Source organism: Melopsittacus undulatus, chromosome 6, assembly GCF_012275295.1.
Source record: "Melopsittacus undulatus isolate bMelUnd1 chromosome 6, bMelUnd1.mat.Z, whole genome shotgun sequence".
Lineage (NCBI taxonomy): Eukaryota > Metazoa > Chordata > Aves > Psittaciformes > Psittaculidae > Melopsittacus > Melopsittacus undulatus.
In genome coordinates, this window is record NC_047532.1 from 6,906,595 (window position 1) to 6,970,416 (window position 63,822).

Here is a 63,822-nt window from a genome sequence, read left to right on the forward strand (position 1 = left end):
CATCAAGCACTCTCTGGCCACCAGCAAGGAAACTTGTCATGTCTGAAACAGGTCACAACCCACTCCAGTGTGATGGCAGAAAAGGCAACATGTTGGGAAAGCCAAGTGGCCTATGCTGGTCTAAGAGGGGACCAGTGAGCTCAGCTCCCCCTGCCCCGCTGAGCAGGGCCACACACAGCTACTGGATGTCTCTGTACCCTCGATTCCTTCTTTTGAGGAGCCTGGACTTTGCAAAGTAATTCCAAAAAAATGGTGGATTGTTCTTTCCGTCTTTTCTTAACTTTTTTTTGGGGGGGGGATACTGTAGAAACTTAAAACCATGATTGATTTGTGCATGCCTTTATTTATTGAGCTATTTATGATGGGCACAGATTTCCCTAAGCCAAAAAGCCCCCTCCCTCCTCCTTCCCCAGCCTTAGTAATCAGCTTCCTTGTACTCCCACCCACACTACACTATTTTCCTCTGTCAAATCCTCCATCATTGGTTAAATTACCTGGGTGTGTGTTGGCTGTATCTTGTTTTTGGTGAAATCTCATGATTTTTCAAGTTTACTTTGCCCAAGTCCGTATCATCCTCTTAGGGCTCTTGTACAACCTGCTTCTCTCCTGGCTGATTCTGTAAAAGGCCTGACTTCAACAAGCTGCTGAAGTCTGTCCTCTGGCCCCCATGATGGTCATCTGTATCCTTCAAGGCTCTCAAGTGCCTCAGAGCTACAGTGAATTGCAGATGTTTGGACTCCTTTGCACACGGATGTTACATTTTCCCTTCCTTCATCCCTTTCTCAGGTGCTCCCCTTCCACATTTTGCTGCCTGTGCTCCCTGCAGCCTGCATTGCCTGCACACCTTTTAGGCCACCATTCTGTTAATGAGCGTATTTGGCACAGGCCCTGTTTGCCACCAGGGTGCCCTGTCCCACACACATGCTACCAGCTGCCTTCTGACATGTGGAGACCCGCTTCATTCAGCATCTGTCACATGAGCCAGTTTTAATCTAGGATGCTCTTTCCTTTCAGCTCCCCGCAGAGATCACAGGACCCTGTTTAAGCCAGCTCCCTGTTGGTGTGTGGTTGAGTCATAGGAGGCTTTTCTGTTGCTACATCTAATAGAGCTTTGCTATCAGGAGCAGAACATCAACCCGCTTGGCTGGGAGTCGGCGCTGTCACCCGGCAGCTCTGCTTGTCTGGAAGTTGTTTTGATTCTTTTCTTAGACTTCTCCCTCTGTGTCTTTCTCTCTAAAACATTAATTTCCTCTAATTAGAGCCGCCTTAACAATTCTTTTTCCCCCTCTCCTCAGTTAATTTCCTCTAATTAGAACCTCCTTAATAATTCTTTTGCTAAATCAATTTCCTTAGTTAGAACCACCCGCCATAATTCCTTCCCATCCTTTCAAAAGCTGTCGGAGCAGCTAAGTAAATTATGCTTCTGGATAACCTTTGTCTCTTACTTGGTATTTTAAAGAAGAACTGTAACAGGTTAGACAGGCACAGTTTCACCTTCCAGAGCTATGCTGGTCTGACCCCATTAGGTTATACTTAGCAGAGTGCTGTACTACTGTATACTTAATTAGGTGCTCTACCTGTTCCTCTGGAACTAAGGTAAGGCTGTATTTATGAATGAATTAAACATGACACTTCATTATCCAGCTCACATTTAACAGTGTCAAAATGCTCCCAAAGAACATGTAAAACCTGCTGCCTCTGTTAGCTGTCCAGTGAGCCAGTCGTTCCTAACTTTGTCTCTGCAGCCATGCAGGCTTTCTTCTTGCGACAAGCCTTTGAAGTGCTAGTCATTTCTAAAACTTGCTGGTTTTAAAAAGAGTGTTTTGTTTGCAATTGACACATTAACTATTAATGGCTCATTGCTTCTCGGTCATGCTGTGGCCCACATCAGCAGTTGGTATAAATGAAGAGGGGGGGGAACCAATTTACATATTATGGACCTTGGGCCTGAGTTTCCTCTTTTACATTTTACAGTTTCTTCCCAGTTGAGATGGTGTTATGCATTCCTCTATCCCTTTATGATGGACCATAAGGAACCATCTCACTATGACCTTCCTGAAAGGGTGACTTGCTCCAATTCCTGATGTTAGAAAGAGAATGGCTAAGTATTGATGCAGCTGGGAAGAGCCATACAGTTTAGTGGTCTGGTTTTTTATGTAATTATGGAAAACCAAAACAGACATAAGGAAACACATTGGAGCTGCAGGAATGCTCTCTCCCCACCTCTGGTAGGTGCAGCATCAGTAGCAGATCAGATTCTCTTTTCTGTTACCCGTTGCTCAGGTTAGCAGCTACTACCAAGCAGGGATCTGATGGTTTCAACCAGTGTTGTTGTGAAGGAGAGCACTGCCCTTCTATGATGCATGGTGCAATAAGGCCCTAGTTCACATGAAACAGCCCAGAGAAAGCTATGTCACAACAGGCTCACAAGACTAGTTCTGGTCTTTTTAGCATAAAGACATTCTCCCCCTTTTGGCTATGCCCAAGGTAAGCTGCATAGCGTGCTCAGAGTCCTGTTCACAAAGCAGAATGTCACCATGTGCCCTGAAGAGTCTGCTCCAGTAAGGCAGATGGGCCCTTCAAACTTGTGAAGCGCTTTTTACCACCATCTGATGAGAATCAGCAGTGCCTCAGTGGGTGGATGCCTTGGGTGCCACTTGGTACAACAAGTGGAGTGATCCATAAGGAATGCGATATTCTACGGGGAGGCTTGCAGCCACTCCATCCATGGAAGTGTTACTGTCAGCTTCCTGGGAAGGTTCAAAACATTTTCGCCAAGCTCAGCCACTGTGGAAAAGCTGTACTGCTGCCTTCTTAGACACTTCTTTTCTTCTGACCTTCCCAAGCCTCTAGTACTTCACAAAGTCTGTTCTGGAGGAAGTGGTGCAGAAGCTGTGAGATCTACTTTATTTCCATTGCAGTCTTAATAACTATACAGAAAACTCCATTTGCCATCACTTCCCATGGGTTGGATGGGAAAATTAAACAAATTAAGGTTTTTGCTTTTGACAAAATCCCTAATTTTTGACATGGGAACAGGATGTTTTTGGGCAATTTTACAAGGAGTAAAATGCTGGTGGTGCTGGAGAAAGGGTTCTTGGGGAAGGGTAGATTCTCTAAAAACATATGTTAGAAGGCTAAAAAAACGCTGTCTGTTCTTCTCAGAAGAGATGAGAGCAGGAAGAGGGAATCACCAGGTTGGATTGTTCAGACTGACAATCAACTACAATGGAAGAGATGTTCTCTATGCTCCTTGAGAAGCCCATCTTGCTGGTCTCCAGTCCATTCCAGCTGACAACAAAGAACAGCTAGAGATAGAGATAGGCAATCCAGTAGACAATGTTGAAGAGCAGGAAGGCGGTGGGGAAAAATACACGAGAGTAGGAGTCCAGGCGGGAGATGTGAATACGAACCCTCCCCTCCCGCCACATTCCTGTCTGACAGTCCTCAATGCAGCAGAAGAACCTCTCACATTCCTTTCCCTCCAAGCATGGGGAACCAGGGTCTTCATCCTCATCATCTTCGATCTCTGCGGGCCAGTGCATGATGTTGTTGATGTTGATGGTGGTGAAGGATGGCATCACCTGTGCACAGGTAGGTGGCTGCAATGGGGGGGGGGGGGGGGGAGTGGGTTAAATAAAGGGAAGGAAAAGCAAGAAAACCTGTTCTAGACATCCAAAGCCCTCCACTTTGCAATAGGTCAGTTCATAGCACAGGTGCTGTTCAATGCACCTGCTTGTAAATCACTACCTTGGTCTACCATGGAGACTAGCAGCTACCTGCATGACTGTGATTTTCCTCCCTGGCACCCTAGGACATAGCCTTAGTCAGCAAAGATCTAATTGCTCTCATTCCCCATCTCTGCTACTAATAGTCAGTGCAGAAACAGGACCTCTTTGATTTCAGCTGTGCTAACCTCTTCCCTCATTCCCCTGAGCTCAGCTATCTCTGAGGACACAGCACACAGTCCAGATGTGCCTTCTGGTTGCTGTAAGTTCTTGGGAAAGGCTGTATGTACTCATAACCTCTTGGCCCAGGAGAAGAGGTGTATAATCCGCCTCAGAGAAGATTACTCTCCACCCATGCTGGGAAATGAGGCTCTTTGTTTTCAGTTCTGTCTCAATTCAGAGGCCTGTTTCAGCTGATGTGTCAGAAGTCCTGTCATGAGCTTGGGCATATCTCAAGAGGATGATGAACACAGTGTTCACTATTCCCATACTCAGGAGGTCTTCCAAGGTACAGACCATAAAAGAAAGCGTGTTTCTGCATCTCTGTGTACCAGCATAAAAAGAAGAACGTGGATCACCCTGTCTTAAAGTGGACATTTACATTTGGTCATGCGAGTTATCATAAACTATACTGATAAGCTCTACAGCAATTTTGAAGAGGTGCCTGGCTCTGACAGGGACCTTCTTGTCTAAGGGAGCATCAGCTGCTTTTTCCAGTTGTGTCTCACCTTTGAGGTGCTCAGACCTAGCACACAGAGTGGTCCAAGGACCTTATGAACAGTGTGGGTCAGGCACTAAACCAGATCGGCAATTCCCATGCAGGCTAGGAGGGATATTTCTAAATAGCTTGCGGTTGTAACAGCACCCACCTCTGCTGGCCCCTTTGACCTACCAGCCTGGCTTTCCTGTTGTTGTGCTCAACTGGTTTCTTGTTTCCCACCAGGTAGTTGAGTGTAGCATACTCCATGAGAGCTGCAAAGACGAAGATGAAGCACACAGAGACAAAGAGGTCCATGGCTGTGATATACGAAACACGGGGAAGGTGCTTGCGGGAGATGGTACTCAGGGTGGTCATTGTCAACACAGTTGTGATACCTAAGAGAGAAAAGAGATGGTATTAGTAATAAAGAAGAACACTTCTGTCTTCTACATGCATCCAACCCCCCCAAACATCCCCATTTACACTCTTCTGTGTGAGATAAACTCCCCTGGTTGTTTGGTCCCGTTTTTTCTCTGCTCAGCAAGACTCTGGTCTTGAGGCTCCCTCTAACAATGCTCTGTGGAAGAAGAGCTGTTCAAAATCCAAGTGTTACACAGGCCACCAATGTAGACTGGTAAAGGAACGGGGAATTCAGATTCTGCTTGAGGCTGTACACAGGAAAAGAAGCTTTGATAATGGAAGGGTAATGTAGTAAGCACCAGTCACAAGGATCCCTTTCTCACCTTGGTCTCTAATTCCTACCCATAAGCTTTCAACCTACTAGTCACTATTCTTCAGAGACAGCTCTTCACAATCTATTAATTTCTCAATGTAGAGGACAAGTGAGGAGGAGATGATAAGTAATCTCTTTCGACTAGAATGAGGCTTGGAATTGTTTTTGCAGCAGCAGTAAAGCTCACAGAACAAACTATCCAGTGCTGGTACCATGATCCATCATCCACCGGTTTTTAGGATGTGGAGAAGAACCAGCAACTCCACCTGTTCCTCCTTCTCTAGCATTCATCTAAATCAACCTCCCACCCTTTCCTGGGTCAGCCCAATGGCTCAGGGTGGCAGCATAGAAAGAGATTTACATATTTTCCTTCTGTATTAGCATTAGCAGATGTGATGTGACTTCCCATATATTTGAAATGCCAATGGAACTGGTCCAGTTTATGTCTCCTTAATATAGACTGGCGGGTTTGAGATGTACTGGGGATCATTTGTATTAAGGATAGCAGGGACTCTGTAGAGAATACATTGCTCTTGATGTGTTGAGGTCCCTTCTCATAGAGATGGCCCTCCCGGGAAAACTTGCCTTTGTTTTCTGACTCAGCCACTATAGTGGTGTCAGCTGCACAGAACATTTTACCTCTTGCTGTTCATTCCTTTCCCAGCCACAGACTATAGCGTTCCCTTACCTCCATTGGAAATGACACTCCATTCTTCTTCCTGTTCTGTCCATGGCCACCAAAGAAATTGATTTTGATAGGGAGGCGGGGAGAGATGGTCAGAATGAATGGATTCTGAATAGCCCTGCCTGATGCTGAAGGCCCCTCTCCTCTTCCCTCCCTCCCCTCAGAGGCTTGCAGGCAGGGCTGGGATTGCTGCGGGGCTGATGGGAAGGATAGCATTGGGAAGCAGAGCTTGACAGCAGAAGTGCATTTAATATTCCTAAAGACCTCTCTAGTGCCTATCAGAGCAGGATTCAATCAACATAAGCATTTTCCTGCCTCAAAGAGCCACTGCAGGTTGCTGAGAAAATCTAAACAACAGGCAGAGCTGTTGCCACATCCTGGACTCCCACTGTGGTGTGACTGACACAGAAAGGCTGTACCTACAGGGCTGCCACAGCCTGGGACTCAGTGGGTACAGCTGAGCAACTCTGTTCATTACCCTACAACCTTCATGCCTCTGGTCCTACACTGACCCCTTGAAAAGGGTTGAGGAAATGCAGAAGGCACGCATGTGGCAGGAGCCCTTTGGCCAGCATCGCAATGCCACAGCTCACCCCTTCCCTCTCCTTTTTGGTACATGAGAATACCACAATGTCAACTTGGAAAAGGCTGTGTTCAGGTCTCAGGTTGAGATACGAGAGTGCTGTGCTATAATCCAGTAGCCCAGGCTAGCACAGCTGGAGATTTGGTTGAGCCTGAGGACAGTGTTACACACACAAAGAATGGACTATCCTCCAGAAAATGGCAAAGTGCTTAAGGAGTTTTTGATTCAAACACTGTCTGCAAGCCTTGCAGAGTTCAACAAGCATCAGACGTGCAACAACCTGTCTCTTACCCAGAGATGTCCTAGCTGGCGTAGAGTCTCTCTTGATCCAGAAGGAAACCCAGGAAAGAACAACAGTCAGGATACAGGGAATGTAGGTCTGAATGGCAAAGTAACCCATACGTCTACTTAGGTCAAAAGAAACTGTCATCACCATATACTCCCCTAGGAAAAAGTAACAGAGACATTGGAATCACAATGTGCCTTCCCAAAACACAAACATCAGCAAAGTTTCAGAATTTGGAGTGTTTTGGATAGGTTTTCTTGTAGTTTTAACTGTCTGGCCAGCTGGCTTTGTGACTGCCCAGGTTGTAAGCTCCATGGGCAGCTGTGTGGCTGGCTCAGTAGGTTTAGTGTCTCTCCAGCACTGTGGCTGGCTGGTTTTATGGTTAATAGACCCTGTGGCCACCTGGCTGGCTGTGTAGCTGTCTGACTTAATGTCTTTGTGACTAATGGAAGAGCTGATTTTGTGGTTGCCCAACTGGCTGCCTGGCTATGTGGCCACCAGGTTGTACAGTCCTGGCTGTGTGTCCAAGGACACTGGAAAAACAGACTGGACAAGTTTCAGGGAAGAAACTACAGCGAGTATTCATCTCCAGCTGATTGCTGTGAAGGTTTCTTTTCTATAGAAGCTATTTAGCTGTAACAGGCTACACGGCCTGGCTCGCTAACTATCTACCTGAGCTGTGACAAAGGAGGTGTCCTTCAATCACTTCCATTGAGACTCTAGTTCTGTCTCTGGAAAAGGCATGTGGTGCCGTACATCCTAATTGCTCATTTGGCAACTTACAGCTGAGGTTCTCCCTCTCTTTCAGAGGCTCCTACTGAGTACTGGAAAAAAGCCACCTGACACTGCAGGGTTAAGATGGAGCTTGCAAGCAATTACTGGAAAAGAGAACTACAAACATCAGACAGACACTGGTGCATTCAAGATACTTTGACTGCACCACTTCTTGTCCTGGTTTGTGCTGCCTTTTCTACCCTGGTTACAGTCTGTCTTCTGGTGCTGGCAATAGCAACTTTCTGCAGCACTACCTCAACTTGCTGCTTCAGAGGGCTTGAAACACATGAGCTGACCCTATCTGCAGGAATCCAAAGAGGCTTTCCTCTGTTGTCTGTGGAAAGGAATGGGGATGTGAGCTATTATGAGAAGGTGGAGCCAGAAGGCGTTCGTTCCCTGGTTTCTTCACACATGCAGCCTGTTTCCTGTCTCTTCAAGCATAACTCGGGTGTTCTTCACCCCACACAGTTTTACAGGGGGAAAGTTCTGATTTCTCCACCCTTGTTCTGATCATAAGCATCACCCAGGGATCATACAGTATACACATACTGCAGCAAGAGAGCTCTGCCTCCTCTCCCTCCTGACCCTTCAGTTAGGGACAGCTTCATTCACATCAGCATTGTCACAGTTCACAGATGTCAGTAGTTTTGTCCTACCCCTGCTTCATCTTCCCCTCACCCTTCACCTCCAGCACTTCTGCTCCCTCGAGCAAAGGTCCATCCCTTCATCCTTACATTTCTCTGGGTCACTGTGACCTTTCTTCCCCACCACTGTGGAGCTGTTTGATGACTCTTTTCCCTCCCATGAGGTATTTCTGTGGGCTGGCTCCCTTTGCCTCACCTGCCCCAGTCCTGAGAACTTCTGAGGTGTTCCTCAGGCCAGTGAAGTCAAACTGGTACAGCCTCCAAGTGCGCTGGTCAGAGACCTCAATGGAGTAGCGCCTCCAGCGATAGACAATCTCCTCACGTGGGTATCCGTCTGGGAAAAGTGGGAGGACATCAGTGAAAGACTTCATCATGTTCCTCCAGCTTACTGAGGCAGGTATTCCTGGTGGTCATTGGACTTTCACTGCTCCTCATGACTCCCTTCCTTTCTCAAGCATGAATACACCAGGAATACAAAGCTGCCAACAAGGGAGGTAGCACAGCTGTGGCTGCTCTATCTCTGTATCTCTCACCCTACAAATTGATCTATGTATGGAAAGGGAAGGATGCATTCTCCATGGAGAAGGGGACCTGGCTCCTGCAGGCTGCTTCATGGTTTCTCCTGGCTCTGGTTTTCTTGGCAAAGAAACAAACCTACTGTGAAGCAGGGACCTTGACACCTACGAAAGAGTTCCTCAGAGCAGGGAAGGAGCGAGAGTTTGGCAGCCAAATACAAGTGTGTTTCTAATTATCAAGCATGTGGGGCATATACTGTTAATTAGCAAAGAACGAGGGATGGTGGGAGATGAGGGGATGATATCTCCTCAGCACGCTGCCTCTCTCTGAGGCACTTCAGAGCCATGTGAGCTGCATCTCTTCAGTGGCAGGGGAAGCGGGAGAGGAGAATCCGAGCTAAGATGACTAAACCAGTTTTCCAAGCAACGAGTAAGGACAGGAAAGTCTTGGTGCAGAAAGGCTCCTTGCAAAATTATCAGTGGGGATGTGCCAACATCAACAACCCTTTCTGCTAATGTGAATAGACAAATGGGGACTAGGAGGGGAGGTCTGAGGCTCTCAGCTGAAGTCTGGAAAACCAAGTTGTTGCCTTGGAGGGTGGAAGAAAGGGAGAAGATGCAAGGCAGGATGGGTGCCCTTTGTGTAGAGTGACCAGAAGATCAGTGGAATAATCACTCTTAACTTCCCACCTAAATTAAGGGAAACTCAGAGGTGCTGTGAATATATCCCTGAAGACAGGCTCTGCTAACCCAGGAGTGGGAGGAGGCTTCAGGGCATGGTGGGTAATGGTCCAGGAATAGAGTCATAAAGATTAAGTCGAAAAGGGAGGATGGTCTTCCCAAAAGAGTTTTACACTAGTGAGGTCTTACTGCTTGCCTTCTAAAGCTGTTTAAACAATACATGTATACTCACAACTGGAAAAAACCAAAGGGCAGGAGTGAGTGTCCATTGGGAAATTCTGCAGCTGGAGCAGACATTCAGCCTCGATCGTCAGCCTGAGAGGAAGCAAGAGAGAAGGAGGCTGAGATTTTGTGTTGAAGGTGGTTTGATTCTAACACCACAATGTGACAGAGGGATTCTCGCTTCCTCGAGAGAGAAACACTAATTTGTTGAAGATCAGTCTGTTTGCAGGAACATTTCAGCACAGCACAAAAACAAAACATATGTTTGGGTATTTCTAAAGTGAGAAAAAACATCTAATTTTCACATTCAAAAAGCCTTTTTTATTTGGTAAGTTTTTGAGATTCATTTATGGGAGTGAGAATCTGGGAACAAAAGCTAAATGTTTATTATCAGAAGGAAATAGATGGACTGTCCAACCTTAACCTTTAAAAGACTTTAGTTTAGGAAACCATCTGTAGCTTTAACTCTTTTTTAGGCATTATATGGAAAAACAGTTTGGTTTTTTGGAAGCCTTCATCCTGAGAAGAGGAAGCCCATTCTGCAACCAGTACTGCATGTCTACTCCCATCAGCACCATGAGACATCCCCACTACTGTGTCCCAGGCCACCTGGAAACCTGCTCTGCTTTGACAAGCTCCTTGTTCCCTCACCTCAGCAGCCAGCTACAGCATCTGCTGCATGTACCTGAGCGTGTAGAGCACTTTTCCATCATTCCAGATGCGAAGGAGCTGATTAGGAGTGGTTATCCAGTGGGAATCAGCCCGCTTGGAGTTCCTAAAAAAGGTGTCTGGGATCCAGATGCGGCTCACCATGTTGGTGTTGAGCGTGAGGGCCTTCAGGGTGCTGTTGAAACGAAGACGCCGGTCATACCATGTCTGAGCAAAGAAGATGTCAATGGTGTATTCCTGTGAATGAGAAGGAAGAATGTGTCCTTATGAGAGGGATTCAAGCAAAGCATTGCCCGTTTCCCTGCTCTGTAGGCACCATTCTGGAGTTACAGTCAGAACATCTGCTTTTTAAGCCTAAGAGAAGGTGTTAGTGACCACTGCCACATTTCCAGGCTCATCTTTAGGTCAGGATCATGACACACTTGGGAAGAGCTAAAGACTGCATGTTAACTGGTGTGCTGAGCCATAGCACGTTTTGCCTGACCCATGCCTGGAAAGCCAAGACCATACAAACAAGAGCCTGGGCTTCCTCTTGGTGGACAAGTCAAGCCAAACACTCCTTTTAAGCACAGTCATGAAGGGACAATGTAGATGTTGGCTGAATCCAACCCTAAGTTCAGCTACAACTTTCAAACACAGGCAAGGAAAGCTGCTCACCAGCTTACCAGAGAAGGCAAGCAAACAGCTCTTTCTGTTAGTCATTAGGATACAGCCCAGGAGTGCTCCACACACCTAATTTGTACATATAGCAATAGCAGTGTTGTGCACAAACCTAATGAGAATCCATCCCTTACTGCAAGACTTAGACTGTAAATAGTTTATACAGAAAACCGGGGCACTATGGGCTCCTGGGCAGATACCCCTTGCTGAAGATTAGAAAAGGAAGCTGGGGCAGGGGCTGCTGTGGACCCAGCTCAGGGTGCAACTGGTTCAAAAGCTTGAACAAGGTTGCACCGTGTTCTTTTGCAGACAGAACACAGGGTTTCCACAAAAGGAGGACCTTTGGTTTTAGTGGGAGAGGGTGTCCAAGCTCACCCCTAACTAGCATGTCTGGGAGGCAGCTCCTGCCCGGATTGGGCTGGCAGCAGTCCACTTCCTTAACCCACTGTTCTGCTGCTTGCTGCTGCAAGCCAATCTGCTCCTTACCCTCTTTCTCAACCTGCCTGAGAAGGTGCTAATTAGTGCCATGCAGGGGCCTGTGTGGCACTCAGTGCTTGGCTGAACCAGACCCCCAAGTCCTCTACCACCAGCCCATCATAAACACTGTCACCTGCTCCTGACAGCTCCTCTCCAACCTGGGCTTTGCTCCCTTTCACTCCCGGTAAACCCTCATGACCACAGAGGCGTTATCTCCCTCTCTCCTGTGGACAGAGATGAACAATGTCTGACTTTGCCATCTCTCCCTCTCATTCTCCTCCTCCCTCTATTGATTTATCTCAGTGGAATTTTTATGCCTGCAGCACACCCTCCCTCCGCTGCCCTTGCTGCTGGTTCAGAGCCGACTCTTCAAACCATGCTGCTAAAATAGATGCTGTGCTCTTAGCGCGCTCCCTTGGACAGCTTGTCCTGCTGGGGCAGGCAGAGCAGGGCAGCGCACGACTCCCCACTTCACTTTCCTCCCCCTCGCTCCATTGTCAGCCAACCGGCGATGAGTGATTGGTACCAAAAACGTCCCTTGCATAGGAATGAGATCACAAGAAAAGAACATTTGCCATCAGGCGCCCGCATCTCTCTCTGGGCTGATCCTTCACCCTGGTTAGATGCAGGGATGAGCAAAGGTGACAGGGATGAGGTCCTCACATACCTCTAATGGGGACAGATGCAGCATGTTCAAAGTGACGGCATTGCCCCTGCAGTTCATTCAAAACAGACATGAGGAGACTGAGCAAGGATAGCAGCTGCCCCCAAAGCCAAGCACACAAGCATAGCCATTGCCCTAGGGCAGGAGGTGGGAAGAGCCCATTCCAGCATCTGAGTGCTCTGGATCACACTAGGTGCAGGGTATGTGGTGATGAAGGCATGGATGGGGCTGTGAAACACTGAAATAGAGCCCACAGATGGGCAAATAAGCATTGGCACAGCAGGGACAAGATCAGGTAATGGCAGCCCAAGAAAATTACATATATGGGGGGGGGCTGACTTTATTCTGCCAGCTTCCAGCTGTTGGAGCTAAAATACTGTTTGAGCCAGTATGAGCTTACATCACTTCTCCAAAGCAGTATCTCTGGTATAGAAGAAAGCAACCAAAACCGCAATTATACATCCATGTTAGATGCCATTATCTATTTCCAACTCCTGACTGGAGTCATTTGTGAGCTCTTGCTTCTGGGGTGGCTGCTCAGGTTAGATGTCCTGCTGGGAAGTTCAGCGTTCAGCACTGGGATAACCAGTGCTAATGTTCTGGGAGAGCGGAGGGTCAGCTATCCCAGGGGCTTAGTGTTTGTTGTCAAGCAGAGATTTTCAGAAGGGATGAGCATTAAAGAGCTCCTCTTGTGCCATTCATAGCCAGCCTTTGCAAAGGTGTAGTGCACAAGTCATTCAGCTCTTCTGAAAAACCTGAGCTGTTATTGTCACTGTCCTGGTGTTTGATCTAATTTCAGAGGCTATTATTAGCACAGCTATTCATGAGGAAGAACTTAGTAGCTGAGCTGGCTCCCTTGCCTGTATGTGAGGAACCCATTGGGAAATGTTGGCATTTACAAATGTATTTTCATTCAGAATTATCTGAGGCAAGATTTATATAAGAATGCTCCAGCCTTTGGGAGCACTTTTACCCTTCCAATTCTCTCCCCCATCCCTCTCTGTGTGTGGTGCTTGGTTGCTGGCTGGGTTTAAACCAGTTCCTGAAGACTTTAGTACTGCTCCCACCAGGTGAGGTTTGCATTGGTGCTGGGGAGCCTTGCACCACTGTGGCTCTGCAGAGGGAGGAAAGTGCTGAGACCTTTCTCTGAGTATTAATCAGATCCCACTTAGCTGTTGATATCTGAATAAAACAGGAGGTGTTTGACCATGGGTTCCCTGTGGTCATCCTTCTGGAGGGAGATCCCAATACGATGCAGTCCAAGTTGTCTTCTGGAAGTGCCTCCCACTCTTACTGACCTCACAAGAGTCCAGGCTGATCAAGCTGAATAGCTGAAATTTGGCAGGATGAACTCAGCCCCTAAAACTTGCTTCCTGCACCCCTGTAGTTTCTGTCTGCCCCTGATTCATTCTCAAGCATTAGAAAGAGACTTCTCAATACCTCAATTTCCCCGTGTAGAAAAAGGTTATTGTAAAATACGCCTCCAACACTACTGTACCATCTGCTGCGCAGCACATGGAGGTTGTTAACTTCTCTGTCAAAGCACGGGCTTTTTTAGTGTTTTCAACCAGAAGGAGCTAACGAAATAAGAGGAATCACTCTTCGGTTAGGTCACGCCATTTGGATCACACGTGGGGTAGCACACACATGTTGGCATGCATGCAGTTTTACATCAAGTTTCACTCACAGAATAATGAATCAAACTACCCATAAGGCAATCACTACCTATCCTAAATACTATCATGATGTTAAGGTCCTTTCTAACCCTAACCATTCTATGATTCTATGTGAGTTCATCCAGTTCTGGTGCTAGCTGTGCGGGTTCGTGCCCAGCTCAGCCCTTCAGCATGTCCCCGCTGGTCCCCTTGGTTACTGTCATCACACAGCACTGCTACACATCACTGCTCAGTCCTCATTTTCCTCATGTGGGCAGCGTGGATGCTGGTGGAAACCCAATTCCAAAAAAAAGGCAAAATCTGAAAACACTTAATGGAAAAAACCTGTCCTGCAAAAGAGCATTTGTGGGAAATAAAGGGATGTGGAGTTGACAAGAATATTTCATCTTGGAAGAAAAAAATAAAGCAACAACAAAGAGATTTTACTGCACTCACAAACCCTTTCATTTTTAAAGCCATAGTTTAAGTAAAAAGCTATGCAATTTCCATGTGAAAAGTCATTTCAAAGAAAACCCCCAAATTTTCCATCCAAAAGAAAATGAACAGGTTCAGAAATCAGCCTGTCGCCAGCATGAGAGAGTTTGGAGCTGGCCAGTGTTCTCAGTGTGCTGCCCTAAGCCCTCCAGTGTGGGTCACCTCAGCCACTCTGCCCTAACCTTCACAGCCCTAGAGCACTCATTCCATTCCTGACATCCAAATACAGCCAGAACATCCAGCCTAGCCCCAGGTCACTCCTCCCTCTGCCTCTGCTCTCACCTCTGTGTGTATGTGCACGCATACTGGGAATCAACCAGTATTTCCAGTTGGATTTGGCCCCAGGAACTCTAGACTAATTTCTACCCTGGGTTCAGATGAGTAAGGGCTACCCAGTTTCAGACTAACAGCTTAAACTCACAGCATTAGCATGACACAGCTTGAAATTAGCTGTTTGTATTTTCACGTTGCCTTGTACACCAAAAAATGGAGCTGTGCACTACCACAAGAACCTTTTCAAATGGCTCAATGCATGTGCAGTTTATCTGACCCCTCTCAAGCATGCATTTAGTGGGATACAGAGGAATTGGTACCGCATGGCTCCTCTCTTTCTGTATCTGATCTTCTTCCTCTGTGTTCTGTAAGAGCTCAGCTTTCTGACAAGTGCCCAAGAGAGAAGCAAAGCCATGAGATGTCTTAAATATTTTCCTAAAATAGGATAAAATTAAGGATTTAAAGGTGTTCTTTTACAGCTTCACTTGTATTCAACAGCAACAAGAAAACCTCCAAATAGGGAAGACAGAACCTGGAAACAGGTTCCTCTATTTTTCTCCATTGGAGAGAGTTTGGAAAAATCCTAAATACCAGTGAGAGGTTATGTCCTAGCAAGTCTCATTCTGGCTTTTATTGTTCCAATTTTGGTTTTATTCATATAGTCCCTTTCCTCTGCACTTCCAAGCAAATCCCTCACTGCAGTACAGTAAAGCAGGTTGCTTTCCTCAGAAGCATGGCCAGTGTTCCGTGTGGGCTGATGTGAATCTTATGGATCTATGCTGTCAATCACACAGCTAAGCAAAGGAAATATTACAGGCAAGCTCTTTGGGATGCTGCAGGTCAGTGAGACCTTGGGAGTTACTGGAAGAGACCCAGGAACGGTATGTATTTCAAAGGCTGATAGGAGGCTCATGCAGTCCAAGGCAAGCCAGGAAGCTTCTCCTCCAGTCTCCCTCCTCTGCAATACAAGGGTCAGCCCAAACATCCACTCTTCAGACACAAATGCATGCAACAACTCTATATCCCTGCACAGGTGGGCATTTTCCTCTCCATGGCATCCTACACATCCCTCCCAGCATGCAAACATCCTGGCAAACCCCCGGAGCTCCATGTGCCAGGGAACACACTCAGTAACAGCAAAAAGTCTGGAGACACTCTCCAGACTAAATAAATGAACTAAATAAAATAACCTTGTTTTACAATACTCTTCAAATCTGATACTCCACTTCTTGTCCCTACAGCTTGAGGGCAGGAACGTGCTTCTAGCATGACATGTGCAAGCATTCTACAAAGGCAGCAAGCAGAGAGGACCTGCACTAACAGCATATGCTATCGCCTGACACTGACCACTTCAGAGACCAGTTGGGCAGCATCAAGTTTCTCCTATGAGTGAGACGCCTCGCTCATGGATGCATCCATGTCCCTGCTCTGGGCTGTCTCCCCAGCACAAAGAGCAGAAGAATGAGGATCTAAGTTTCATTGTGTTTTGAAGGCTCTCCTCTGTCTAAATCAGACCCCAGGCAGCTTTCTGGACATGATGCCAGGGTGGCGAGGGGAGCTCACAAGGACAAGAGGAGCAGAGCTCTGATGATCTGTGTTTTCAAGGTGACACACTGAACTTCCCATCTGTTTCACTTCTGCAGCAACATCGGCAGTGCTGTCCTTGTCTCAGTGTTTTTCACCTCTGCCCAGGGAATCTCAGCTGAAACAATGTTCTTTTTACAATACAAACTCGCTGTTAAAACCCATCACCACGTCCTGTGCTTGTGCCAGGAGCCTTCAAACAGGACTCACTGTACATACTTCTCTGTCGGCTGCAAAGTCTCCAGTCACGGCTTGCTCATCTTTGGGGTCTGCAGACAGGAGCTGGACAAGGCTTTCAAATCCAAGTGCTGGCTCCTGGAATCCCTCCCTGCCCATTCCCACACACATCTGCTCATGTCTGATCCCATCCTGAGGCAGAGGCTGATTGCTATGGTGCCCTGGCACATGCAGCCTCTTACTGTGAGCCCCAGGAGCACCTGACCTAGATGTGTGTGTTTCAGCAGCTGATTAACAGTCATTACCCAAAGGATCAAGGAAAGACCTTGAATGGAGACATGGCATCAGCCAGGCTCTTGTTTATAGAAGCACAATCTGTCTGCACTGTCCCCAACAAGGTTATTACTGAGAAGGCAGAGGTGTAGGTACAGGATGTGTACAGATGGGGCAGAATTAATTAAAAGGGAAGGTACTGAACACTTCAATGAAGTATTACAGAAAGCACCACAGGGAAGGAGCTGCCTCCTTTTAGCTTAGTTGTTCACCACTCTCAGGACAAGACATGCCCTGTGTGGAAAGTCTGATGCAAACAAGGATGCAGCCCAGTTACCATGATCTCTATAAAATGCCTGGGCTGCTTGCAGAGCAAAGCCACCCTTGTCTAAAGTCTTGTTTTCACATCGAACCTTACTGCTAAATGCTTAAATGCTCCCTGTGATGTTGGGCTTGAAGTAACCTTGTGCCAGAAGAAGGGAGTAGGCAGGGGAAGAGATGAAGTGAGAACAGAAGCACATAGCATAACTAGAAGTGAATACATAGCACTTCAGGCAGGTGCTCTTGTTAATTTGTCCTTTGAGCTAATGGGGTGTTTGACAGGACAAAAAGAAAAAGACAAACCTTCTCACCACACACATTAACCCCCAGGATTGTTCCTCCAGGACAGCTCGGCCAGATTCAGATGAGAAGCTGGAATGTCTTTAATTGCATTTCCCATTCCCATGGCACCCACCATGATTAAAATGAAGTGGCATGGACAATCTAATACTGCTGCAGCTCCCCTCTGCCAGTCAGAGGAAGGTAGGAGATCCCATGAATCCCAGTGTCCAGTCCTAAACATTCCAGGGAAGAGGTGTCTGGGATGGGCAGCTTGTTCCCATATAATTTTCCACCACCATCCCACCTTCCTATGGGACTTTGCTTTGCCTAGTAAGGACATCTTCTCTTCAGGGTAGTGACTGCCTCTCTCTGTGGACTAAGAGGTGTCTAGTGATCTCAGATGGATGCCAACAAAGACAAAATACCTTCCACTTGAGTCTTAGTGGTGGAGAAATTGCTATAGAAGTTGTGTTTTGAGGTCAAGACAAGAAGGAAAGGGTGGCCAAGACAGGGAACTATAGGAGCTATGCTTTCTGTATGGATCAGAGCCAGAAGCTTTCTTCCCATGCAGGAATTTCATGGCATGGCAAAGCAGCATGCAGAATCAGAGGGGTTAAAAGTGGGCCAGCAATGTCAGGCAGTGTCCCTCTGTCCCAACAAGCTCCTAAACCCATGGCCAACCACAGTGTCTAAGGAGCAGGAAAATCACTACACCCTTCTCCTAAATACATACCCTCCTCCATGAGGAGGAGATGAGGACAGAGTACTCTGCTCCACTGACTCTTTCAAGGAAACTTACTTCATGTTGTCTCTCATGCCCCCTTGCTGTGCTTGCCAGCTTTCCCTTCCTGCCCTGCCAGCTCCTTGATTTAGCTCCTTCTCCCTGCTTCATTTTGTTTTTCCTTTCGCAGTTCTTCTGAAGCCACCACGGAATCACAGCTGAGCCCTAATGAGATTTCAAGGGAGTACCAGGCTGAGGAAAGCAGCTGGGAGGAATGAATCAGGTTATAGAGAAAGAACAATTTCTTTCTGTCTCCCCTGCTGGGTATTTGAAGGGCAAAGCAAGCTGGACTGCAGTTACGGAAGGGACACCAGGCCAGCTGATTCTCCTTTCCAGGCATACATCCACACCTCCCAAGTGTGATGGTCATTTGGAAGCCAGGACACCAGCCACCAGGCAAGCAGGACCTGCAGAGCTCTGCTGCTCTGTGCTACCCGCTTTACATAGCACATGGTGGCTGCAAAATAAGAACCTCCTCAGAAACTGGGGGCCGGTATTCCCAGGCTTTGTTTCCAGCTCCCAACTGTTTTGTAGAGACCCAGCCTACTGCAGATGCCTCCTTTAAAACTCAACAGCCCCACCTTCCCCAGGTCTCATAGATGGCTTTAGGACATGTTAGGACATAAGACATAAGGAATGCACTGGCAGACCTTATATAACCCAAAATCATACATAGAAAGAAACCAATTTTGGCTCTTGAGCTTAGTCCAAAGTTTCCGTGAGCTGCACAGCCCATTCTCTGCTGCTTCTCTCCAAACCCCAGAACTTGGACCTGCCTTTGGCTTTCTGTGATAGCACCAATGCTGAGGTATTTTCACCTCCCCTCCTGCTGCTCCAGTGGGAGAAGAGCAGTGTCTAAACAGCTTGCAGGAAGCTGCATGCAGAGCTAACATCCAGTCATGAGCAGCTTGGCTTCACACAATGGCTTACTCCTCCCTTGTAGTGCAGACTGGGTCCCCAGCATCCCATTACCACTGCTTCCATCCCCTGCCTTCTCTGCAGGGACCCTTTCTCCCCAAGCCTCTGCAAATGCCTCTGGCACACTGCTCCAAGCCATGTCACCACTGTGGCTCTTTGCTGTGGCAGGGACAACCAGGGCCCATTGTGCCTTCTCACAAGGCACAGATTCATGTGACAAACTAAGGCTGCAAGCTCTGGACAGGTCTGTCAGTCTACCAGTGCCAGATCATGAAAGGAAATAGTTGTCTTGAATATTACAGTTCTCTTTGCTTTCAGCTTTTCGAGGAGCAAATGAAGAGAAGATCAGCTAGTTATCACCTCAACATAATCCTCCTACCTCTCCTTGTGGCTGTAAGAATAACCAACCTAACTCCCACAGCCTTTTCCCACTTCTCTACCCCACATGTCCTCACTACACTACTAGGGTGGCTTTGGTTTCTGTGGAGAATGGCAGACCAAGGGGCACAGGTCTGGTGTGGGAGGTGTAACAGGTACACTGGCAAAGCTGGAGGGAAACAGAAGCAGATTGGGGGGAAGTATCAGAGACAAGGCTTAGAGCATTTGCAAAGTCCCCACTCTGACCTCCCCTGTTCCCCACCACATGGAGACAAGGTGTTTCCCCACCCACACAAGTGTTTTGGTTCACACATCCCATGTGCATCTGCCTGTGGGTGAGCCACTATCACTGCCTGCAGTTCTCTTGTTGAGCAAAGCCCATCAGATGGTTAGAGCCACTTCCAGCTAACTACAGGTCACAGCACAACCACGGGAATCCTCACAGCAAAGCCTTCTGGACATGGAGATGGACAAGCAAGTCATATACCAACATCCTCAGCTACCATCACCTCCATGCTACCAGCACGCAGCAAACCCAAAGCCCTGACCAGACCCAGTGCCCCATGCACTGATTTCCTTGGGGCTTTGAGGAGCTGTTGCATTGGGCATTGGTGGGGTCAGTCTCAGCAGCACTGTTATGAAACGGCTGCAGCATCAGCAAACCCACAGCAGGGAAGGATGGGTTGCTGCCGACCACTGTGAGGCAGATGATGTGAAGATCTACCTACCTACCCACTTGTTGTGCCTAACATGTACCTCCTACCAGCACAACAGACACCAAGCTGAAGGTGTAGAGGCATAAAGGAAGTGCCTGGAGGCACAGGGGGGATGCAGGGGTTGCAGGGAGGAGAGGAAAAGCGCTGCCTCAGCCTGACCAGCTCTGGTCCATGGGGAGGCTCCGGCTGCAGTATCACTGCTCTACTGCTGCTCACTTGCAATTTGTATCATGGGCAATTAAACCTTTCCTGTGCACGGAGATGGGATGTAATAGCCTGAATATGCAGCCTTTAACATCAAGGCATGAAGAGGTCCTTGAAGCATATTGCCTCTGGTTACCCAGTGCCACTGAATTCTGAGAAATGGTCTCGATTTCACAGCACACTTCTAGCAGATTTCACATCAGCCTTTTACAGGAGACGCTGGTTGCAGGAAATAAAGAGAACTGATTTCTACTGGAAAGAAAAAAAGGAAGTTTTGTTGAAAATATATTAAAATTCTCCAAACCTAAAATGAATTTCCTCAAGCTCATCATTTCATTCAGACACATTTCTTCTTCTACAAGCTCACAAAGCATTTTGCTTTACCCTTATCTCTTTGATTCGCTTCATTTTGACTTTTATTCTCAAATGCTCATTTTCATGCTTTACTTATAGGATAGGATTTATCACCGCATGAAAAGCAAATCAAAACAATCTGATGATGCTAAACATAAATATTTTGATTGTCTCTAGACCCGTTTTCCTGCAGAAATGGGGAAGAATTTTGGCTGTTTGTCTCAACAGGGAGGGAACAGTGAGGCTCCCTTCTCTACAATGCTGTTTACCCTAGACCAGAAACCCTGGCTTCTGACCAGCTCTTTGACTTGGCTCTCACACACCTGAAATATCCAGACCTCTCCTGTGGAGAGATCTAAAGCCTTCGATTCAAATAAATCAACTCTGCCTTAAGAATAATTCAGCCCATCAAGTGAAAACTATTGGTACAGCTCAGAGCCTATATCTTTCAAATTTGACACAACAGTGCTTTCCCTTTGACTTGGAAAAATCAGTTTAATGAGGTTTGGAGCATAGATCAGTATCTGAATCAAACACATGCTTCCTTGCCTGTCCATGCACACATGCCTCTGTATGAAGGAGCGGGACCATTGAGGACCACAGAGCAACTCCATGAGCTAACATGCTTGCAATGGAGATGGCTGCTTCCATGCTTTTCCCCACAAGATGCAGCTGAACACTGCAGCTCCAAGCCTCAGCCTGCAGATCCCAGGCACATCCCTACCAGTGTGTGGGGGCAAGGTTGCATTCCCACCACCCATTCATGTGCATCACAGCAAAACCTCTTTTAATGCCCTGCCAGAGGGCAAAGCTCCTACCAAACCAAGAGAGAGATGCTCACTGCCTCAGTTGCCCAGGCAGGGAATGTCCCTGCAGCCTGGTCCAGTAAAAGGAGAGACTCTTGGTCACTGGAAAACTGTCATCATGGACCATTAACACCTAGAAACCTAATTGCTGGCACACACCTCTGGAAGGGGAGACCAAGCATAGCTGCTGTGGTCACAGTTTGCATTAGAAAAGGTTTCCTGTGGATAAGGGTGAGGAATACAAGTTAGAATGTTCTCAAGTTGGGCATGGTGAGCACGTCAGCTCCTTGGGAAGCACTGACAGTGAGCATGCCTGCAAGGGTTCAGGGCAAAAAACAACCCCTCTGCATTCAGCTTTGCTGAAGAAATGGGAGTTCTCTCCAAAGGCTGGCACAAAATGAATGCGGGATTGAGCCATTCCCATCAGCAGAAGGCCGGAAATCAGATCCATGAAGGAACTACAAGAGCTGCTTCCTTCATTATGAATGTTGATTTGTCCCCTATTGCTGGAGGGCCAGAGGCTGCCCAAGCTGTGTGGAGCACCTGCATGCCAGGACTGATGCTGCAGCATAAGAACCCTGACCGAATACAGCCACATTCCCTGTTTAGTGCCGGGCTGCGAGCAAGGATGTTCATCAACTTTAGGGCTTTGCTCTCCAGAAATGCCTCTGAAGAAAAGCACTTTTCTCCCCAGGATGCTGCTGTCCAGATTTTTGTATTTTATTTAGCTCCCAATCTTAAAGGCAGAACCGCAGTGTTTTGTTCATCTGCATTGATAACAGACTCCTCGTGTTTCCTGCACAGTAAACAGCCTATAAATAAAATACCAACATGGATGTCACACAGAAAATATCTGTAGGGGATTGGTGTGAGATAATCAAAGGAGCCGGTTGAATTATTCATGGTGAATAAATGAGCCCTTTCCCAGTTTGGGAGCAGACCCCAAAAGTTGTGGAAGCTCCTGGGATACAGTCAGGATGAGAGCAACTCATTTATCTCGTTAGACCTTCTGTTGCGGTTCATGCTTTGTCCCACAAGTCACAGATGACTGGTGCTATTCCTCAGCGGCCTCCTGATTTATTTTGTTTCTGAAGGCAATGACAAACGATGGCTACAGGACAGGCACTGCCCTTCACCATGTGCCTGACCTCACCGTCATGCCAACACGAGCAGCTACGTGAGGGACAGGCTCTCTCCTAGCACTTGGGCACACAGGAATGATCCCTGAACATCAAGGAATCGGGAGACAGGAGCGCTATCCAAGCAAATGAGTATGTGTGAAGACATTATAAATGCACCATCAGCTCCAGTGGTGCTGAGCCATCACTTAGGCATGGAAACTAATGGCCAGAAAAAGCACTGGTGCCCTTAGTGAGCAATACCCATTTCCCAACACTTTACATTTGTGCGATACGCATCTTTATCAGGGACCAAACCCTGACCTAGCTCATTACAAGAGCACATGTCTTGTGCAGCCTCACTAGATTCATGCTGATGACCAACTCTTGCTGCACACCAGGCAGGCCAAGAAGAGCGCACAGTCCTTGGCAGAGACTTGTGGTGTGCTTCAGGCATTGCAGTGCAGCCTAGAAGTGGGTGCATCTGGGCTATTGCCTCCTAGACAGATGATTTGTGAAGCATTTTGAAGTCCTTTCAGTTGAGAAGTGCTGTGCAACTGCTGGAGTCTATTATCAGGGAAGAAGGGGAGGGAGGAAGGTAACAAATTTCCTTTACCTATAGGCTTATCTTGTGCTCCAGAGAAACATATTCAAGCACTTTCAAAAGTGTGCCATTTTCATTTCCTTCCTACTTATTCCAAAGCAGCCAAAGCTAAGTATAATCAGGACTTAAGTATTCCTCAGAGCCAGACAATTATTACCGGTCTCGGTTTCCCCATCTATTAAGAAGAAACGAAGATATTAACCCAAGCCTTGCAGCAGGACACCACGGCTGTAACCCAAGGCTTCCCGCTGCGACTCCCACACTAGTGCCTTCCAACAAAGCACAGTTGCCAGTGCTCGGGGTGCAGCTTCACTTCCATGTGGAGATGCCTCAAATTATGCTCTCCACAAAGGTGGCTTAGCCCTGCACAGCTTCAGTGCGACCTGGCTCCTCTCCTGGGGATCTTGGCTCCTGCTGCTGGGATAGCTCAGCCATTCACAGGCAACTACCACCTTGCTGCCCACTGATAACAGGACATCCACAGGGATCTTACCTAAAGAGCTGCAGTTCAGCAGCTCTGAGTGGGGAGGAAGCAATCCTTGGAAGAGGGTTGTGTCCACAGCCACTGCCTCCCTGCCCCACTAAGCCATCCCTGCACAAAGAGCACCCAAAAGCAATGATGAAGTGCCCCAGGTCCACAGGCTGGCTTTGCCACAGCAGCTCCCTTCCTCTCCACTAACCCTTGTCAGCTTTAACTCTGAAAGGCAAACCTCCCTCCCTGGCTCCTAGGGATTTACATGAAAGCAGCCAGTGGGGAGTTCTTTTCATTCATGCTGGGCTTATACTTCTAAATTATAAAGTGTGTCAAATGAGGATTTAATTTATACTTAACAAGACAACGTTTGTAAATTAATTATTCATCAGCTGATAACGAATAAACATTTCCCCTTTCCCTCCCTCCCCCTTTTTCACGGTGTTTTCACAAATGCACCTCACATGTAAATCTATTCAATCTATTCTGCAGTACTACAGACGTGGCAAAATATGTTCTTCATCCTCAATTTCGTTAGCGTGTTGCATGGTAACTAATGCAGCCTGGCACAGCATTATGAATTTAATTGTGTGCAGCACCTCCTTCCTAAAGAGGGTAAAGGGAGGAATATTCAACACGTATTTGGACTATCACCCTCTTGGGGTTGCAGTCCCCTGCTCACAGCCAGAGATAACAAAATCATTTGCTGCAATGAGGGAGGCAGGAGCTTAGCCCTGCCTGCTGGAAATCACAGGCACTCCAGAGGCAGCAGAATCGAGCCCCTGCTGAATGATAGAGGCTAATTTTGCTCTTTCTATCTTCATTACCTATAAGGAATTGGGTTGGGGTGATACACAATCCCAGCAAAGGAGCTGTCATCGAGTTATGCTACAGGATTTGGCACACAAGGGCATAACCTCGCATATACCAAAGAGAGGAGCCTCCAGCACCTAAAATAACCCTGACTACACTGCCTCTGAACCCAGACAGCTGAAGCAGGTAAGGCAGCAGGTCCCTGGATGAATGGTGTGTTGCCATTTCGTTTGGTCAGGAGGCTCCCATAGTGTTCGGGCTACATTCTCGGTGTTTAACTCCTCAAGCCTCATGCTTGGCTTGGTGCAAGAAAGGAAGAAAAGGACATTCAGCTCTGACCTCAAGGAGGAATCTCTGGGCAGGACTGGCTCCATCCACAACCTCAGAACAGAAGCACTTTTTCCACTCCCACCCATGCTGGCTCTCATGGTCACTTCACGGACATCCACAGGACTGAAAGACACTCAGCCCCAGTAGCTGGCAACCACTTTAGTTCATAATTTTCTGGGAGTTAAGCATCCCTAAAAGAAGGTGACCCAGAACTCTAGGTGTCCTTGACACCCGTTAACACAATAATCTATATCAATAAAGCCATTATAAATCAAAACTAGGAGCAAATTCCTCCAGCAAAGAACCAGTCAGCAAAAAAATGTGAACCCAAGGTCTCCTCTGTGGGTCCCTGCTGCCACAGCCCTCCCCACAGACATGACAAGAGAACCAAGGTGGTTCATTGCAGCAGGCTCAGCTTACTGATAAACCAAGGGCACCTAAACACTACGTTAATGGGAATCTAATTGGGCATCCAGATCCATGACACAGCTTGGAAAGCTGTGGTGCTGTGGGTGATAACTCATTTGGCTTGAGGTGCTGCTGGCTGGCACCCAGAGGCAGCAGGCGGCTCTGGAAGGGCTCATGGCCAAGCACATCCTTTCCCTGATGGTGTAAACACAGCTTCCCATCCTTCCCACCACCCCGAGATGCACCAAGTGTCCCAATCCCACCCAAAGACAACAGGTTCATGGTGATAAGGGAGGAAGTCCCAGTCCATCCAGCATCTGGAGCAAACAGCTCTCAGACCTGATGGTCCCACTTCTCTGCACTGTTTTCCTCAGCCCATCCTCTTTCAACCAAGCCCCATCCCACTTCCTATCATTTAACTATCTCCTAGCTTCATTTCTGGTTACTGCCGCATTTTGACTGGCAGAGCACAAAGGGTCCTTTCCCCAGGGAGAAGAGAATGTAAATTTGCTCAGTTACCTTAATGGAGAACAAGACTGCCATTCTGGTCTACAGATGATACAGGAAATCACTTTACATCTCTCCCCCCCTCCAAATGTGCCTGCCTTCTGCCAGCTCCTGAATGTTCATGTTACTTATGACAAATGATTGATGAGGGGATGCTGAATTCACACCCAGCACAGGACATTTTCAAATCACCTATTCATTTTTAAGGACTGGAATCAGTTTTGTATCCTGACGTGATTTATCATTTGGAGGTTGAGCAGTGGCTACACAGGACCAACTTCCAACCCCTGACAGAGCATCAGCAGGCTGAAGGCAGGGATGTGGTGAGTAGTTAACCATCTGAGGAGCGAGCAGAGGCTCACAGGACACCAGCATTCAAACTACATTGCTTAAGCTGGAGCCACCAGCATGTCAAGCCATGCTATAGCCCTCTGCTTCAGATTACACAGACCATGCTGGTCCAAGCTGATAGCCACAGTAATGCTGCTGTATTTAAAAGCAGAACTAGGTTTTTACCTTCTACATAGCCTGGCTATGTGAAAGAGCAATATTTACATAAGATGCTGTCGTCATAATGCACCTAAAAGAGATCAGTGGGACATTTCCCCTCCAGCAAGCTTCCAGCCTACATGAGCCTCTCTATCTGTGGCACAGAGAAATTTCACCATGGGCTCAGGAGAGATCTAACTGGTTCCTTCCCTCAGATATGTCCATTTCCTCAGGATGCATATGGGAATAAAGAAAGATCAGGCATGTGGGATGGGCCTGATAGTTGGGAGAAGGTAGAGCTTCTCAGATTGGAAGAAGCTATATAAAAAGAGGCAAAATGGGAATGACACCCTCAGCAGACAACCTGTACCTTAGGTTTGATGCCAGTCTGCCAGCAGCTGGCACAACCCACAGAATGATTTAATTCATTGTATCAGCATGGAAAGGCAAACAAACACAAAACAAGTGGGTGAAGAAGCCAAATCTAGAGGTGACACCATGACAGTGCTGCCACAGCCCCTTTCCCTTCCTTCAGGAATCACTATAGCAAGATGCAGACCCTTTCATGAGCAGGGGGAGGTATTCAGAGTACAGATGTCAGAAAGCTGCCATTCAAGGCTACAAGACCAGGGTGTAGTTGTCCTCAGTACTTTTAGTATCAGCCCAGCATCTCAGGGAGAAAGGTTTTAAAGCCTAAGGGCATCACAGATTCAAGTGTAGGAAGTTGCTCAAGGAGTGATAAGGTAGGGAAGGGAAAAAGAGAAGAAGTGCCCATAGCAAATCTACTTGGAGAGTCATATGGAGGTGTCTTCACCTTGGAGAGTCATATGGAGGTGACTATTGGGATGCAGCCAGTAGGATCTGGGCACTTCAGAGAGACAGTTCAGCCAGTTATGAATGATGCCATAAAGCCTCTTAACTGTCTCTACATCAAGTGTTTCCCCCCCACCTGAGCAGCTCCTCACCATGCCATTCCCAACAAATGTCAATCCCTTCCTCATGTGGGGAGGCTGAAGATGTGCAGATTAGCCCTGTGGCAGCAGCTTCCCCAGCAGATATAGGCAATTCCGATTGTCAGTCCCGCTTTTACACTCCTGGCTTGCTTTAATAGCACGGGGAGCCCTTGGGATCCTGTGCAGTTGTGGAGCCCCACTTCATGAGTGTAAAATTGCTGCTGATGCTTAGGAAGAGCCAACCACATGGGCTGAGCTGCTCTAGGAAGAGTCAGAGCTGTTTTAAACAGCACTCTCCCAGGATTCTCTGATGTCTCGTAAGGGCTGAGTTCACACAACAGCTCTTCTCCTTGGTGGGCATGGCTGTTGTTACTGCTCTGCATCCTGTTTCCACAAAAACACTGAGAAGCTGAGTATGCCTGAAGCCATATACAGTTGGTATTAGCTTGGTGGATCTAAAAACCTGAGAGATTGGGATGGATGTACCCATCACCACGGCATAAGCTATGTTTCTTAGGAAACCAGACTAGCAGCAGTGCCTGTATCTCCTTTTAGCAGGAGATGAACTCTGGATGCAAGAATGGATTTTATAAGCCACTCTATTGCTAGTACATGTGATCCTGCAACAGGGAGGAGAGCAGAACGTCCAGCAGGGGTAGGAAGGGGTAAAGTAAGTGGATGAGAGGGAAAAAGAAGGAACGAGGATATACACTGTGGTTTTGCATGGTTTGCTTGGTCAGTGCAGAGCAGACAGCAGAGCCCCCTATAACAAAACTCTAATGCTCTACCTTCAGGCACAGCAATGGTCAGGGACACGGGTACATCCTGCACCCTTCCCCCTGCACTGCTGCTATTATGTTGCTGTGGCTTTATGTCCACACACCCACATGGGATGGAAGGAACTTGTGGTATCTGCTGGCAGCCAGGGATGACATTCACATGGCTTGGGCTGTGGTTGAGGCCATCCCTGCTGGGCCTCCTGATGGTTCCTCATCGTGCACCCAGCCAGGTACCCATCTGGTGGCTTATGAGCACATGCTGCTCAGAGGCACATGCTCAGAGGAGGCTGGTCAGAAGGGCTGTTTGAAAGGCTCCCTGGAGCGGAAGAGGTACTGCACCTACAACACCTCCGTACCCAGAGGGCTTGGCTCAGGGGAAATTTTCTGTTTGGAAAACTAAAAATAACGTGCCCATCCTGAGAACTTCCTTTTCCAGGGGGCTGGTTTTGTCCTGCTCTGCTTTGCACTGACAGACACAAAAGCTAAATTGTCCTGGCTGTACCACTCCTGTCCTCTCCATCCCAGTGGGCTAAAGAAGTCTTCTAAAAGCAGTTATGTTTGTTTCTTTCTAAAAAAGAGGGGAAAACGACTTCACAGAATAATAATAATGTTAAGTTTCCTGTGAATAACATCATATATATTGTGTGAATAAAATAATCAACAGCTGCTTTTCAGTGCATGGCCTGGGAGATCTTCACACCAAGTGTTTCTGCAGCTCCCAATGCCATGGGGTCCCAAGCCATAAGGAGAAACTGTCAGAGTTTTGGTGCCATCAATCTAAGGTGCTGCATGCTGGAGAACAGCCATGGGATCTGAGGCACCCTGCGTGCCTCTCCCCAGCACTGCAGGCCAGGCCTGGGCATCCAAGTTTCACACCAACAGACCATTGCCATGGAAACCATCTCCAGGTACCTATTTCAGTCCTCCTGGGAAGCGCTGCTCTCCTTCCCAGCCACCACCACACTGGCTCAACCAGGGTAGTGCAACTTGCCCCAAGCATCCTGGTGCCCATGCACTTCCCAAGCAGGAGAGGTGCTGTCCACACTCTGCAGTGAGGACCACAGAGCATCATTATCCTTCTCCCTGAGCTCATGGTAATGTTGCTGAACTCTCCAAGGGCACTTTAAGACCCTTGCTCCTAACCAGGGATGGCTGTCAAACCTTTGTAGCTCCATCTATCAGCAGGTCAGAGCACCTCTTCCCAAGGGAAGGGAAACAAATCCACTTCTTCTCATGACAACATCACCTTCCCACCATGTCCATCCAGTACAACACAACCTTCCACCAGTGCCAAGCCAGCTACATCCCGCTCTCCCAGCGACCCTCCAGCAACGGCCCCACTCACCATCTGGATGACAGACACCGGCCCGATGCTGTTCACGTAGATATCCACATCAATAAACGTGGGCTTGACTGTGAACAAAATGAAATAGGTAATGGTGAGCTGTGGCTGAGGTCGTTTGTGAAGGGCTGAGGACCAAGGGAGCATCTGGGATCAGCGTGGCTCCATCCCACCAAAAATCCCAACTACACCAGCCACAAAAGCATGGAAAACACAAGACACGGCTGGGACAGGTCACCAGAGGGACCTTCAGGGGACACTTACTGCCAATGTCAGGCCTCAGCTTGTTGTCATAGTTCTTCAGCAGCGAGTTGAGGATCTGCGTGGCATCAGTCTCCTGTGCCTTGGGGGTGAGGACCCAGGTTTTATTGATGCTGAGGTAATCATAATCATATTCCTCTGTGCTCTCACACCTGAAGCAGGGGGACAAAGGAGAGAGAACATCACTGTTGCAGCTCTTTGGTGCTCCGTGGAAGTAGAGGCACAGCTGGGTTTGAGAGGCACTAAAGGAGGAGGATGGAGCACTGCTAGAATGCAGAACATAAGGACCTCAGGGGGCTCCTCTCAGCCATACTGATAAGAAGACACAACTCATCCAGTACCTTTGCTCACTTCAGGGTCCCCAGACATGCAGGGTCAGGACTAGCAGGCATGGGGTGCCCTACAGACTCCCCAACTCTGTTTGGAGACCCACTGCTCATCCCTGAGGTATGGGAGCCAGTTCCTGCCCTCCCCTGTGGCATTCCTGCCTGTCCCAGCCTGGCCCCCTGCTGCCAGCCCCTCCTGCTGCCTGTTAACACCAAATACCTCAGCTGCTCTGCCTGCACCTCTGATGAAGATGATGGTGACCAAACAGCATTTTGGGGGTGCAATGCACTCACAGTAAAATCACTTCAGAGGAAAGAGGTCCTAAACCCACTAAGCGTGCAGCATGCACGTCTGGTTTGCCAGGAAATCAGCCATCTGCCCAGCACATATCCTTGGAAATTAAAGCCTTATGCAAACTCCTCTGCCCTCAGGCCAAGACCTGCCACAACCCATTCCCTGTACCCACCAACCCTTCCTCCCCAGCCTTTAATTTAGCATGAGCTCCCATTTAAAGATGCTCCACCTTCCTGATCTTCTAGTTCCAACCCAACAAGGAAAGCTTGAACCCTCCTTTGAACCACTTAGCAACAGCTTCTCCCTCTGCCTTTCACATCTGCCCTTTCTATACCTTTTGCACCCTTCCCTTTTCCTAAAGGAGTTTTTGGAATCACAGAATGGTTTGGGTTGGAAAGAACCTTAAGATCATCCAGTTCCAACCCCCCGGCCATGGGCAGGGACACCTCACACTAAACTATATCACCCAAGGCTCTGTCCAACCTGGCCTTGAACACTGACAGGGATGGAGCATTTACCACCTGTTTAAGCAACCAGTACCAGCACCTCACCACCCTCACAGTAAAGAACTTCTTCCTTATATCTAACCTGAACTTCCTCTGTTTCAGTTTAAACCCATCACCCCTTGTCCTATCACTACAGTGCCTGATGAAGAAACCCTTTAATTAAATTAGGTCCACATGGTCACAAGGGGGAATTCTAACCACCTGCTGCTGCTCTGGGCAGCTCATTGATGAGCTTGTCCCCACAATGACACAGCCACGCATGGGAGAGAATGCTGAGCATTCCCACACTCGGGACACCCCCCTCCATGTCTGCCATGTCAGTGTGTCCCCCGCTCCAGCACCATAAAGGGTCTCACAGCAGGAGCTGCCATTGTGTTGACACTTCCCAGCTGGAACCTCGCATCTCCGAGGTTGAATGAGGCACCACGGATACACAACTCCTTTCAGTGCCTGAGGATGCAGAGCCTGGCAAAGGCACTTGAAGGGGGAAAAAGAGCATTAAATTGACACATTGCAGCCAATTTATCGGATGCTTCTGTTTGAAAACCCCTGCTCAAACTTGCTTTCACAACCACTTTAAACCCCTTTGCATCTCCCCAGCTTTGAGGTGCTGGGCTGTGTCCCCCGACAAGGGCTGTGCTGCGTGCATCTGCCTGCCTGCCGACACACATTAGGTACTGGTACATCAGCTTGTTGTTTCCTGTCTGATTGCGCTGCACTTTCTAACGATGCTTAAGGAGTCTTAACAACACTGTCAGGATGCGCTTCCCTATGTGAGCGGTGGCAGCGCGGGCTCGCCTGGCTGTGTGCTGTGTGCTGTGTGCTGTGTGCTGTGTTCATGCTGTGTTCACGCTGATGGCTCCGTGGCATCCAGCAGCAGCAGCAGGAGGCACAGGAGACCATTGCTGCACCCTCCCAGAGATGCAATCTGGGGCTGGCCTCGCTCCTGTGGGATGCAAACCTGTGTCTGTGCCCACAGCCCAGCTCGGGGCAGGGGAAGCAATCCTAACTGCTTCCCTTTGCTGCCGGTGCTTGGGGTGATGCACATGCCTCTATCAGAGTAGGAACAGCTACATGGAAACCTTGTCTCACTGTTCCCTTGATCCTACCTGAAGCCAGCCCAAGACAGGTCACTTGCTGGCACTGAACTCCTCATGTCTCCCTGCACAAACAAAACCCAGTTCTTCCAAGCCCTAAGACCACAGGAGAGTCCAAAACCCCACTGTGGGGATGAACAAACCCAGGCTGGTTACTCTGACCTCGGGCTTCTGTCTTCCCCCCATTTAGTGTCATTGATTAACACCCTAAGGCTTGGGGTAGCATTCCCAGGGAGTCACATCCCTGTTACAGATGCTGTGACACTACCAAAAATATGCTTTTTGCTAATGCAGCTAATCCTGAGATACTAAACCATACTAAGCCATCTTAGCATAAGCAAGCCAGCTTTTGCTGGAGAAAACATGCTTTTGCTGGGTGTCTGTGCTCATACAGCCACATACCAGCTCTTGCTGGTCAGGAGTGTGACTTTTAGGCCACTCTATGCAAGATTCTGCCTCCTCCCCAGTCTCTCTTCCCAGTGGCCCCACTTCAAGAAGAGAAGAGTCCAAAAGCTATTACAGAGGAGAGGAATTAAGGTGACATGTACATGTCCCCCCACAGCTGCTAATGGAAATGTCACAGTGCAAACCTGCAGTGATCCCAGTGTGCTCTGAACACTCGCTGGCCCAGCAGCATTGTCTCCTGTCACAAAGTGACTGGCTGGGTGACAGGGAACAGCCAGTTCTCATATGTCTCCATGCAGCCAGGAGGAAAGGCAGACCCACGTCTCCTCACCTCCACTGCTGAAATGTCACAACACCCACCTCACACCTTCAGCATCCCCTCCTGCTCAGCCATGGGGCTGGGATGAAGCTATGGGCATGGGGTGGGCAGGACAGAGATGGGACATGGGGAGGAATCCCCTGCTCTGACACACATGGTCAGGGCTGTGGCAGCTCCTGCTGGTGCCCAGAGCAGGAGGCCTGCACGGCAGGGAGGTGTCCTTTCAGATGCACTCACATGTACGGATGAGGTTGGACAACCCTCCTTGGGCAACCCATGGCATTACAGCACGACAGTGCCTACCTCGCCTCCCCCATTCTGCTTTGCTCCAGCAAACACCGGTTTTGCTGAGGTTTCCAAGCACACTGATGGTCAAAGTTAAAGCCACCCAAAGAGCTGGTGGCTGGCTCCATCCCCTCAGTGCACAGGCTGTCTGACTGGTTTCCCTTGGCAGGAAGAGGGGAAGAACAACATCTGACGTGAGCCCACTCACACATACCTAACCAAGATGCAGACCCACTACTACTTGCAACCTGGTGCATTAATGAAGTCTGAGATCAGTAAATTAATGGTAAATAGCATAGATGCAGCCCCTCTGCAAACACAGCTCAAAGCCTGCCCTGCTCCAGAGGAACAGACAGCAACAAAGTGCAAGAGCAACATTTCCATGGTTGAAAAGCACTGGTCAGTCCCAATTACCCCATGCTAATGTGTCCTTCCAGCCATCCATCCCAATGGCTCCAAGGGTTGTAGGCACAGGGATGTTCATGCAAGTAACCATAAACTAGAAGTGGGTAGAGGATTTAAGGATGGGGGCTCACTAATCTGTACCCTACCCATTTCACATGTTCTTGTACCTCTCCTTTCACAACATGCTCCACGAAGCCTCAATGGTCAAGCCTGCATGTTTTCAACCATCTACCAAGCCCAGCTTTCTGGTGGTGTGATGCTGTGCAGGGATCCTGCCTTCAGGGCTCAGTTAGGTGCCTTCATCCCAGCAAAGGCAGTGCCCTGGAAACGCTGGTAGTCTGGTTCTGTGGTAGGGGGACCGTCCAGGGATGCTGAGTCACCCAGCCCAAAGCATCCAGCCCACTCCAGCACCAGGGGATGGGTCTTGCAGCTGGATGGGAGAAGAGCTCACACACACATGCAGCATCTGAACGGGTCTCCTCACCCAGGCACCCACCATTAAGTACAGGGCAGGTGAGATCCATCCCTGAAGCTATAGCCAGGAAGAATGCAGTGAATGCAGAGTAAGACCCTGATATAAGTTGCTCCTTTTCTCCTTCTTCTCCCACAGGCTTGTTTTCCTGCTCCATCACACCCCCCTATTCCCCCCACACACACACTCCAGCATGCACAGACTCTGGCAAAGTGGGTCTCAGGAAAGAGCTACACACGAGGGACTGGGCAGAAGGGAAGCCAGGCCAGCCATGGGGCAAATCTTCCTGCTCAAGGGCATGTGAATACATGACTTAACAGCTCCTCCGTGTGATCTTGCAGCTTACCACTCACCCTCTCATAACGCAGTGCTCATGGCAGTGTGCTGCAGGGATGGTAGGACACATGAACGGGGACCACCACAGACACCCCCCCCAACTAGGTCCTCAATGCCCCCCAGTGCCAGCACATTGGGTGTCAGGGCACAAGCCATAGGGCAGCTCTTGTTTCTTCAATCCCAGGAAGTCCAAGCCCCAGATGGACATGCAAGGATGGACATTCTGCCCGCGTCCGAGGTTGGGAAGCCTTGGCAGAGCAGACTGTTAGTAGCAGGATTCATGCTCCCTGTCCCTGACTGCATTTGTAATGGGATTTGATCGGCTTTAAGGCAGCTTATTCTGCCAATTAGCTTCAACCAGTAAAATCCCTCTCCCCCCCAAGCCCTGGGGGGAACAATCTGCTGACAACATGTTCTTTCCCCATCTACCCATTTAAACTCACCAGTGGGGATAGGGATTGTAAAAATAAAACAAGGAAAAAGAAACTTGAAGCCCCTCTTGTGCGTGGGGCCTTTCATTGCTGTTTACAGGGAAGCACTAGGAACCTTGGGCCCTGGGAGAGAGCTGTCACCTGCCTGCCCCACGCTCCGCTGGTGGCATCGGGATCCTGCCAGCACCCGGAGCTGGGAGCCGGGGCCAACCTGTAGAGTGAGGCAGGAACCTGCGCTGCCCTCATCCTGCCAGGGCTGCGAACCCTGCGGGGTCTTCAGGAGTGCCAGGGGATGGAGTGCAGGGAAAGGGATGCAAGCCCCTTTCCCCCCATCCCGACTCTGCGTGGAAATCCCCCGGTGATGGATGGAGCCCTCAGGAGGTGCTTAGCTCCCTCTGGTCCTGCTCTGGGCACCGCCAGAAGGGGCTCAGCCCCCGACAGGATTCAGCCAGAGAGGTGATGGCGGGGTGGAAAACGGGATGTCCTCTTCATTCCCGGCATGCGGAGAAGGGGACCTGGGGTGCAAAGGACACGCAGGCAGTAGGTGCTGCCGCGAATAGACCTGATCCTGCCTTGGGGGCGGCTGGAAGGAGCCGCTGAGGGCACAGAGGTGCTCAAACCCCCGCTGAAAGGGGGGGGTGGGTGGTGGGGGGTGGCATAAAGGGGCCATGAGGATCGACGCTATGTCCCCAGCCCCCTCCCCTCCCATTGCCCCGAAGGGTAAACTGAGGCTGGAAGGGTCCTCCCGGTGGGCGGGGGGGTCTCACCTGGCTCGCAGGACCGGCCCGAGGGCCAGGCAGAGCAGCAGCACCGTCCCGGGCATCTCGGCGAGGCGAGGACCGGCCCCGGTGGGGGGGAGAGGGGGGGAGGCGACGGCGGCGGCCGCGCTTCTCCCACCCCGGCGGGGCTCAGCGCGGAGCCGGGCGGGGGGCGGCGGAGGGACCCCCCCGCTGCCCGCTGCGCCGCGCTCCAGCCCCGCCGCCGCCCGCCCGGCTCCGCGCTCCGCGCCGGAGGGGAGGAAGGGGAAAGTTGTGCATCTCTTCACCGGCGGGGAGGGGCCGGCGCACGGTCCTACCGCCCCGCGCAGGGGCCGGCTCCCCCCGAGCCCCCCCGACGGCCGAGCGCCAGCGGCGGGGGCCGCACGGCGGAGTCAGACCCGCGCATCCGCCGCTGCCGGGGAGCCGGCACCGTCAGCGAGCAGCGCCCGCTCCCCCTCTGCGCAACGAGGCGCTTGGTTTCTCTTAATAGTGGCTTTTTTTAATGCACATCAGTGGGTGTTTTTCCCTAAAAAAAAAAAAAAAAGGAAAGAGTGAGTAATTATTGTTAAAATATGCAAAGTGTCAGCTCCCGCTGGGCTGAGCTGCGCAGGGAGACGCAGCCGGGAGCGGGTCCTTTCCCACCTGTTGGGGATGCTGTCCCGCAAGAAAAAGCCGGGCCAGAGCATGGGTAGGAGCTGCGGGACAGCTGGGGGCGCGGGTGGGCTCTGGGGTCAGCCTGGTGAGCTCTGCTCTCTTGGTTTGTGCCAAGCGTTTCTTTGCACTGCTGGCATCTGAGTTGTCAACAGCAGCAAGAGTCCATCTTGGCGAGTGTGGGGTGATAGTGGCTTGGAATAAAGTTTGTGACAGGTACATGAGGTGCCGACAATTGTTCTTCCTCATCTGGTTACAGCGTGAGCTGGAGGAGCCCCTGTTCAAGGGGCCTGGTCCTATGCCTCCAGAGGGTCTTGGAGTGCTGGTGACAAATGGGGATTTGGTGCCATCCCTCTGGACTGGAGTGGGACTGGGAGCAACTGACTTTCTTCCTCACGGCCCTGTCACAGCCCTGGCACAGCCTTCCTCATGTGAATATCGACAAATCACTTTCCTGCTCTCCATCCGCAGCATGCTGGTAACCACTGTCCCATTTGCTCAGCTCGGCAGGGTAGGGAGATTCCTGGTCCCTCAGCACATTCAGTGCCTAATAGCCGGGGCCAGCCTTGGTGCAGACTAAAAGTACTGCAGAGTCCAAGCTGCAAGTATCAGCAGCACACCTGGGTGATTTTTCAAGGCTCATCCTCAGCAGGCTCTCCCTTGCTGACTCTTGCAGTGATCACCTTAAGCCCTCAAGCATGAGATCTGAGCAGCCTCAAAGCCCTGTGAGCCAGCTGCAGCCATAGGAGACGGCATCTCCCTGTAAGAAGCAGCTGCAGATTAGGTTTCTTCACTGCACGCAGAGAAGGCAGCTCTGGGATGGCTGAGTTCACAGGAAGCACATGTCAAAAGAGTAAATAATGAATATCAAAGCAGCAATGAAGGTGAAAAGAGCCCTTTAAGCTTCAAAACAAGCCACCGATTATCCCAGAAGTTCTTCAGGGATCCAGGTGAAGCTGAAGTTGGGAAAGGTGCAAGAGGAGCCATAGGGAGGGTGTATCTGTCCAGGACTCTGGTCATGAACAGATCACACAATATCCAGGGGTTCGTACATGTGCTCTCAGCTCCCCCTCAAGACGCAGAATGTGAAGTGGTATGTGGGGACTGATTTCTTTTGATCACCCCTTCTGCTACCTGAGAACCAAGGGATATGGGGAGGGCTGCTGCTTGGAGAGCTGGAGGTGCTCTGAGCAGCATTAGGGAATCACAACATCCATTCACGATGCTATTCTGGGGATACCTTCCAGGCAGTCTTATGCACTAGGAACAGCCAAGCAGCTGTCCTCCCTGGTCTTCTCCTTCATCTACACACTTCTTTTCAAGCAAAAACCCTATTAATCAACATCACAGCCTCAGTCTGGGAGAAACCCATTTCAAATCCATGTTGAATGATTCTGACCAGGAAAAACCACTCTCAGTCCAGAAGCCGAGAAGATGTCCTGCACCAGTGTTTGGGGAGGAAACAGCCCCTATTTTCCACTTTGAAGAGACATCTGTTTTGAGATCTGCTGTCATAGGATGCTCCTAACTTAAACAGGGGATGAAATGTTTTATTTGGGGTGCTTTTTGTCCCTTCTGCTATTTCAGTATAACTACCAAACTAATCAAACTTGTTATTTACAGAGTCCTCATGAGCTCAGAGCCTGAGGGGGCCATGCTGCCACAGTAAATGAGGGTTTGATCGTGCAGTCCTCACTGCAGAATTTAGCCCTGGGACACAAGGAGACAATTCCAGCCCTGGCCCAGGATCCCAAACCTTGCAAGGATTTGCAGTGCTTTCAGAGGGAGCACACCTATAGCCAGTAAGTCCTGTATGAGCCTGGGCACATCTGGAACCCTTTCTGAAAGGGTTCTCTCTCTCGGTGAGGGTTCTCTGTGCTCTCTCCAAAGCTCCTTTGCACTGTCAGTCATGAAACCTGTGCTGCCGGCTCCGGTGTTGGTGGCTGCTGAGATGAAGGCAGGAGGCAAAGCTCTGCTTCCCTCTTCCTTGTGCAAGGAGCTGCTGGCTTCTTGCCTCAGGTGATGCCAAAGACAAGGAATGTCCCTCTTGAAGGAGACTGATTTTCTGGGCAGTGCTGTGATATAGATAGGTAAATAGGAAGGTAAATGGATACAAGTGGAGAAAAGTATTAACACAATAAAACTCAAGCTCTTGCCATTTACAAATTCCTCCTTAGACACATCTTTCAAGGGTGGAGGAGCAAGGACTGGAGGATCCTGGGCAGAGATAGCTCCCGGGGCTCTGCAGGAGCAGATCAGGCTTGAGTGCAGTGCTGGCAGAGCTGGGGACGCCAGGACAAGGAGCTGCTGGGGTATCTGCAGGCAGCCCCAGCCAGCTCCATGCAGCAGACAGTTCTGAAGGGCTGCATGGAGGTGAATTCACCTTCCCCTCCTCCCATCACTGCTCTACGTCATCTGTCTGAGGACAGAGCACGTTAGAGCCACTGTCCTTGATGCTCACTCTCCTCCTGGCAACAAAGCGGGGCTCATGCTGTTCCACAGCCAGAGCATCCTCCGGGAGCAGCACAGGTTTGCAGGCTGAGGTTTCCTATGGATCTCCTCCCCCTGTCCAGAAGAGCTGAGGGCTCTGGCAGAAGGTCAGGCTGTGAGTCTCCTACAGCAGCATCCTTGGACTGAGTATGCTGACAAGCCCAGGGCAGAAGCGGTAAAGGACATCCAAGGAGCAGCTGGATACAGGGCCCCTTTGGACAACTTGGAGAATGAAAAACCCTGTGTAAGCCTCGATCCTTGTCTCTGAACTGGGGCATGTTCTGCATGGGAGAAACATTTGTTTTCTGTACCAGGACATTTGTTCAGCATAGCCAAGGTTTTGTCTTGTCCAGGCTCTCTGGGCAGGCTGGGCACAGCAGCAGATGCTGCATCAATAACTGCTCCAGCTGGACTCTGGCTTCCCACCTTTCAGGACAGCGATGATATATGCAGCAGACAAGACACAGTTTAGTTTTTAGATGCTGGAGTGAACTTGTGGTGCTGACAGATAGAAAAAGTGTGTTTGAAGCCTGAACAAACATGATGTGAACATTTCCCAAGGAGAATGAAGGGTGTGGGAGGACAGCATGGGCCGCAGCAAGAGCTGGTGCAAACTGTCCCAGAGGGTGACAAGAACGTTGACAGGAGCAAGAGCTTTGCTTTCATCCTCTGCTGCTACATCAGGCCAGGCCTGAAGGAGTCTCCACATCCCTTCCACTGTGGATAGTCCCTCTTCAGAAGTAGTTGCTTGGTGGGAAGGGATCACCAAGCTGATAGGTGAGCTGATCCTGTGTGTCAGGGTGGTTCTTGCTGTCATCCTGGGTATGGGAAAGATGCTGTTTCACATGCTTTTATGGTTCTGCTCTTCTGGCACATTCCCCAGGTCATGTAATATTCCTCCTAGGAATCAATACATGAAAAAAGAAAACATATGTAGGGACTGCAATGATAGGATGAGGGTAACGGGTTACACTTAAAAAGGGGAAGTTTAGATTGGATATAAGAAAGAAATTCTTTCCTGTGAGGGTGGTGAGGCACTGGAATGGGTTGCCCAAGATAGTTGTGAATACTCCATCCCTGGCAGTGTTCAAGGCCAAGCTGAACAGAGCCTTGGGTGATATGGTTTAGTGTGAGGTGTCCCTGCCAATGGCAGGGGGTTGGAACTGGATGATCTTAAGGTCCTTTCCAACCCAAACCAGTCAATGTTTCTATGAAAAGGTTGGGGAGGAGAAGAGAATTAGCAGCATTTGACAAAAAAAAAGTGGGAAAATCTCAGCAAATTGAGCACCAGGTGTTTCAATAGTATTTCAAATGGAATTCACAGCTATGCCATCTGATGTCATCCATCCAGTACAGGACCATGAGCTGGCAGTTTGGTGTGTCATCCCCAGAATAACTCCCAGGCAGTACATCCATATTTTAACTACCGTTTAACTGCTGACACAAACTTTGGGGACATGCAGCTGCGGGAACAGGAGCAGCTGCTTCTCTTCACTGTAGAAATGTGGCTGCTTCTGGATGGAGACGCACTAGCTCCTCATCAACCCACGCCACGGTGGTTCATGGGAGAGGAAAAGGAGACAGGAAGGTCATGGAGGCAACAAAAGCTGTCATTGGGATGCAAACTGGATTTCAAACAGTGATTCCTCCCAGAGGTGATCAATAGCTTGGAAAAATGGTCTTGGGGCTCTCCAGAGGATGCGCCAGGATTCAGAGCAGAGCCTACACATGGTGCTCACAGCCAAAATCCCCATGGATGGACCTGCCTGACCCTTTCCATACTGCAGCTCTGAATGCACAGATGAGGGCACATAACCAGCCACTGGCCTCCCTAGCAGGATGTAAGAGACTGAGAGAGGGAGGCACAGTTGCCTTGTACTGTTATACCCATAGGCATTTTTGTCCAGAGGTGTGAGGTTGCTCTCTACACTGGCTGGGGAATGTTTATACACCAGTAAATAGTGGCAGCTGCCCATCTGTGGCCACGTTTAGCTGTTTCCAGCAGCTGATCTGCACCCTTCTTGTCCCAGCTCTGCAGTTTGCCTGGTGGTTCAATGTTTGGCTGAGGATAACATAAAGCAGTTGGCAAGTGGAGAAACCTATGGAAGAAGCTTTCCTCCCAGAGCATCCCTCCTGTGGCAGGTACCAGACGATCTGGGATTACACAGACTGTGTTGCTTTGCTGTCTGTTACTGGACTGACTCTGAAGCCCCAGGACAGATACCTGCAGCAAGCCCATATTCTCACACCTCATTCCTTCTTGGAAGCTATAAGGCATTTCCAGGGTCTCTGCTTTCATCCCCTGTGAAGCTCTGGTGTCCCCCCAGCAAGAAGGAAAATGCTGCTCTGCCTCAAGTGACTGAACTGAAGGGGAACATTTTGGAGTGGCTGGGTTTTGTTGTGCTTTATGGAGGCAGTGCTTGAGACTGCAGCTCTGCGGTCCCTGGTGCCACCCCAACAGGGCTACATTAGCAAATGCTCCCTGTTGGAGGTGAACAGGCTTGGCACATCTTTATGTGCCTGGAGCAGCTCATCAGCTCCTCTTCCACCTCTGGCCCAAAGCATCATTCATTAGGGGGAAGAGAGCATCCTCTCTGCTGCTATTACCCAATCCCAGATGGAGGGAAGCAGCAGCACTGCCTCTCCTTCCATATCTTCTTGGCCCAGATGGGACACAGCAGGGCAGTTGGCCCCCATGGCAGCTCTGAGAGCCCCCCATGGTCATGCCACCAGGACTCCCCTCAAGTCCATCACAGAGCAGAGCTGCTCTCCCAGTGCATACTCCATGCAGCAGCCAGCTGCTCTCTGCTGCTGGCACTGCCATTTGCACCCTTTCCACCTCCACATCCTTGTGAGCACCCATGACGCCTGTTTGCATGCGTGGAGAAATGCCAGCACTTCCTCAGCTCCAGGATCTCCCATGAAACACTGACCTAGATCAACCCTGTGCTGCGTACGCACAAGCTCGGGCTGTGCTGCTGTGGCTGCTAGGCAGGGTGAGCCCCACTCAGGTACCCCTTCAGGATTACACTTTCCAACCGAACAGTTCTCACACCTCATTGAGTGGAAAAGCAGCCCCTGACCAGGAGCACAGCCAGTGCCACAGTGCCCAACATCCACCATCACCCTCGGTTTTCTCCCCCCTCATCCAGCCCCTCTGGTTGCCAAAAGCAATCAGTGCAGCTGAAGTGCAAAGAAGCCGACACTGTGAGCTGCGGTTCACACTCAGTGCCCTCCAGCTTCTGTGCTCCCAAAGTCATCAGAGCAGAAACGCCTGCACACACAGCGTCCCCCCGGAAGAGAGATGCTGGCACTAGGATCTGGTGATTGCCAGCGCATCAGGAACGAGAGATCTCCTAATACTCACTAAGCTCCAACCTTAATCTTGTTTGTCGCTGTTAAATCTCAGAGAAGTCGGGCTGGTGCATTGAAAGGAGGTGAAATGAAAAGAGGAGGAGGAAGTCTCTTTGGAAAACTGAAGAGAAATAATCTTCAAAGGTTCCCACGAGCCTTCACGCCCCGGCCTGGAGAAGAGGAACAGATAAATACTGAGAACAGCAGTGGGAGCCTCGCTGGAGTTGGTTTTTAGTCTGGTATTTTGGGAGAGGACAGAGGAGTTAAAGCTGGAATATCAGAAAGTAGTTCTAAGGGTTGGACCCTTCCCCTAGTACCCCATCCTTGGCAGGCTTAGGTCCCCAGGGCAAAGCCCATTGCCATTTCCCTACTGGGCTACATCCAGCAGGCTGTTTGCTGTTCATCATCCTAGGCTGTCAGGGTAAGGAGCCAGAGCAACACAGCACCTTGCTCCCACAACCCAGACTGGGGCTACCTCACCACTTCTGCATCCAATTTCCTTGCAGCATCCCTGCAGTCAGCCCCGTGCCTGCATCCTCCCACCCTTGTACAAGGGACATGCATGGAGGCATCTCCCTTCTCATTGTATCCTCCCCTGATGCCTGCAGTAGAAGCTGCTTCCGGACTGTGTACTTGTCTCTGCTGCTGAATCCTTTCCTCAGCTCACAGGTACTTTCAGCCTCCCTGACAGTCCAAAGCAGCACATGTTGCCATTACAGAAGTCCCAGTGACGAAAGGTGCTTCTCTTTCACCTTGCAAAAGGATGTGTGTGTGTGTTAGAGACCAAGGATACTCCAAATGCACCCCAAAATGGCCCACAGAGCACGCACACCTTCATGCCACACTCTGCAGAGGGATGTGCCCAGCCCAGGCTGTGTGCAGAAGGGATTACAATGCAGAGATGTAGGTAAACTGAACCAGATTGTGTCCATGTAAGCAGGCTGGGATCTAACGGGGGTCCTGCACAGTGGGGGCAGCCTGTCTGCAGGCTCTCAGCTCCAGGCTCGGCAGCAAATCCTGCCTCTGTCAATGTCCATATGTTTGGTGGTCAGAGGGCTCCTGTCTTCTAGGAGGCTGGTAGAAAATGCCTTTCTACAGCAGCCAAATTCACCCCCCCCCCCCCCCCCCCCAAAGAGCAAGCCATAATTACACCCACACAGCTCTCCACCCTGTGCTAAGCTTCACTCCACTGTCAGAAATGCACCCGCACCAATAGAGTGGATATGTTGATTAAAAGTACCCCCAAATGAATAGATCAAGAGAAATCTGCCATACCCCTGCAGCAAGGGTGAAGTGCTTTTTAATTAAGGACAAAGAGATGCAAATGTCCTGAATCATCACAAGCAAATAGCAAAATAGCACCTGTCAGAGTATGAAAAAACAAGCACTCAGCGTTCTCTTGTGATCAGCCCCGAGACGGCCTTGAATGTGGAAAAAATGGAATTCCACTGAGGGCTGGGAAATGGAATAGGCTGGGAGCAAAGAAAATGGCTCGGGAAAAACAAACTGGGATTACTTGCTGGTGATTCTGGCATGGGAACATGCCAGCACAGCTGATGCTCTGGGTCCAGAGCATCCCTGGTCCCACTCCGAACCACACAGGCACCATTGACCCTGCCCATCCTGGCTATGGGCTCCTTCCCATAGCAGCAAAGCCCCGCTCCTCCCAGGTACAACATCCCTGTGGAGACTCTACAAAGCCCGTGATTACGGCACTCAAATAGCCCCAGTCAGCTGGGAAGAAACGATTTAATGCACACTGAAGTGCTCTGCTGCAGGATCAGCCTCAGGGGCTGCTCCATACTCACCCACTCACCCCTGTCAGAGCTGCCCATGCTGAAGGAGAGGGGGATTTAAGTCTTTCTGGGTAACGAAGGCAACAGGGCAACGTCTGAGCAATGCAACAGGACCCCATAAGCTGTTCTCCTTCTTATTGTGCATTTGTGAGGCAGCCTGGATCATGCAGGAAGGGTCCTGTATGTGCCCAGAGCCTTTATGATTAAGATTGATTATAGGAGAAACTGGCTGGAACGGATGCCTGGGTGCTGATGCTGCTGGGCAGAGCAGGCAAGGCATTCTCAGGCTGATCAGAGCAGGCAATTATTTTCTCAGAATAAAAGGATTAAATGAGGAAGTTGTGAGATTCTTCTGCATTTTGGAGGTTTTCGTTGCTTGCTTTCACTTAAAAACGTTTGTGTTCAGGTTAAAACATCAGACACGGAGGGTCCATGCATGCAGCCCCCCTCCAGCCCCCAGCTGCTGGGCTGCACCCCAAAAGGGTGGCCTTAAGCACCTTCCAGCTTAATAACAGGGCTGAGACCACTGCTGTCCCCACTGCTGTACTGGAGCCAGAGGGGGCTGAGGGCCAGGAAAGGCAATGAAAGGAGCAAGTGTTGGGAAGCATGGCAAGTGCTAGTGCAGCCCAGAAGCAGTGACAAAGGGCCAGGGCTGTGAAAGGAAGGCAGAGTGAAAGGGAAATGCCTGGAATAATAAGTGCCGGACGGATGCCTTTGAAGGAGACTTGGATCTTGGGTCTCCCGTGTGACCTACTTAAAACTGGCGTAATCTGATGAAGGAGCATCCTCCGGCTCTAAATATAAACTTCACTCCTCTTCGTCTGGATTCCTTCCCTCTGCTACCCAAGGGCAGGACTTTGGTCAACAACTGGGTGCAAGACACTGTACACATTCCATAGGTCCCAGAGTCCTGCAGAAGTATTCCTCCTGCCCCAGGAGGGATTGGGAACCCAGAGAGGCTGCTGGGCTCTTCTCCCAGGAGAATGGGCCAGGCAGCAGCACAGGGGCTAGCACAGAGCCCAGAGGGACAGCATTGGCACTGCTGGGATTCCAGGCAGCCTATTTACAAACAGGAGCAAGCTGTAATCCACTGGAGATTGCCTATAGGGGAATTACAGGATGCACTGCTGCTAGGGAGCCATTCCTAGTGCTAGCTGCAAGAAGCTGCACATCAGCACCCAAAAGTGAGGGTTCTCCTTGTTTATGTGTGATTTGGAGTCAAAGGATTCTCATTTTAAATGAGCCACAAATCTGATAACACAACAGTCTGAGGCATCTCAACCACTGCCAAATTTGGGCACAATTTGGCAATTAGTTTAAGCAAGAAGGAAACCAAAGCCAAAGCCACATTCCAAGGAAGGACAACTGCAACCCAAGCACTTTGTTTTTTTCAACCTGTTTTGAAATAAAATGTTTTGCTTAAGAATGCCAAAATGTTTCATCGATCCATTTTCCAAATTAAATGCTTCAAGTTTTTCCACTTCAGCACACCATTGTTCATTTAAAACTTGACTTCCTTTAAATGAAAAGGGTAGAAAAAGAGCCACTGCTTTGGTTTGAACAACGCACTGGGATGACAAGATGAATCTTTTTCATTTTTCCTGTTTCACTGGAAAGCTGTATTAAAATAAATAAATAATAAAAAGATGTTTTGATTCAATCTGAACCAAGTTTAATACATTCCTCACTCTGCTCCACAGCAATTTCCATACTGCAATGTGTATTCCCTGGAGAGCTGTTCTTGCTGAAACCCCAGCTCCATGCATGTCCACAGCAGGCATGAAGGGGCTCAAGCCATTGCTTCAAGCCATTGCTTCAAGCCATTGCTCAAGCAACTCGGCAGTGATGAAGTATCCAGCATGGGGAGAGCTTTGAGAGAGAAACAATGACACTGGTGGTAAAACTCCAGCACAAATTAAGATCCCTGAGCAGTGAGATGGCCAAGGGCAGAGTGGGAGCAGTGGATATCCCAGTCCCACTCCCATGGGAAGCTCAGCACATCCCTGGCTGAGATGGGGACAATTTGCTGTCCCCAAGCAAGAGCAGCTGCCACCATCCCAGACTATTGGTCTATAACCACGGATACCACATCTCTGCTCTTATCCTTCCTGCAAGAACTATAAAGCCAGGGACTTCTGGAGCTTCAGGTCTTCCCATTGCCACACGGCGAGCAAGGCAGGCTTGGTGAGAATTCCCAGCAGATCAGGCTAAAACTCATAATACTGTTTTATCAAGGGCTGTTTTCAAGCCCTTATAGCTCCCTAAGGATATAAAATTTCCAGCTCACAGGTTCTGGGACTGTATGAGCCATTTAGGAACCTTCAGATGCTTTATTCAACTTCTTTACTTTGGTGGCAAAAAATGTACGTGGGATTAGAAAGGAAAAACAATTAAATTAAAACCCAAGTCATTACAGCAAGCCGGCAAGCTGCACATCTCAGTACCACCATCAGAACTAGATGAGCTTGCTCCCTTTGTGGAGATAGGGCCCGTTAATTTTCTTGGCAGGATCTCCCATGTTAAAAGCAACAAGGCAAATGTTTGCTTTGACTTTCCAACAGTGTTAGCGAATCCTGGGAAGCTCGGGGGAGGAGGGAGATAAACTCTCCTAATCTGAAATGCTACACACATTAATTCTTGCAAAGCTCAAATTTGGGGTCAAATCTGAACTGAGTCTTCTTGAAGCAGGAGGAGGAGGAGGAGTGGAAGATATTTGGTGAAGAGAAGAAAGAGGAGACAGGCAAAGTGGATTTTTCTTTAAGCTTGCAGGGAGATACTAAGCTCAATAATCAGACAAGAAAGGCAACGAGCAGCTATCAAAGCAGCAGCCGTTTTAAGAGCTGTGCTCATCTGAAAGCGACTCTTAGTTCTTGTGAAAACTGCCACCTTAACAGCTGTCCCAATTAGAGCCAGCCGGAAATTTCCCAATAAACCAGCGCTTTTTTGTGTGTCAGAAGATAATTCGCTGAGTCTGGAATGCTCCGAGCTGGCTGAACTCTTGTTGCATCCGAAAGCAGGGCTCCAGCCGGGCCCCACGCTCAGCTGCCAGGTTTGTGCTATGGAGCGGCGGCGCTGACGGAAAAGTCAATTTTGCCGAGCAGCTGCAGGCGCCAGGAAGCGCCCGGTTCCCATAATTTGTGTTTGGGATTTGATTTGAGCTAAAAAGGCAACTGAGTTCCTTATAAGCTTGAACTCGAGCCAGCTCGGATTTGCTCATGCCATGATCCCATATGTCTGACCTGCTTTAGGAGCTGCGAGAAGGAAAACGCACAACTCACACTGCTGTGGGGAGTCCAATCATAGAATGGTTTGGGTTGGAAGGGACCTTAAGATCATCCAGTTCCAACCCCCTGCCATGGGCAGGGACACTTCACACTAAACCATATCACTCAAGGCTCTGTCCAATCTGGCCTTGAACACTGCCAGGGATGGAGCATTCACAACCTCCCTGGGCAACCCATTCCAGTGCCTCAGCATCCTTACAGTAAAGAGCTTATACCTCATATCTAACCTGAACTTCCCCTGTTTAAGTTTAAACCCATTACCCCTTGTCCTATCACTACAGTCCTTAATGAAGAGTCCCTCTCCAGCATCCAAGTCCAATGCCAGAATTAGAACCACCAAGAAGAGACCTCATGGCTCTGCCCATGTCTGCATGACCCTAAGACCAGCAGGTCTCCCAGGGTGTCTCCTTCCCTAGGGTGACCCTAACAAGAGCATCCCAATTCCACCTTCCTTCTCTCCTATTTTCTAAGGATAGTGAAAGCAATGACTACAGTTACTAGTTTTTTCCATCTACATCTTTGAAAACTGTTGTTATCACTGAATTTTTTCCAGATGCATCTGGAAAACTTCTAAAAGAAGGAAAAGGTTTTTAAGAGTCTAGGAGACCCTGTACAAACCTTTGCACAATCATGGAGAGACTTTAGCTAGCTGTATTTAGATTATATTTAACTAACTAAAAAGCCATCAGATAGAGCAACCAAGACTCCCCACAACCACCTTCCAAGGGTCTGCCAGGCTCTGAGGCAGCTGCTGGGGGTAGATGAGTCCCTGGGCCAAACTGGAGCTGTGTTTGCAGGGGGATAAAAGAGCTGTTAATGCTCCGTGCACCTCCTGACCAGCAGGGAAAAGTCTTTCTGTGAGCGGTGATGATTAATTACTAACGATAATTAACCTACAACAACAGTGGCACTGGGAAACTAGAGCAAAGGCACATGTCCCATCACATGCAGCTCTGAATGAAAACAGCCTCTGCCCCAAAGGGATTTCTTTTTAAAAGCTCCTAGAAATGATGACTGACACAACTGGAGCTTCTCCCCATGCGAGCTCTCCCCAGGGGCGGTTTGCAGGGCACAGAGCCTGCTTGGAGGTAGCAGCCTCCCTTTCTACACTGCTGGTTGTAGCTCATGGAGGGGCTCTGCTGCTTCAGTGGGTGGCTCTGCAGGTCACCAGTGCACCAAGGCTCCCTGTGCCCTAGGGAGAGGTGCTTCATCAGGGCCCCACTGCCTCCCCATCACCAGTCCCATCTGGTTCCCGTCACTCCCTGGCCCCATCACCATGGTACTAACACTGCCCATTGTGCTGCCACTTACAACAAGAGAAAAGGGTAGGAGTATGGGGCTGGAGACAGAAATCATCCCCTTTTGGTTCACTGAAGCAATGCTAAGGGCTTCTTGCAAAGGGCTCTCTGAAGCTAGTAAAAAAATAAAAGGCATCTGCCACATTCTTCATTTCATCTTGCAAGCTGTGAGATCCCACCCCTCGCACTGACTATCCCTGCTGACATCCCCGCTTCCTACAGAGCAAATGGGCTTGCAACCGTGCAATCAAAGTCATCTGCATTGACTTCCATGGCCTGGTTTCTCTGCCTGGATTCTCCCCATCCCTGTAGCTCCCCTGCCTCTTTGGAGTGGGGGCATCAGTGCCTCACCTAGTTTGGGGGTTTGCTGTATCTGTTTCCTTCCCAGAGGAAGAAACCAGGACACTGATGCTGGATGCTAGTGTTCACCTGCAGTTTAGCAGCACACACACCCCCTGAGCTTCTTCTACTTGACCCAATCTCAAGGCAGAGGTGGATGTTTCCCCATACACTGTTTCACATCTCTGTTCCACTGCAGGTCACATCAGCAGCTTGCCTGTCCATGGGCTCTCTATTGCCTACCAGACTGGCTCACACAGCAGCCCCTCTTCATGTCCCCACATTGCTTGACCCCACTGTGCTTTGCTGTAGGGCCAGCTGCTCCAGTGGTTGGAATAAAGTGTCCCCAACCCAGTCACTCTGGAAAGAGCTGCCCTGATTTGTGTCCTTCTTGGAAAAGGACCACAACAGCTTCTCTTGCTCTCGAAGAAAAGGTCTCCATGGCAGCTAGAAACAGTGCTAGCATGACAGTAAGTAAGACTTGATTTTTTCTGTGCAAGAACTTGATTTTTTTTTTCTCTTAGAGAAAATGCTTCTATTTTTGACAAAAGGCCTTTTTGAGGTATGAAAACCTCTTATGAAACTTCTCCCACATCAGTGCTTTACATAAACTATTTTTCTGTAGTTGTGTTATTCATTGCACACATTTTACACCAGCATGAACTAGTTTATCTCCAGAGAACAGAGACCAGAGCCAGGCTATGGGGCAGGGCATCCTGCAAGCCACATCCTCTGCAGGTCACCTTGTCCAAGCCATGCCTATACCGACCAACACTCCAGCCTGGTGTGATTCCTCCAAACAGGGCAAAGACATGCTACAGAGAAAGAAAAGGGTCACACCAGCATAAGCATCACCTCTAGCTGTGCAGGCAGAGTGTAAACAGAGCAGGAAACATCACATGGATGAACCCTGAGCCACAGCCTGTGTTGGCAAGAGCTGCAAAGGTAAATGGTGTGATGCTGACATCCTCCAAAAGAGCCCATGCCCCCAGAGCCCATGCAGGAAGCAGACAGCTACACCCTCGCAAGGACTAACAGTGTGAAGAGTCGTCGCATTAGTATCTCAGCCTTTCCTTTCCTCCGAGCCTGAGGTGTCAGAGCTGATAGCAGATAGTTTGTTTCACAGCAGATATACAGCGATAGGTCAGGGGAACAAGTGAAAATGCCACCTTTGAGGGGAATTAGATCCTTAAAATGCCACAATAGTACCTTGGGAAGCCAAGCAGAGAGTCCAGGCACAGCTCCTTGCTTCCTCTGCTAGGAGAAATAAATAACACCTGACAAGAGAGACCAGGCCTTTCTTCTCTAAAGAGATTACTATTTCTTTTGTACCATCATTGTTTCACACTGCTCCTCCAGCAAGGGAGTTCTGATCTCATTTTCCATTGACACACAGTCTGATTTTAGGGGAGTAAAAGCTTTCCCCCAAGCCTGGGCTAGAGGATGAAGGGAACACTCCAGGGGCAGGGGCGCAGAAGGGAAACCTCTACACCCAAGCTCCCATCATACCTGATGAACATCACATTAACAGCAGGGCTATACCCAGGTTATTCCCTTCTCTACCTTCACACCCTCAGTGCTATTTTCCCAGCAGTGATGTGGCTTTGTGAGCTTTTGTTTCTACTCCCACATCCACACTGTTATTTCTCATCATCCGAGTGCCCTAGAGACCTACCTCCCATCGTGTGAAACAGTGTTGTCCATTGAAAAATCTTATGGCTTGGGGCTGTTTGCAGCTCTAAAGCTGTTGTGGTTGGAGCCTCAGGGATTTCTTGGTGCTGAGCTCCCCAGTGGTGTAATGGAAGAAATAATCCTTATCTTTGGCACATGGCCTTAGCACTGAGGGACACTGCTGCTATCACCAGCCACTGTCCTCATTAGAAGTTTGCTTTCCAAATATATAGAGAAGGAGACCTGCACAGTAATAGCACATTTAAGAGGCCACAGCAGGTAATGCCAAGTCCTCAATGTGCCTCATGTCCCATCTCCCCGGTGCTGCCCAGAGGAGATGCTAAGGAAAGGGGCAGACATACAGACCCTTCCTGCCTTTCCAGGAGGACCCTGCATGTTTCAGCAAGTCATTTCTCATGAGTTGCCATTGTCTTGTTGTCTCCTTGCCTTTCCAGGCTCCCACTCTCCCCTCTCCCTTAGCAGGGCTGGGAACTGCTTCCCACACTAGACCAGGATGGAAGTGGAGCTAAAGAATGACTTTGGCTGCCTTTGTCAGGCTTCCTTATCTAGATAGCCAGTCACAGGATAGCAGCAATGCCACCACTCCCGTCTTTTCTCTCCTGCTTCCCCTCCAGAGAGCCAGCCCCACAAACATTCCCAAACCTCAGAGCACTCAGCTCCTCCAAGTGCTCTCCCCTTTGCTCCCCCCCTGTACAATGCCTCAGTGCCTAATTGTTCTAATAGTTCTGTAAAGGCTTCATTCATCTTCTGCCATAATTCAAGCCTTTGTTCCCTGCTGGGGTGCAGAGGGAATAAAGCAGCGTGAGGACAATGGGAAATTAGACACTGAGGGGCAGATGACTGCTTCCCTTTGACCGGGCACACAAGGAATATCAAAGCTACCTGGGTTTTTGTTTGTCAACACCAATCTGCTGCAGGCAAGATAATAACCACAAATGCACAGGGCTGGGGTGCAGAGAATGGGAAGGGAGCACACTATTGTGCCTGGCTGAATGGGACTGCTGGCAAAGCAGCGACTTTTGTCCACTGATTATTTTTTCCTTGCAGATTACTTCATTGGTTACTGTTTGTGTTCCCCCTTCTCTCTTCACAAGCATCATTTTACTCAATTTGGAGGATGTTTGAGTTTAGGTGTGAACAGGATGGTGCAATTCAAAGCAAGAACCCCGGCTTCTAAAGGAGGCATTAACTCTGCCCTGGTGTCTGACTGAAGCAGTAGAAGTCAAGTTTTTGCCTTTTGTTTGCACTCATTATTTTTAATGAGCCATTTTCAGTTTGTCAGGCACAGATTGACCATTGGATTCCTCTGTCTACAAAGTGGTGTCTGTGCCATGGATCAGTCAGTGAAGCCAGCTTGTCCTTTCCTGTCTGATTGGAAGATGGGAAGATTTTTTAATCTGAAGAATCACAGAGAGAAAATAAATGAAAAGTTTTAAGAAAACACCAAATTCATATTGATTTATGCTAAAATTCATTGTCCTTTTTGTTTGCAACATATCTGAACATCAGGAGGATTGTGGCTGTTTCACAGTTCTCTGACCAGCTCTATCCCCAAGTACAAGAGATAAAACTGGAAAGATCACACCACACAAGCAGGTTCAAGACAGGGAGATGTAAGAAACAGAATATGTTCACAACTGAGGCTTTGATTCTCTAGTCCTTCTGCTGTTTACAAGGATAGGGAGAGAAGGATTGTTTAACTTTGAAACTCCAGAACGGCCTTGGTGTCCACAATGGTTTGAGAGAGTGGTTGCAACACAGCAGGAGCCAGGGATTAAGCTCTAAATCCATGTTTTGTCCCTGAGAAAATCTGTCCTGATCACTAATAAAGTGAATTCTGTGCTCTCAAGAAGTATTTATTTACTTCATGCCCAGCAGTAGCAGAGAGCTTTAATGACTGGCAGTTAGCAGCCAGGAGCAAAGCCTAAGCAGCCCTTAAGTTTGAGTTTGAAGCACCCCTGCTGTGCAGAGCAAGGGCAAAGACAGGGTTGGAATAGCTGAGGGATGCTGACTGGGACAGAGGTGCCTCCTCAAAGCCACGACAGCAGGGAAGCTGGGGTCAAGGCAGAGGGAGGCTCAGAGCCAGCATCCCCATGCTGTCCCTCAGGGAGGCATAAGTGTGGGCTGCTGCCCCATTTATGTGAACCTCGTTTATTTCAAGTGCTGCAGTGGGGAGAGCTGCACTGTGCCATGCTCACTCACCTGGCTCCTGCTAAGCAGGCTCTGCTCTTCTCTAACTCCTTCAAAGAGATGGGGACCCCTCAAGTGCAACAAGTTGTGACTCTGCAGCCTGTAAGACCAAAGGTAGAGTTGATCTGCCCAGAGGGAGGGTGACAGTCAGCTCCTGCTACTGAAGTTTTGGCTGGGAAGCCACTTTACACAGCTGGTGTGAAAACTACAACCTGGACAGGATTATTGGAGAGCTGCAGCCTTTACAGGCAGTAGGAAAGCAATGGAGAAAGGAGCAAGCCTGTATGCCACATGAGGAGTCCTAGCATGTTCTGGGTTTCCCAGGCTGATGTGAACCCATTTAAGTGCTGTCCTAGAAACCACACTTGGGTGTGCTGCTGCACATCCCACTGGCCACAGGGAGATCCTGTCATATGGGCTTTGCTTAGAGGAAACACCACCAAAGGCATTCCAAAGGTGTCCTGTGTCAGGCACGAAGCAGCAGGTACTGAGATACTTGAGATGGGATGTAGTGCATAAAGGTCAAGTGTATAATTGTGAAACAGGCAGAGGATGGACAGGGATCAAGGGTTAACCTTCTCTTCTAATGCAAGCACGCAAGGAGACATCAAATAGAGGAGGAAAATCATAGCCCCAAATGTAAATGAAGTGGCTCTTCATACCACAACTGAACCAAGAAGCTCCTTTCTGCAGGGCATTGTGGACACAGATGATACGAATTCAAGGAGCAGCTGGACCAACTCATAGAACAACAACCACCATCAGGAGTTATTAGAATAGAATATTTTCAGTTAGAAGTAGTTGGACCTACAATAACCATCTAGTCCAACTGCTCAACTTCATTGCTGACTGAAAACTAAAGCAAATTAAGGGCATTGCCCAAATGACTCTTTACCAGCCACAGGCTTGGGGCATCAACCACCTCTCTAGGAACCATGTTCCGGTGTTTGACCACCCTCTTGGCAAATGCAGGCTTCCTAATGCCCATTCTAAACCTCCCCTGGCACAGCTCTGAACTGTCCCCACACATCATATCACTGGGTACCAGGGAGAAGAGATCAGCACCTCCCTCTCTACTTCTCTTACTCAGGAAGCTACAGAGCGCAATGAGGTCACTCCTCAGCCTCCTTAACATAAGGATAACAGTTAAGCATAAGCATGTGGCTTTTACAGGCAAGTCCCTGAGCCACAGATTGCTGGAGGCTGGGAGTGCACCCTCGTGAAGCTCTGCAAGATGCATGAGAGTGAAAGAGAGCCTGAGATTATAGGAAGTGTCTGTTGTTCAACTGCTATCAGAAATCAGGCAGTGTTGAGACAAGGCTTTGGGCTCTCCCAGTACAGCAGCTCTTCCATGCCTGCAGACTGTGAGCCCAGCAAACACCTGCACTAATATTGGGTTAATATTAGGAATACCTGCCTTGTCTCCTGCACGTAGCTGGGCAATATTTTTTAAGTAAACAACTTTGCTTTAAATAAATGCGATTTCGAGGCATACAAAGTGATGCAAAAATTCAGGTCAAATTCCCTGAATAGCTTCCACCACCACAAAAAACAAGACACTCTGAAAGGTTGAGGAAATCACATGGAAAAGGTTTGAAGTCCTTCAGAAACACGGCTTTTTCACTATCTCCTAAATGCTTCTATTTCAAACACTTCTCATATATGCTAGGGACAGGTTCCTTGTGAGCCCGAGAAGCACAGACCCAATTTGTTTCTGTCCCCTGGGATTACACCCCCATAAGAGCTCCATCCTGTTGTGGTGATCTTCCGTCACCCAGTCACAAAAGCTGGATCAGGACCTTGAACTGGCACAAGAATTCCCATTCCAGATGCGTTTCACCTCATTATCCTCCTTCCTACCCAAATCATCAGCTGTAGCTAAGCTGAAACACCTTCATTTCTCACATGTCCTGAAGAAAACTGCATTTTCTATGCAGGAGCTGAAGTGTCAAGGGATTCTCTTAACTTTGGCAGAAAGTTGCCCCAAATAACCACCCTAATCCAGGCAGAGACACAGCATTTTGGAGGGTATAAAGGATGATGAAGAGGCTTTGGACAAACACTAAAGATCCTGGTAACAGCAATGCACCAGGTTCTCCTTTAACACTATGATCTGACCAAACAGCTACACTGACCCATTCTTGGAGACCATTTACAAGGCTACACAATCGAAGACCCCTAACCAAGGTGTTGGCAAGATTCATGTGCCAAATGATGCCTTTTGTGGCATGCCTTTGGGTTTGGGCTGATTTTCACTTTGAAAGGGACTCAGCACTATACAGCTTCTGAGGTTTTTAACAGTGTCTCCAACCTGGGAACCCCTCTTTGGAAGCCCAGGGCTTTCCAGCAGGAAATGTCTCCCTACAAACCCCAGTTCATACTAACTCATACCCAGAGGGGCTGACATCATCCTGGTCTGATTTGAAGGGAAACCACAAGCATTCATAATCAGATTTCTGACTAAGCATGTAGATATCTAGGTCTGAGGGAGTAACTTGGCTTCCAGAATATTTTGACTAATGTAGTACTCATTGACCCAAATTTTGGAAACCAAGATACTTATTCATTCAGACTGGGTAAAACATAACACACTTGGGATGCATTTGAAGCCTCTTCAAGGTTGCTCCCATCAGACCTTCTTCATACCACCCCAGCACCTAGGTCTCCTTACTGGGCTTAGCCCTGAGGGCCATTGTTCCCTCTCCTCTTGCAGGGAAAGGATCTCTTCTCTCCAGAGGTAAGTTTTGGGGAAAAGGCAGCATTAACACATTCTGATTGTGTTTAACTCGATTATTTTTGTAGAGTGCCTCATGAAGCCTCAGATCCTCTAAAAGTGTTTTCTTCAACTAAATTCCACTCCATTTTCTTCAGGCAATAAATGAATTTTGTTTACAAAGTACTTCAGCAAGACTTGAAATTTCATTTATGGAAAATGGGCCTCAGCCTTCCAAGGCACTTGAAACCATGCTGAAACATGGCAATTTCAAGCACTTACCTGTCTCCTTCCTGCAAGTCTCCAAATCAAAGGTTCCCATGACAACGAAGCCCACTCTCGGTCCAGCAGAATGAATTGTTTGTACCTGACGTCACCATTAGCCAGGACCCAGCAAAATCACACAAATGAGATCCCCAGACAGCAAAGACAAATGAGAGCCCCAACAAACAGCACAACAATTACACTCTAAACTTACCAAAGGAAGGGAAATGTCATCCAGTCCCCCTTTAAAACAACAGAGCAAAAGGATGACCTCCCCCTGTTATCCCTGCAGGGCTACAGGGGCAGACCAGCTCTGCCCTATCACAAGTTGGTCTTGATTTCCACTTTGGGAGGTGGCATAGTTGCTGGCACATTCCAGCAAATAGCCACTAATGGTGCCAGTAGGGACACTGACTCCCAGCATGCTCCCAGGAAGCTGGTTTACATTACACTGTCTACATGGAAACCCAAAGAGGAAGAGGTGTTGCTGTTTTGGGTGAAATGCAGCTTCTCACCACCTTGAGCTCCCCATGCCCTCTACATGATGCACTCTGGGCTCCTTTTCCTCAGCACCTGAAGCATCTTTACCCTGCATAAGGATCTCTGCACATCTCAACTCCTTACCAAGACAGTCACCATACCAATATAAACATCCCTACCCAGTTGCTTTGGGATCCTTCTCCTTATGATCATAGGCAGTGGATCCAATCTTCCCAATGAGGATGTGAATGAGGTCCTCTGATCCTAGTCAATTGAGGGTTTGCACTGAAAATGAGTGTATTCAGGCAGCAGGTGTTCTCCAGAGGAACGAGTGGAAGCCACTCAACAACGAATTGCTACAGATGGTCAGTCAAGTGTAATAAATCCTCCTTATCAGCCCTGTCTTGTTACCCCTGATAGCTTAAGCTGGGTGTAATAAGGCAGTATGAAGGTAAAGGCTAGCTTTATAGCCCAAGTGGGGATTACAGCCTGGCACAGATATTTAAAGATTCACAACAGCAGAAAGAAATTGTATGAGGAGCCTAAACAGCTTCCCTTGAATGCCAAGAGATGGTCTCCTGAGTTATGGTCATTTCCTAGGCTAATGTATACCTGAGTTGGGGTCAGACAGGAGATTTGCTGCTCCTGGGTTTCTTGAGCAAGAGTAACACCTCCATGTGCTGAAAAAAATATGTGCATTGACTTTGGAGAAGGTTTCTGTCTACATTGTATGTGTGTGTATGTTTTTAACCCAGATCGCTGCATGCTTTTCTTCCTGTCTCTGGATAAACTCAGTATGACCATTTTGTCCCCTGCTCTCTTTCATTCTTCACAAAAGCCCAAGAAGCACCTTTTCCCTTATAAGCATCTTCCCACCCTGCGCAGGAGCTTTTGCTTTGATTGCTTCATTGATGAAGCTGGCCCAGACCAGTCCTCCCCAGACCTGAAATTGATGGCACCATGAAGGGGAGTTTGCAGGTGTGAAAACTTGGCTTCTTTTCCCCAGCTATAATTAAGAGTTAAAAATCTGGGTAATTAGAAAAATACTGCTTTTTCCTACCAGCCTTGCCTCACTTATGTCCTGCATCCATCTACCTGTGGTACCCGTCCCCTGGAGCAGGAACCACAGCAATACACTTGCTCTGCTGCTAACACCACAGGGCTCAGAATGAGACTCAAGGAGCCTTGTGGTTCCAACACTGGAGATGCCTCCCCTGTCCAGGGATCAGAGCAGGGCTGGAGCAGGCTCCTCCTGCTTCTTCTGACCAGGGGCTCAGGGAGGCATTCCCTGATGCTGTGGCGTGAAGGAGCTTTGATGTGGTTGTCACTCACTGCTCCAGGGTGTCATTGCCTGGTCCCCATTGCTTGTGACCTCCTGAGGAGTGGAAGAGGACACCTTCATCCCCATGAAGAGCACCGAGGATGTGCAGAAGGTGCTGAGCACATCCATGCTGGCAAGCAGCCCCCCGTGCTGCTCTGGCTGTTATCACATTGCCCATTGTGAAAAGGGAAGGTGAAGGGGGCAGGAGGAAAGTCACAGCCACTTTTTCTGACCTCTGACTGCAGTGAATGCATGCTTGTGGCAGCAAAGCCTGGGATCCCCTGCGAGGGCCCTGCAGCCTGCCAACGTGTGAAAGAATAAGGGAGAATGAATCCCAGCAAGCCACAAATCTGCCAAGCGAGGGTGTTCTCTATGGAGCAGGGCAACAGCAAAGTCTCAAACCATGTTCCTGCTGACAAGCTGCTGATGGATGAGTTCAGTCAGGAGGAGCTGCACTTTGCAGCAGAAAGCACTGTTTGCTTACAAAGCAGCCAGCATGGATGGTCCTGGGAAGAGCCCTGCTGATGGGAGCACTGGACCTACTCATCTTAGAGGGTGAAGGAATCACAGAAGAGAGTTCCCCCCTCAGAGGGAACCATGCCTCGATGCTGGGGTTTCTGCTCCTACCACCCAAATACATGGAGGCTGCCTTAGGGTTTTGGAGCACCTCATGAGGAGATGGTTTTGCATAAGAGGTTTCTGGAACAACCACTCTGAAGGCAGATGTGCCCAAATGGATCCTTTCCTTCATGGGGCTGTGGGGCTGAGTTGTCCCCACATTACAGCCTGGCATAGGGGACACTTTTACCTTTTCCCCATCTTCTGGAATGGTCAGAGCCACACATCAGCAGTCCCCCCCTTGCCACTCCAGCTCCATTCCCTGCCTGCTCCCAGCACTGCTGTAGAACAAGCACCTAATAATAAAACCCGGCTATTGCATTCCTAAGACACCTGTCAGCCTGAGCACTAAGTGCTGGAGTAATAAATACTTGCTCAGCTCTGCCTCTTCCCTGCCAATTCTCCTGGCTCTGCCTGTTTTCATTAGTATTTCTTTTTCTGTGGACACTGCAATTACACTCTGTTCCTCTTCAGGGCCCTTGTTCCAGGTTCAAATAGAGAAGTGATAATGCAGGGAAGCTTTTCACATCGCTGTTTATTTTTGTCTTCTGAGTCAGGAAGATCTTTTCAGGCTGGGACCAACCCTGTGCAGTTTTGATTGAGGAAGGACATGAGTGGCGAAAGGGGTGAAAACTTCAGGTTCAAGCTTTTATAGTTTAAACAAGTGCTCTTGCTGGGGTCACAAGCCATGCTTCTTCCTTGGGAAAGCATAAGTCTGCAGCCTACACTGCTAAGACCCATGGTAACTCTCCATCTGCCACAGCAGCTGTGAGCCCCGGCACTCCCAAGCCTCTTCTGCCATCCGAATCTCCGAGCAAGGAGGATTCAGCTGAATGCAGCAAATTCAAACGAGTAACTTTTTTATTCAAGGTTGCAATATGTTTGGAGATATTGTCCCGACAGCAAATCCCTGGTGCAGCATCCAGATGGTGCTCCGGGAATCCGGGAAAAGGGGGGAGGGCGTTTCGTTCCTTCTTCAGGCATGGAAAATAACCAGTGATGTCACTGGAGTTATTTGCTTCTCTTGCTATTTCCCATGGTAATTGAGGGAGTGAAAGGCCACATTGAATATGGGGGATTTGGCTAAATTATCAATATCTTTAAGTTAAAAATAGTAAAAAACGCAGGAAATTGTCCCAGGGGAACATAGGCTGTTTCAAACTTAGTGCAATGGGAAAAACTTCAGCGTTTGTTGCAGGTGATTTTTCTTCTACTTTTGCATTTGAAGAGGTTTACTTCATTTCAGATCTTCCTACCCAGTGAGAAAAAACTTTCTATTAGTTGCTAAATATAACTTTTTGTGCATCCAAGGAAGTGTCCAGATGAAGCTCCTACACCTTGCACTTCCTTGCCAGCAGAACACAGAGTCACCCAGACATGTCAAACGTGTCCATCTCACTGTGGCATGGCATGGCCAGCTATGTGCTATTAGATCTCTAAAACTGGGATAGCTGCAACCAAAACTGCCTTCAGCAGAGGTCTCTGGATCATGGTAAATCACAAGTCACACCTGGAACCTGTTTGGGTGGATCAAAGTGACAGTGGAGCTCATTGTAACAGCCCACAACCTTACCTTGGCACACATTCAATGTACCACATCCAAGGACATTTGGGCTAAGGGCCCCCATGCCCTTCCCACCACCAGGGTCTCTTTAAGGCATGATTCAACTGGAGAAGTGTATGTGGCAGCTTAGATAAACCACCTTCTTGGCCACAGCCTCTTCTGATTGCCCCATAGAGCAGCAGAAAGCTTGATTCATGTTGTACATAGAGAACTGCCAAAGACCTCTACAGGAAAAGCAAAGCCTAACTATGGGCCACACACGGCAGGGAAAGAACACACCTCAGTGTCTCCTTCTTGCTTGCCCATCACAACACCACCATCCCATCTTTGAGTTGGTTCCCAAGCTCCCCATCTGCCTCGAACATATGTAGTGCCCTCCACTCCCCTGCCATTGGAAGGGAAAACATTTTAAACATGACCCAATGGGAGCTCAAACGCTTTTATTTCCCCCTGGAATATCTATTTCTTCATGGGTAGCTTGTCTGCTCATCAATGGGACAATTCTCCAAGCTGTACAGGTAGCCTGGAGCCCGAAGGACTGGCTCCCAGGTTCCCCATCCCTTTGTATGTCAACATCATTCGGCTTTGACTGGTTTGGGACAAAACAGTGACACAGATTCTCTTTTTTAATATGAATTTTAATTTGTTTTGATCGGAGTTCAAGAGAGTGGGCAGAGTGGAAAAGCGGAGTGATTTCATTCAGTGAAGAGGTCTAGTCCCGCCTTGTGTGTTAGATCAGGTTAGCAGGTGGTCAGAAGAGTCCTTCTCCTCTTGCTGATCTTATTCACGTAGTTCTTGTTTCTGATGGTTTCTAATCTCTCTTCAGAACTTCACTGCGAGTTTTGGAGATATTTTTCTGTTGCTTTAACTTATTGAAAAAGCTCAAAGCTGAAAAAAACTGCAGGACCCCAAATCCTGCCACTTAGAATGGGCAAGTTTTCTTTTTTTTTCCTTTTTCTGGCAAAGGTTGAAAAATACGGTTCAAAAATACAAACAGGCATTGAACATTGCACCAAAAAGCATTTGAAACACAAATCTCAGAAAGAGAGAGAGAGAGAAGAAAGATCACAGTTTCCATGAGAAATTCCTTAAGAAAGTGGCTACCAGCTAGTCACTAGAGAAAATAAAACTGACAAAAATAATAATTAAAAAAAAAGCATTTTCTCTAGTTGTTAATTATTTACAGCTGTAATAACAGGATTGTCATGCATTAAAATGCTGCCAGCTAGATTCTTTCCCATAGTGGAGTAAAGAAAGTCTCACAAGGTGGAAAACAAAGCAGAAGACGTACTGGGGCACAGGGTGAACCTGAGGCAGTGAAAATGAGCATGTTCTCTGGTGATCTGTTGTAGTGTGCTCTTTCCCATGATGGGCTGCCCTAGCATGATGCTAATGTAACTTCTCCTAGGCACTAGGGCACTAGGGCTGCAGCTAATGAAGCAGCAGGTACCGTCACCTTCAGATAGGACATTTGCCTGTGGCTATCCCCAGGTCAGTCAACAGTGGAAATCAAGTTGATGAAGGATACTTGTGGCCACCTGACTAGATTTAGTCAGCTCAGAAATTCCCTTATGACAACTGAGAGGAGCCCTTCAACTCTAACCACAGGCTGGCAAAGGCAATGTGACAAAGACCCAGGTTTCCCAACTCTCAATGTGTGATTGCTGTTATCTTTGCTGGCTGCCCTGCAAAAAAAAGACAAGAGAAATCCATAGATTTTTCAGGGGAATCAGAGTGCTGCTCGCAGTATAACAGGAGCAAATGGACTTAAGAAGTTGACAGGACTTTCAACTGCAGTGAGGAGAAAAGCTAAGAACCTTTGAAGTCTGTGGCTTACATAGCTTACATAGCAAACCTGGGATCAGGCTTCCCTCTCTAGGCAGATAGAAGCATTAAAGCAGAAGAGATCTGCACTGGTGTGGACCAGGACAGTGAGGATGAGCAAAGAGTTGCCAGAACATCATATTTTGTCCTAGAGCTTCAAGAGCAAAAACCAGCATAACCCCACTTGTGGTGAAGGATGGCAGGTCAGATGTTGGGACTAATCCAAACCTAAGGCTCTCTGCTGTTTGAAGCAGCACAGATACTCATGGTAGGGAGCAGGCATAGATGCAGAGACACCTTTGTTTGCTTATGGGTGGTAACATCCTTCATTCTTGTGGCTGGGACACTACAATGCAGTGGTGCCACTGATCCAGCCTTTCTCCAGCAGCAGAGGAAGGAATATAGGAGCTACAAATGCTGTTGCAGGACCATTGCCTAAACGTTTCTTCTAAGACAGGGGGAGACAAAAGGCTGACACTGAGGGAAGCTGATGGTGGGTACCACTGCTAGTGGTGGCTGCACATTGCCCACTTGCCATGGGCTGCCCAGCATCTGTCACAAGTCCTGCTTGTGCTGGGGTGAGATCAGATGCAGGTCCAGGATACAGCAGCAGCAAAGGCCTGTGTTTTGCTGACCCCTCCCACAATTAGCACATAATCACATTTCAGCACATCCCACCTGGATGAGCAGCAAGCAGTGGCCAAGTGCCAGCACTTCCCTCTGCAGAAGAACCCAAGCTGAAGCACAGCCACTACCTGCAGTGTTCCTCTGGCCAGGCACATCTGGAATGGATCCCACCAGGCTTTGTGCTCCTTTCTGAAGCAGGTTCAGGGTGAAAACCTCACACCCCTTTGCAAAGCTCAGCTGTACATTCCCTGGTTGTGCTATGGAGTGAGGACTAATTGCTTACAGCATTCAGCTGTTAAAGAGCCATGCTGCCTTTAACACATCCTAGAGCCTGGAATAGGACAAAAGCTGCCTGGAGAAGTTGTGGTATCCAGGATTAACTTTTCCTGGTCTGTGCTGGGCAGTGCTGCCAGCAGTGACCTTGGTCCAGGCAATCCTGCATTGAGACCCCAGGGCAGAGCAAGGCTCTTCTCCCTTCCTTCCTTTGTTCCCTGTGCCTCTCAAAGCCATCTGAGGACCAGCAGAGAGGGATGCACATCCTTCCAGAAGATTTAACAAAGACAATGAGAGGGAAGTAAAACAATTGAAAGTGGCCATTTTCTCCTTCAAAGAGAAAGAGGTTTGACTTTTAGATACAAAGAGGTTGTGAGCATAAATATACACACACGCGCATATATATATGTAAAAACCTTTGGCTGACTGCACAATAACAAGGTCAAACAGTAAATATTTATACCTGGAAGCCATCAATCTCATCTGTGCTGTGGCCTCTTGCCAGAAATGCCTTCAGGAGCAGTTTAGCTTGATATGGAGAGAGGATTGGTGAATTGTTTGAGGGTTTTTTTCTCCCTGCTTTGACATTAATAGAGCATTTAGATTCTCATGAATGTGCCTCTCACCCTGGCTGAGCCCTCCCCAGCCCCAGCAGCCACCAGGGAGCCAGGGAAATGGTGTTTCTCTCCAGTATGCAATAGCCACATGGATATTTGATCGTGTGGGTTAGTGTGGCCCCAGAAGCATACTGTCTGTGGGAGAGGGTTTGGGGTAAGGGCTGGCCTGATGCTGCGTGGTGCAAAACCCAGTCCCACAGACCCACACTGGCTCTCCACCATCCAAGCATGTGGTAGGAGGGGTACTATCATGTCCCTCATGTGAGCCCATTGAGACTGCCCGGTCCTCTCCTGCCCATGGCATGCCATGGCAAGCTGGGAGACCACAGTAGCTGTCCTCAATAGCCTCTCGTGTTTGACCATGATCCTTCCTTTAACAGCAGTGTGTGTTTAACTGCTCTGTTCCTTCAGCAGCTGCTAAGAGGTGCTTCTGCAGCACCCTCTGGGAGACACAACAGCTCCAGGTTCCTGAAGGTCTCCACCAGAAGAGAAGCAAAGGATCTTCCCATGCAAAGTGATCTGGAGCAAGAGAAATCCCTTCCTGCTATGTGATGCAGCCCTATCATCCTCCCCAGGGCATGGCTGAAAGAAATCCAAGATACGGACAGAAGAACTCGAGGCAGTGCATGAGGAAAGAATGCACCCTGTGCCTATAGGATAGATTTGCAGAAACAGGCTGGTTGTGACCTCGTTTGCACGCACAGCATGTGTCTGGGAACAGCAAGCATGGGGGCTGCTTGCACAGGGGTTGTCCTACAGCAAATGAACGAAGTAGAGCCCTGCCAGTGCCCCCGAGCTCACAGAGATCAAGATGCAGGTGAGGTGTGTTGGCCACAGCACTTGCCTGTAAAACCTAGGGAATGCAAAGCCAGGTTTGCTTATGTTGAGTTTAGTGCACAGAGGAGAACCGGGAAGCTGTATTGAGTGTGTCAGTCCTGCTGGATGATGTTCAAGAAGTTCTTGAGATGTTATATGGGGGTAACTCCATCAGCCCTTTGGAATGGGTGGCACCAAGGGACCACATCTCCCCTCTCCCTTGCATGTCACCCCACAGAAATGTCACAACACTGACATGGCACTTGCAGGGACCATCTGCTGCCTCTACTGCCAAACCAGCCCTCACCTCCCCAGGGCTTTGCCCATTTGTGTTGTCAGAGGAGAGGATGGGCAAGCTTCAAGCGCCAAATGTCCCTCTGATATGGTCAGGAGGAATGCCACTGCAGGCTTGGGCTGCAGTGTTTGTCCCAGGAGGTGCAAGCTACAGAACAGGAGCACAGACCAAACAGGTCACTTTAATCACTCTCAAAGACTTGTAATTCCTATCTGGGAGACTCTCATCAAGTCAAGGAGGCTTTGGACCTTGCCAGAAGACAAGGAGTACTGAAGTATTAAGGTTCACAGCGAAAGGAAGTGCTCACGCTCTGCACAAGGATGGATTAGACTATCAATGCCACATACAGATCTATTCCTATACATGG

General features: G+C 48.9%; 1 protein-coding gene across 1 annotated transcript; it reads right to left on the bottom strand.

The window, feature by feature from the left end:
- Window positions 1-323: 323 nt before the first annotated feature.
- On the bottom strand, window positions 324-35,083 carry LOC101869449 (gamma-aminobutyric acid type A receptor subunit epsilon). Its single transcript, XM_005151207.4, has 9 exons — window positions 34,959-35,083; window positions 29,318-29,466; window positions 29,057-29,124; window positions 10,237-10,457; window positions 9,562-9,644; window positions 8,330-8,467; window positions 6,721-6,873; window positions 4,621-4,823; window positions 324-3,602 (listed from the first exon to the last, which is right to left on the bottom strand). The coding sequence occupies exons 1-9, from the start codon at window positions 35,012-35,014 to the stop codon at window positions 3,309-3,311; spliced, it is 1,365 nt and encodes a 454-aa protein (XP_005151264.1). The 5' UTR covers window positions 35,015-35,083; the 3' UTR covers window positions 324-3,308.
- Between the last annotated feature and the right edge of the window lie 28,739 nt (window positions 35,084-63,822).

Excerpts from the sequence above, each read along its gene's own strand:
- LOC101869449 (XM_005151207.4), bottom strand. The coding sequence starts at position 35,014 with ATGCCCGGGACGGTGCTGCTGCTCTGCCTGGCCCTCGGGCCGGTCCTG. Across the intron at positions 8,468-9,561 it reads CCCTTTGGTTTTTTCCAGTT|ACGGATACCCACGTGAGGAG; the intron begins GTGAGTATACAT and ends CACTTTTCCCAG. Across the intron at positions 4,824-6,720 it reads GCCAGCTAGGACATCTCTGG|GTATCACAACTGTGTTGACA; the intron begins GTAAGAGACAGG and ends TTTCTCTCTTAG.